General features: G+C 38.0%; 4 protein-coding genes across 4 annotated transcripts; 1 reads left to right on the forward strand and 3 right to left on the reverse strand.

Annotated features, from left to right (window-relative positions):
* The first annotated feature begins 6,084 nt into the window (after positions 1-6,084).
* Positions 6,085-34,825, forward strand: LOC127801733 (uncharacterized). The gene is made up of 4 exons (XM_052337104.1): positions 6,085-7,099; positions 8,138-8,275; positions 33,451-33,690; positions 34,354-34,825. The coding sequence occupies exons 1-4, from the start codon at positions 6,206-6,208 to the stop codon at positions 34,465-34,467; spliced, it is 1,386 nt and encodes a 461-aa protein (XP_052193064.1). The 5' UTR covers positions 6,085-6,205; the 3' UTR covers positions 34,468-34,825.
* A 2,007-nt stretch (positions 34,826-36,832) lies between these two features.
* Positions 36,833-38,871, reverse strand: LOC127801980 (proline-rich protein 4-like). The gene is made up of 2 exons (XM_052337568.1): positions 38,604-38,871; positions 36,833-38,379 (listed from the first exon to the last, which is right to left on the reverse strand). Exons 1-2 carry the CDS (start codon positions 38,764-38,766, stop codon positions 37,214-37,216), a joined length of 1,329 nt encoding a protein of 442 aa, XP_052193528.1. The 5' UTR covers positions 38,767-38,871; the 3' UTR covers positions 36,833-37,213.
* A 4,123-nt stretch (positions 38,872-42,994) lies between these two features.
* Positions 42,995-49,543, reverse strand: LOC127802733 (translocon-associated protein subunit alpha-like). The gene is made up of 8 exons (XM_052338736.1): positions 49,359-49,543; positions 48,332-48,496; positions 48,113-48,163; positions 47,900-47,988; positions 45,043-45,120; positions 44,703-44,906; positions 43,927-43,998; positions 42,995-43,607 (listed from the first exon to the last, which is right to left on the reverse strand). The coding sequence occupies exons 1-8, from the start codon at positions 49,417-49,419 to the stop codon at positions 43,557-43,559; spliced, it is 771 nt and encodes a 256-aa protein (XP_052194696.1). The 5' UTR covers positions 49,420-49,543; the 3' UTR covers positions 42,995-43,556.
* Positions 49,544-50,404: 861 nt separating this feature from the next.
* On the reverse strand, positions 50,405-56,523 carry LOC127802879 (protein XAP5 CIRCADIAN TIMEKEEPER). Its single transcript, XM_052338955.1, has 12 exons — positions 56,214-56,523; positions 55,855-55,920; positions 55,702-55,766; positions 55,484-55,593; positions 52,676-52,754; positions 52,508-52,584; positions 52,355-52,416; positions 52,067-52,198; positions 51,911-51,964; positions 51,494-51,559; positions 50,822-50,896; positions 50,405-50,646 (listed from the first exon to the last, which is right to left on the reverse strand). Exons 1-12 carry the CDS (start codon positions 56,382-56,384, stop codon positions 50,596-50,598), a joined length of 1,008 nt encoding a protein of 335 aa, XP_052194915.1. The 5' UTR covers positions 56,385-56,523; the 3' UTR covers positions 50,405-50,595.
* Positions 56,524-72,089: the final 15,566 nt, after the last annotated feature.

The following is a 72,089-nucleotide window of genomic DNA, read 5'->3' on the forward strand; positions in this document are numbered from 1 at the left end:
GAAAAAATTTTCATCTATATTCATGGATGTAAATGCTTTTTCTAAATAAAAACAAGTTTTTAATATTTTTTTAATATTACTTAACAGTCACAAAAAAATTTAAAATTATAAAAAGAGTTAAAAACATTTACTAAAATTTTGAAAATAAAAACGTTTTGAAAATGCCGGTCTTCGAGAAGTTTTCGTGCATTATAGGAGGAGAGGGGGAAGGGCTCTGTCAACTCGCCGGAAAATTGCTGCTTGTTGCCGGCAGCCAGATATCCGCTGCTTCCTCCCCCACCTCGCCTCCATAGAACCGGCCCCTCCTCTTCTTCACCGTTGTGGATTGGAGTTTCAGAGAGAAACCCCAATCTATCTGCGGCAATGGTGAAGACTGGAGGAACCCCAATCATTCTTCAATAGATGACAGTGGGAATTGGGTTTTTGTGAATCGGTGGGTTATTTGAAATGTGGTATTGGATTTAACTGGATCGACTAGCTGAGTTGAAAAGAATCCATTGATGTGGTGATTGTTAATTAGCATCTGTATTGCGTTAGTTCATGTTTTGTTCCATAATCCATTTGGTTGTTGGTGATTGTGGGTGGAATTGGAGTGATCCATCACTGGATAGAGATGGTTGCACCAGAAGATCCAAAGCTCAAAAAGCTAAGACAGTACCTGAAAACAAATAAACAAACAAAATATATGCCCATCACAAAATAAAAATATCAACTTGATTAAGGGGTGTTTGGTTGAGTGGTTTGACTGCTTCAAAATTATTCATTTAATTCATAAATTGTGAAGTTTATTTTGTTGTGTTTGGATGAGTTAAATAACTTAAAAATTAAATAGCTTAAAAGCTCTCATACTAATTTTTTCAAAAGCTCACCACTCCCAGCTTTTCCAAAACGTTGCCCCGATTTATATGCGTTGATTAGTTAAATGATGATTTTACCCTTATAGATTCAAGTTATTTTTATCTATATCCCATTTTCATTTTTTATATCAATTGATCCCTCATTAGATTCATGTCCATCGTCTGTTGTTGTCGCCCCAACCGTTCACATCTCACCATCATCGTCGCCTATTATAGTCGTTACCCTAATCGTTTGCATCTCTCTGTTTGCTTTATGTAAGTGTATATATATTAATCTAATAGTAATATATTTGAAAAAGAAAAATAAAATGTGTATATATATATTGTATTAATATATTTCTTAATAATTATGTATAATTTATCATTATCCAATAGTAAAATTTTATATTTTTTAACATATTTATTTTGATCTTTTTATCAAATTTTAATAGCTTATTAACTATTTTAAAGTAAATACATAACTATTAATTGATAACTTAAAAATATATTTATTCAAACACATTATCAATTTAAATACTACCTAACTTAAAAGATTTAAATTACTTAAAAGTTGAGCAACTAAAAAGCTTTCAAAAAAACGCTTACCCAAACACCCCCTGGATATCCCACACTTTTTTTTCCAAAGCAAAGAGAACCGAAACGTTGTTAAAAGAGAACCCATTTCACTTATCCCAAATGTGTAAAAAAGTGAAAAAAAAAAATTACTTCAAGGTTAATTATTTTATGCGATGCTGGTAGGCTCTTAGTCTCTCCTTCTATTGGGTAATATTTAAGTTACACGAAAGTGAAAATGGGAACGTTTTCGATATGAAACTAAAATAAAAAAAATGACAATTTTTTAAAAATGTAGAAAATGAAAACGCGAGATAAATTGTAAATTTAAAAAATTTAAGAGTATATATGAAAAATAGTTAAAAATATAAGTGTTAGAATAAAATAAATAGGAATGTATGTGAAATTACTTTATAATTTATATGATATAAATATTATTATAAGTTGTAAACCCTAATTGTAAATTTGTAACCTATTTGTTGAAGTTGAAGGTTTGGAGCAGCATTGCTGTTGCCGCCACCAACCCAGGTCTGCTACTCTTGTCACTAGCCTACTTTGTCGCCTTGCCTCTCACTGCTTATCGCACTGCCGACCTTCATTGTATCCTCAATCTCTGTCGTAGCATTCGCCTCTCTCGTCGCTCTGGTTGCGACCTTGTCTCTCACCACCAACTCGTCTCACCTCTCATGCTCGTCGTCGACCAATGCCTTACTTCTCTTGTCGCTGCATCATTCGCTCTGGTTGTTGCCTAGCCTCTCGGTGGCCCGAGTTGCAGATCTGGTGAACCTCATCTTTCTTGTTGCAAACGATTGCTTCACCACCATCGTTGAAAATGCGTTTTCAGTAGAAAACACATTTTTCATAATTTTTTATAAATTACAAAACGACCTTAAAACATTTTATAATTGACGGAAACAGCCTGAAAATCATTTTAGGATATCTTCACTATTTTCGAAGAGTCATGCTATTTGTACAGAAGATGAGTTACAAAATCATTTACAGGGCAATGAAAATACCTATTTTGCCTATGTAATAAATGACCCAATACCATCTCTCTCCCTTTCTGTCTCTATCTCGTTCTCCCTCTCACACCATCGACAGTGCCGGTCCTGGGTATAGGCTGCCTAGGCAGCCGCCTAGGGCCCTCCCCCTCAAATCCAATGGTTAGGGGCCTTTCAGGTAAGTTTAAATTTAATTAATATAAAAAATTAATAATAAAAAATTATTTTGACGTGAGAAAGTTGCAATGTTAAATTTAATTAATATAAAAAATTAGTAATAAAATATTATTTTGGCGTGAGGAAATGGCAATTAATTCATTGAAGTGAATTGTACACAGTGACAATTAATGCATTGTAGACTTGCAGTGAATTGCGCATAGGATAGTGTGCTCCAAAGTCCAAATGCACAAGGAAGAAATTTAAAATTGATTTGGCAGTTGGCGTCTGAGAGTGGACTGCTTGGCTATGTAGATATATAATATATATATAATATTTTATTTTAATTATAATATCAGGTTTTACTATTAATCGTTCAATTACATTTGAATTTGATATTATATTGATTTTCATATTTAAATTGCTCAGTTGCATTTGAATTTGATATTATATTAATTTTCGTATTTAAATTGATTTATTATGTCCACTAAAAAATATTTGTCTGGAAATGAAAAAAGGAAAAAACAAAAAAAAAAAAACTCAGGAGTTTATTCTATCTCAAGCAGGAGCGTTGGATAAATTTGTTACTAGGAACATTAGTAATACAATAGTAAATGAAGAGTGTGATAATTTGATAAATAAAGAGGTTCAAAACGACATGCAAGAACAACATGAATTAGGAGATGCTGAAAATAGAAATAAGCAAGAATATAAAGATTTAGATACAGAATGCTCAACTTACCCTTTGGACATAACTGATCCAAATAATTGGAAAAATATTGATCAAAATTTTATAGACTTGTTGGTAGAAAAAGGTCCTATAAGAGGTCAAGTGGTTGATTTTCCTAAAAATTCAAAAAATAAGTATTTCTCTTCTACATATTACACTCATCATTTATCAAATGGTGAGAAGAGTGATAGAAAATGGTTGATATACTCCATTTCATTAGATAAAGTATTTTGCTTTTGTTGCAAATTATTTAAACAAGAACAAAACAATATTCAATTAGCTAATGAAGGGACAAATGATTGGAAAAATCTTAGTTCTAAACTGAAAAGCCATGAAACAAGTAATGGGCATATGGATAACATGAGAAAATGGATTGAATTAGAAAAACGATTACAAAAGAATTTAACAATTGATAAACCTTTGCAAGATCAAATCAACAAAGATATAAAACATTGGAAAGAAGTTTTTGCGAGAATAATTTCAATTATTAGCTTTCTTAGTAAGAATAATTTGGCATTTCGTGGAAGAAATAAAAAATTATATGAAGAAAATAATGGAAATTTTCTAGGTTTGATTGAAATGATCGCTGAATTTGATCCAATTATGAAAGAACACGTTCGACATATTCAAGAAAAGCAAATTCACTATCATTATCTAAGTCACAAAATTCAAAATGAATTCATACTCATGTTGGCAGGTGAGATCAAAAGTGCAATAATTAAAACAGTTAAAGAAGCAAAATATTTTTCAGTGATACTTGATTGTACACCCGATATAAGTCATGAAGAACAGATGTCTCTAATCATACGATGTGTAAATGTCTCAACAAGTTCAGTTAAGGTAGAAGAGTTTTTTTTAGGATTCCTTAAGGTAGACGATACTTCAGGGCAAGGACTGTTTGAGGAATTAATAAATGCTCTACAAACACTTGAAGTTGATATTAGTGATTTAAGAGGTCAAGGTTATGATAATAGTTCTAATATGAAAGGAAAGCATAAAGGTGTGCAAAAAAGAGTATTAGAAGTAAATCCAAGGACTTTTTACACTCCGTGTAGTTGTCATAGTCTTAATCTTGCAGTATGTGATATGGAAAATTCATGCATAAAGGCTAAATCTTTTTTTGGAATTGTGCAATGCTTATATATATTGTTTTCATCTTCTACAAAACGATGGAAAGTTTTGCAAGATAATGTGGAATCCCTAACACTTAAGCAACTATCACAAACTTGTTGGGAAAGCCGAGTTGAAAGTATTAAAGCAATAAGATTTCAAGCTCCACAAATAAAAAACACTTTAACTCATTTGATGGAAACATGTGATGACCCTAAGGCATTTCAAGATGCTAAAAGTCTATTAGAAGATATTATGGATTTTGAGTTCTTGTTTGGTATGATTATTTGGTATAATATATTGTCTACTATTAATAGAGTAAGCAAAATGTTACAAAGTAACGACATGGTCATTGATGTTACTATAAGTCACTTGAAAGCACTTATTTCTTTTTTTGAAACATATAGAGAAACTGGATTTGAATCTAATATGATTATTGCTAAAGAAATTGCTACTCAAATGGAAATTGAACCTATTTTTCAAGAAAAACGTATTATTCGTAGAAAGAAACAATTTGATGAAAATGCCAATGATAAGATAACACATTCAGTTGAAGAATCTTTTAGAGTTGATTATTTCTTATATGTAGTTGATCAAGCTATTTTTTCGCTTAAGTGTAGGTTTAAGCAACTTCAAGAATATGAAAATATTTTTAGATTTCTATTTGATTTGAAAAAATTATATTCTACAGATGATGATTGTTTAAAGAGATCGTGTGATAAGTTAGAAGAATTTTTAAAATACAAGACGGATTCAGATATTGATGGACAAGAATTATTCTCTGAGTTGAAAGTTGTGAGATGTTTGTCAAAAGAGACCAAGAAGGCAATTGAAGTGTTAGACTACATGAAAACAATTGATTGTTGTTTTTCGAATGTGTGGATCGTGTATAGAATACTTCTGACCATACCAGTTACAGCTGCTTCTGCAGAACGAAGATCTCAAAGTTGAAATTGATAAAATCTTACATTCGGTCAACAATGTCACAAGAAAGGCTGAATGGATTGGCGATGGTGTCTATTGAAAAACATATGTTGGAACAAATTGATTGTAATAGTTTAATTGTTGATTTTTCATCTAAAAATGCTAGAAGAGTAAATTTAAAGTGAAATATTATGAATTTTAAACTATTATTGTGATAATTTTGAATGTTTTTATATAATAAAAAGTTTTATTCATATTTGTCATATATAATTTTATTTTTAAATGTTGAGAATTTTATATAAAATTTTGCATAGGCCCTAAAATCAAATTTCGCTTAGGGCTCTTAAAATGTCAAGGCTGGCCCTGACCATCGGCCCCAGTGGCAAGGCGAGAAGAGGTAGTAGCGGCGAGATGACCCGATGAGGCAATAGAGACAAACGGGCGAGACAGTAGAGGCAACGGGACGAGGCAACAGAAGTTGTAGTTGCGAGATAAGCTGAGGCGACGATGAGGTGGCTGAGGCGAAGAACGATAGTGGGTGGTTAGTTGCAACAGTGAGGGAAGGGGGGAGAGAGAGAAAAGGAGTTGAACAAATATCGCGATAGATCACCTATAAAGTATTCGGTAAGAATGATTATATACAAATAACATTTTCTATTTTCCAAACGATTCAAAAATGTTAAAACTACGTCTTCAAGCCGTTACCGTACTTCACACGATAGCAGGGGTGTACGTTTGAGATGTGGCTACCCAGTCCCCAGTGCCCACCCAAATAAGCCACAGAAAAATCGGATTCGCCATTTGGCCCCATCCGTGATCCACTCATCGTCTCTTCTCTTCTCCTCTTCTCACTGTTGAGTCCGAAACACGCGCGCATGGAGACCGCCGGCGCCGCCACAAGGACTTCCTTTCAATCTTCTCACCTTCTCCTCCCCCCCCCACTCTTCTCCTATATTTTCTGCTTAATTTTCTGTCAAGCTTTGGCGTCGCAACCCCAAGATTATTCGTCGTCGGCAATCCTCTCTAGATTCCAGCAGTACCTACAAATCAACACGGCTCATCCGAGCCCTAATTACCACGAAGCAGCTGATTTTATCCTCTCCCAGGCCAAGTCTCTCTCCCTCGAATCCCAGACCCTCGAGTTCGTCAAAGGCAAGCCCGTCCTCGTCCTCAAGTGGCCCGGCAAGAACCCTGGCCTCCCTTCCATCCTCCTCAACTCCCACACCGACGTCGTCCCCGCCGAGCATCACAAATGGTCTCACCCTCCCTTCGATGCTCGCGTCCACGACGGGCGAATTTACGCCCGGGGATCGCAGGATATGAAGTGCGTTGGATTGCAGTACCTGGAGGCCATCCGTAATTTGAAGAGCTCCGGCTTCCAGCCTCTCCGCACCGTCTACTTGTCGTTCGTCCCCGACGAGGAGATCGGTGGCCATGATGGTGCGAAGAAGTTGGCCGATTCCGACGCTTTCAGGGACATGAATGTAGGGATTGTTCTTGACGAGGGTTTGGCCTCCCCCGACGACTATTACAGACTGTTCTATGGGGAGAGGTGCCCGTGGTGGATGGTGATCAAGGCTGCCGGGGCTCCCGGCCACGGGGCCAAGCTGTATGATAATACAGCCATGGAGAATCTGCTGAAGAGCATTGAGAGCGTCAGGAGATTTCGTGCTTCCCAGTTTGATCTGGTGAAGTCTGGCCTCAAAGCCGAAGGCGAAGTCATTTCCGTTAATATGGTCTTCCTGAAAGCGGGCACCCCTTCTCCCACTGTAATTAATCTCCTTCTCTCTCTCTCTCTCTCTCGAAAATTTAAGGGGTCCTCTGTTTCCTGTACTTTCATCTTTGCTTCGATCCATGCCTAATTTTCAAATATCTATAACGTCTTGAAGTTAGAAAGAGAACTTAGAAAACTGCATTAATGGTCGTAAAGTGCTCCAACAACCTACCTTTTCCCGTCACTCCCTTTTCCGCTCCTTAAAAGATTAAGGCTGGATGTCCAACAGACACCAGGTATGCTACCATTTTCTGCCCAACTAGCTGCCCCGCTCTTGAAGTTAGGCTTGATATAGCCCGTAACCTTGTTCAAAATTCACTGGTCCGACAACACACCCGCTGTCCATGGGCCCAACGATATCCCGTTGACTTCCATGTTAGGGGTATTTAGCCCGTTCACCCATTAAACTTGAATCACCTTAGCAAGGGACCATATTAGGACCTAATAGGGGAGCAACGAGGCTTACAAAAAGCTTGAACTTGAGTCCTCAGGCTCACCAGCACTGCCACCTACCACTAGACTTCCACTCCAGTGGTCTCTTCTCACTCTTTTTTAGCGTAACGAAGTCTCATAACACATCCATCCAACTGCCTGACCTCATTGAAGTGATGCTATAGTTTTACATTATCCCTTATGCTCTACAGATATGATTGATCCGAAACTAAAGCTTTAACATTCCTGTCCATAGGAATACGAGCGAAATTTGAAAAGAAAATCTACCTTTGTTTTCAACCATGCTTACAATATTTACTTGTGAGTAAAAATGAAGTTTATCTTTACATCATACTTCCCAGATGCCCTAGTTGGCTACTTGTATTTGACAATTTGGCCTCTCAGCGCTGAGATCTTGGTGCTAAATAGGACCTGTATAGTGCTATTGTTACAGATTGCATAGCAGGAAACAAATCCCAAGTCAAGTGCCTTCCAAAATGATAATTGATTTATAACTTTAATACCCTTTTTCCTTTTGGGTTATTGCACTTTTCTTGTTGATTTTTTAAAAGATCTAAATTTTTATTTTCCTGTCAATCAGGGCTTCGTCATGAATCTGCAGCCTTCTGAAGCAGAAGCAGGTTTTGATATCCGAGTCCCACCAAATGCTGATCCAGCAGCCCTGGAGAAACGAATTGCTGAGGAGTGGGCACCAGTTTCACGTAATATGACTTTTGAGGTAGCGGTAGCAAGTCAGTTATTATATATGTGCTTTGGAGAAGTTAATGGCTTAGGCTGCATTCTTCCAATAAAGACATTCAAGTCCATTTTGAATTTTACCCAATTATCAATCAAAATGAAGGGGGGAAAAGATATGGTACTCTTCTCTTTTTGAACCAAGTTGCCAGTGCTAGAAATAGAAGATCCATGGCATAACTTCTCTTGACCTATAGTTAATGGTGAGAGGGAAATTGTTTTATTCTGTTGATAGGATCTGAAATCTGTCTTTCCTTTTGTTGTCCATTTAAAGTGAACTCTGTGGATGGTAAGAAGCTCTGATGTTACAATCCAATCCTATATTGATAATATACTAGAATGTCTTTGTATGTTACTTGGCTCATGAGCCTTCGTAGCGTTAAATTGACCTCAGGGCCTAAAAGGGGAGAGTTTGTCATGACCCAATCCTGCATTGATAGTATATTGGAGGGAGTTATTAGATACATTGTCTATTCAGTTTGAGTTTTACCAAATTATCTATCTAAACGAACAAAAAAAGAAAAGATAATGTACTTATTATGCTGATAGGATTTGAAATCCCTCTTTGTTTTTGGTTATCCATTTAAATTTAAATCAATAGATGAACATAGGAGCCCTTATATCATTGGCCCACTCCTATGTCCTAGTGAATTAAGAAAATTTTTGGTATTTTATTTCTCATGAGCTCTTTTAGCGTGGTGAGGATGCCAATACCTAAAAGAAGGGCAGTTGTCATAACTTCATTCTACATTTATAGTCTATTAGAGGAAGCTAATGAGCATGTTACTTGATTTTAAAAATTGAAAAGTTAATTTTAGTTAATACTTAGCAAAAAAGTATGTGATGTTACAAGTAGTATTAGAGTCAACACAGGGCCATTATCATGTGGGTGTAGCCACAAGAATTTGTATTGACTATCAAGGCTGATCTGAATCAATATTGAGATAAAAACTTTTGGCCTTACAAGAAGGCCTAGGCTTATAAGAGAGGAGTTTGGCAAGACTTAATCTTTCATCATTGATAGTGTACTAGAATGTTTCAGCTATTTTTCTTGGTCTTATAAGCCTTTATGGCTTGGCAAATCTGCTAGGGCCTAAAAGGGTGGAAGTTTGTGTCATGAACCTAGGGTTCATAACGGGGCTGGATTGGCAATCGGAAGAATCCAATTGAGTAGAACTAAGAACAGAAAGTTTAGAGGGATATTTGGACAGAAATGGGGGAAGGATGTAGAGAGAAATGAGGGAGAGAAGTAGAGAGAAAATGAGAGAGAATCAGATATTCAATTCAATAATTTTCAGCATACCATCCCCTCCATTTACATCAGCCTTATATAGGCATATTTGTCCCCTAACAGCCTTGCACATGCAGCCATGTGCACCTAACTAATTGCTAGAATATCCCTAACAAACTATTCTACCCTATTACAATAATACCATTTTATTACTCATAGGGTCATGACAATTCCCCCCTCCATAAGAGAGTTCTTATCCCCAAGAACTTGCCGCAAGTAGCCATTGCTCTTCATCCAATTCCAACCTTCTCTATGCGGATAATCCTCCTTTCTTTCTTTCTACTTCTAGGTCTCTTCTTCTTTCTTCTTAGGTTTTCAAGATCAATTCCAAGTATGAATTGGCCCAGAATTTCAATAGGGAAAACTTCATTACCATCCAAAACAAGTAAGAAGGGCAGATCTTCAGCCATTGTTGCTGTTACTCTATCCCCATTCAACCCACAGCCATGTTTTGCTGCAGAAACATCAACAGCAGCCTCAAAATGCAACAATTGAGGTTTGTATTCTTTCCTTGAATACTCATACCAAGGCTGTTTGTGAGTATTAACATTAGGAGATGTTGCAACTTCACTTCCAGCCAACGATTGCTCAATAATTGACACCTGGCCAAGTGTTTCAGCACTAGTAAGAGTGCTTGAGAGGCTGTCAATTGATTGAGTGTCATCCTCCAATCCCTTTTCCTCACTTTTTTCTTCCTCCTCCTCTTCCCCTTCTTCCTTAAAGTTGGACTGCTCTTGTTGCAGAATCCCAAAAACATCACCATCGAGAACTTCTTTTCCAAAGGAATCGGTGTGTTCCTTTAATTCTCCTTTTGCCCACACACCTTGTACCGAACCCCCGCAAAGTCTGCTATTGCTGTCAGCATTATCATTATCATCACCTTTCTTGTCCATTCCACCTAGGCCGACATACTTCTTCCACTCCGTATTAGAGGTAGGCAGTGAATCTGCTTCTTGCCTCCTAAATTTCTCCTTCGACTGCTCCATTTTAAGGAATTCATCTTTGTTAAAACTTCCGTGATAATCATCAAAGTATTCCATCGGAAAGTTGTAATGATACTTCTTAATTAGTATCATTGCAAACTCTTGCAGCTTCTCGCGGAACATTCGACCAAATTCCTTGCACTCTTCTTGTATTACACTTCTTGTTTCCTTGTCAACTTGGCTAATCTCCTTCTCAAAATCCTTTCCCCATGTTTGATGCTATCGGTCAACTGAAAAGGCAACCTTCTTTGGCTGCCATTGAGGCTCCATTCCAATTGAAAAGAAAGCTTTCTTTTGCTGCAATTGAAGGCTCATCTGCTCCATGTATGCACTGCCTCCCCTAGCTTCACGAGTAGGACACCCCACTAAAAATGCAGCCTCCTTTGGCTGCCATTGAGGCTCCATTCCGGCTGAAAATGAAGCATTCTTTTGCTGCAATTGAGGCTCCACTGATTTCCTTCGTGCACTACTCCTCCTAGTCGAACTCATTGGCTGGAAAAGAAATAGGCCAAGAAATCGTAGCTCTTTCCATCATAATTCCCCACACTTCCCTTCTGTTAACTGCCTCACCCAGTCACCTCTAAAATTGATCCACTAAGTGGCAAATTACAGCCACTGTTATGCTTCAAGGTCAGGTTTATTGTAGCAGTGGGAGAAGTCACACAATTACAACGACTTGATCAGCCTTCTAGAGTCGCCTAAGGCTACCGAATATCCTGTCTTGCTTGCCGCAATAATACCTAATACTTGCTGGAATCACCGTCGGAAACACCGGCCTACTCGCCTCCAAAAGTTAGACTGGAATTCTGATCACTGGTCCCTTACAGCCACGAAGATAACCTCACTTTGTGACTCCTTTCGATTCAGATTGTGAGTTGATCCGCAATCTCTAGACCCTGGTTCTCCTTGCTTGGAGATACATCAGAAGCGAGAGTCTAGGACTGATCAGACTTAACCTGATTAGATCATCGACGAATTCCGCCTTCCGAACATCGTCAATTCTGCCACTAGACCACCTTTGTAAAACAATGTCGGAGATTACTTTACCTCCAAACGTCAACTGCCTTCCAAGTCATTGGAGTCGCCGAACCTGCTTTGCCTAACCACCGACCGCAATTGACAACGGTCACGTCTCCTACTTCCTAGTCTGACTCACTCGTGAACCTCTTGGTCGTTCGTGTCATCGCCTTCGATGGACTCCCACGCCAATCGTAACGACTGGCCGAGGGTGGTAAGGCTCTGCTCACAATTGCTACGGATTCACAATCGCCTCCAGCTGACTCCTTCTTCTCACCCAATCACCGACCACAGGCTGGAGGACCACCGCCCTCCTTGAGTTCGCCTTGATCGACAAGTCCTCGGGATCCAATTACGATTGCGGTAGGCTCTGATCGCACTACTGAAATGGTTCGACTCCATCGCCCCGTCAATTCGATGTTGTTTCTGGAATCGCCTTCTGCGACTGGTTCCTTTCCGCCACCGATCGCTAGTTAGCTTCAACACCTATAGTAGATTGGTGTCTGTCGCGGCTCTCCTTCAGATCCGAGTTGACACTCACCTGCTGCGCCTTCCAAATCCGAACTGAGGGGGCTTGCTGGCTTGGAGATTAACACCTTCCAACACCTAATCACCTTCCAAATCTCCAGAGTTGCTGGAACACCGCCCAGCCAAGTCGCCTCCAAATCACTAACAAAAATCACTTGCTCGTTGCTTCAGTCGCTGGTTATGGGCTCAATTCTCTCTGGGTTAATTCTTCTATAATGGTCGGAATCCCCTTCTGAACACCTTCCGAACAAGGTGGGCAGCTCGTCTCACCCAAACGGTTAGAATTGCTTCTCAACCCAAAAATTGCAGCACCATCGTGCCTTTCGATCCAGCGGCCACACCTACAGAATTCCGAATAGAGTTCCCGATCAAAACTGCCACAGCCACACCTATAGAAAGCTTACCGGTCTGGGTTGTAATGGTCTGGGCCGTCGATATCCGTCTAGCCTTAATCAGTAACGAAATTCGCCGAGGAACGATGCTCTGATACCATTTGTCATGAACCTAGGGTTCATAACGGGGCTGGATTGGCAATCGGAAGAATCCGATTGAGTAGAACTAAGAACAAAAAGTTTAGAGGGATATTTGGACAAAAATGGGGGAAGGATGTAGAGAGAAATGAGGGAGAGAAGTAGAGAGAAAATGAGAGAGAATCAGATATTCAATTCAATAATTTTTAGCATACCATCCCCTCCATTTACATCAGCCTTATATAGGCATATTTGTCCCCTAACAGCCTTGCACATGCAGTCATGTGCACCTAACTAATTGTTAGAATATCCCTAACAAACTATTCTACCCTATTACAATAATACCCTTTTATTATTCATAGGGTTATGACAGTTTGTCATAATTAGATCCTACATCAATAGTTTACTAGGGAGATTTGGGCATAATACTTGGTGTTAGAGTCTAACTGTTAATTTTAGGTAACTGTTTTGGGGGAGAGCTTATGGTAGGACATCATTAGTAAAAAACTACTATATCTCTGGACTTATGTCCCTTAGGCCCTTGATCCCATATATTCTTTTATTATTTTTGTTTTTCAAAAAAAAAAAAAAAATGTTCCACAGAATATAACCCTAGAAAACAAACCATGCAACTTTAGGCCTTGCCATGGCTTGGAGCTTGATAAATATACTGGATATGGAAGCATCTGGATCTGAAAGAAGATTCTACATTACATTACTTTTTTTGTTTGAAATAAGGCCTGCGATCCATAGAATGATACTTATTAGATAGATATTTGAACAAATTTAGATGCTTAGATAGAAATGCACTAAGTGGCAAAGGGGTGAGTGGAAATAAATTCAATCACGCTATGCATTTGATTGTATGCTTCATATACAGAAGCTGCTATCAGTTTTCTCCTGGAATCTAGGAATTCAAAAAACAAATTTGAAAATACAATATAAGACAACAACAACAACAACAACATATCCAGCCTTTATCCCACTATGTGGGGTTGGCTACATGAATTCTAAACTTCCATGTATTTCTGTCTTTTGTCATATCTTCATTTAGATCCATATATTTCATATCAAATTTTAATGTCTCTCCCAAAGTCTTCTTGGGTCTACCTCTACCTCTTTTTGTGACTAATTGTTCTATTTCATCAACTCTCCTCACAGGAGCATCTCTTAGTCTCCTTCTCACATGACCAAACCATCTTAGTCTAGTCTCTCTCATCTTCTCCTCGATTGGCACTACTCCTACCTTATTACGAATAACTTCATTTCTAATTTTATCCTTTCTTGTATGTCCGCACATCCATCTTAACATCCTTATCTCCGCTACACTCATCTTTTGCTCGTGCTGGTATTTGACTGCCCAACATTCTGAGCCATACAGCAAGACTGGTCTTATACCTGTCTTATAAAATTTTCCTTTCAATTTTAATGGGCTTTTACTATCACATAACACCCCCGATGCATTTCTCCATTTTAGCCAACCTGCCTTAATTCTATGTGTGACATCCTCGTGGATTTCTCCATCTTTTTGAATCACTGATCCCAAATATCGAAAATGGTCTTTTCTTTGTAAGATTTGGTCTTCTAATTTTATTATAACATCATCCATTCTTGCATTTTTACTAAATTTGCATTCTATATATTCTGTTTTCTTTCTACTTAATTTAAATCCCTACTTAATTTAAATCCCTTAGATTCTAAATTGTTTCTCCACAACTCAAGCTTAGTATTCACTCATTCTTTTGTTTCATCCACCAACACTATGTCGTCTGCAAATAGCATACACCATGGCACATCTGTCTGAATATCTTTAGTGAGTTCATCCATTACTAGGGCAAATAAGTATGGACTTAGTGCAGAACCTTGATGCAGTCCTATTGTAGTTGTAAATGGTTCAGTATCCCCTCCGCATGTTTTGACCCTTGTCTCTACACCATGATACATGTCCTTAAGGGCTTGTATATAGGCTATTTTGACTCCTTTCCTCTCTAAAACCCTCCATAATACTTCTCTAGGGACCCTATCATAGGCCTTTTCTAGATCTATAAACACCATATGTAGGTCATTCTGATGATCTCGATACCTTTCCATTAGACGCCTCAGTAAATATATAGCTTCCATTGTTGACCTACCAGGCATGAAACCAAACTGATTTTCTAACACCCTTGTTTCCTTTCTGAGCCTCTGCTCTATTACTCTCTCCCAGAGTTTCATGGTATGACTCATTAACTTAATTCCTCTATAATTTTCACAGTTTTGAACATCTCCTTTGTTCTTGTATATAGGAACCAAAGTACTCTTCCTCCACTCATCTGGCATCTTTTTTGATTTAAGGATGGCGTTAAATAGTTGCGTTAGCCAGGAGATGCCCTCTTCTCCCATGCATTTCCATGCTTCTATTGGTATATTATCTGGTTCCACTGCCTTATGATTTTTCATCTTTTTTAATGCTTGCCTTATTTCATTTGAACTTATGCGTCGATAGAATGTGTAGCTCACATTCCCTTCGGAGTTACTAAGATGTCCCAACCTAACTCTTGTGTCACCACCATCATTGAATAATTTTGTGAAATACTCCTTCCATCTCTCCTTAATCGCTCCCTCATTTACTAAAACATTTTGATTGTCATCTTTTATGCATTTCACTTGATTTAAATCCTGTGTTTTTCTTTCTCTTGCTTTAGCTAATTTATATATATCCCTTTCTCCATCTTTTGTATCAAGTCGTTTATATAGATTCTCATATGCTTTTGACCTTGCTTCACTAATAGCTCTTTTTGCTGTCTTTTTTGCTTCTTTATAATTTTTTGATTTTCTTCATTGTTGCATTGATATACCGCCTTATAGCAAGTTTTCTTATTTTTAATTTTCAATTTTACCTCTTCATTCCACTACCAAGACTCCTTAAGGTTAGGGGCTCTACCATTTGTCTCTCCAAGGACTACCTTTGCCGTGCTTCTCAGAGCATTAGCCATTTCTTTCCACATTTGGTTTGTCTGTCTTTCTCCATTCCATTCCCTTCTACCCCTTAATTTTTCTTTGAAGATTAGTTGTTTCTCCCCTTTTAAATTCCACCACCTGATTCTTGGATTTTGTTTTATGTGATTTTATCTCTTCCAATTTCTTACTTATACGTCAAGTACTAGAAGTCTATGTTGAGTAGTCAAACACTCTCTCGGTATCACATTACAATTCCTACAACATAACCGATCCTCTTGTCTCATGAGGAAGTAATCTATTTGGGTGCTTGAGGTGATATTTTTATATGTGATTAAGTGTTCGTCTCGTTTTTTGAACCTAGTATTGGTTATAATGAGCCCATATGCCATAGCAAAATCTATGATAGATTTACCCTCATTATTAATTTCCCCGAATCCATACCCTCCATGTACCTCTCTATATCCGTTTCCGTCTCTACCCACGTGCCCATTTAAGTCACCTCCTATAATTACTTTCTCTCCTCTTGGTATCATTTGTATGAGTCCCTCTAGGTCCTCCCAGAATTTTGTTTTTATCTCATCACCTAATTCCGCTTGTGGTGCATATGTACTAAAGATATTCATAGTCATTCTTCCTAGTCTAATCTTCACCATAATAATCCTATCCCCTATTCTCTTTACATCCACTACCTCATCTATTAAGCTTTTATCCATAATAATCCCCACTCCATTTTTCGCTCGATCAGTTCCTGTGTACCATATTTTATATCCAGTTTCTGATAAAGTTTTTGCTTTTTTCCCTACCCATCTCGTCTCTTGAAGGCACATAATATTAATTTTTCTCCTAATCATCACATCCACCACTTCCATGGCTTTGCCTGTTAATGTTCCTATGTTCCATGACCCAATCCTTAATCTATGATTTTGTTTTTGGCCTTGACTTTGGATTTGATTTTGTTTTTTATTTTGATTTTGGTTTTGGTTTTGATTTTGATTTTGGTTTTGATTTTGATTTTGATTTTGGACTAGCTTCTTTACCCACATCCGTCCAAGCAAATGCGGGAACCCTTGCTCATTTATCACTACATCCGGGCGCCGATGCAGCGGCCCTAGCTCACTTGTCACTACACGGGGGCAGTGTAGCGCGTCGCTATGAAGGGTTACGCCTACGCCCACGCCCAAACGATTTTTCATAATTTGTCTAGAGTTCATGTTTTGGATCCGACTAAGTTTTACATTGGCTGTCGGCTATCTTTATGGAACAGTTGTAACTTGTTATCTTCTTTTGATTTCAACTTCTTCTTATCTTTCATTCAAACCAACTGTTCTTATCATCAACCAACTACCTTTATCACCTTTTAATTCGGAATTCCACTCTAATATGGAATTTCTCCCTTAACACTCCCTCTCAAGCTGGTGAATAAATGTCTCTCATTCCCAGCTTACCTCTAATCAGTTCAAACCCCTGTTTAGTCATGGCCTTAGTGAGAATATCAGTTTCTTATAAATCGGTAGGAATATATATAAGATTGATTCCATCATCCTCAATCTCCTGCTTAATCAAATGTCAATCGATTCTCACATGTTTCATCTGGTCATGTTGGACCGGATTATTCACTATACTTATAGCTGATTTGTTGTCACAATATAGCTTTGTAGGGATAGTTGTTGGCACCTGTAGATCTTCCATAAGCTTCCCAAGCCATATCATCTCACATATACCTAGAACTATAGCTCGGTATTTTGCCTCAACACTGCTTCTAGCCACCACACTTTGTTTCTTGATTATCCATTTCACAAGATTCCCCCATACCTTAGTACAATATCTGAAAGTAGACTTATTATCTTCTAGAGATCCAACCTAATCAGCATCCATAAAGCCTTTCATCCCTCAGTCCTCATTCTTTCTGAACATAATCCTTTTTCTAGGAGTTCCTTTTAAGTATTTCAGGATATGATAAGCAGCATTAAGATGTTTGCTAGAGGGTGAATGCATAAATTGACTTACTGCACTCACTGCATATGTAATATTAAGTCATGTAAAAGATAAATAGATTAATTTTTCCACTAACCTATAGTATCTACCTTTTCCCACTACTGTTTCATGCCATCCTCTTTAGCCTTCTAGTTGGGTTCCAATGGTGTGTTAGCTAGCTTACAACCAAGCTTACCTGTCTCCTTCATTAGATCCAACGTATACTTCCTTTGGGAAATGAAAATTCCCTCCATACTCCTTGTTACTTCCATTCCTAGGAAATACCGTAGTTGTCTTAGGTCTTTGACTTAAAATATCTTTTGTAGCTGACCTTTAAGTGCCTTTATTTCCTACATATTGTCACCAGTAACGATAATATCATTCACATAAACTATTAGATAGTTTTTTGACCATTGGCTGCATGTTTAGTAAATAAAGTATGATCAAACTGCCCTTGTTTATACCCTAGTTGGTTTATAGTAGTATTAAATCTTTTAAACCATGCCCTAGGGGATTGTTTAAGTCCATACCAGGACTTCTTTAACTTGCAAACTTTTCCTTCCCTGCCTTCCGTCTCAAATTTAGGAGGAACCAGTGTTCTAAAAGGAAGCCTAGGCGACGGAGAGGCGCTAGGCGACCCCTGGCTGTCACGAGTTCCTCCAAATCGGCCCCTTAGGCGCCGACCCAATTAATCGGGCTCAGGCGGCTCCTAGGTGGCCAAGGCGGCTAGGCGGCGCCTTGGCTGCCTCGACGTGGTTTGGGCTTGAGACCTCTCACCCGACTCCATCAGTGATGATCGTCGCAGCTGCCGCCGCATCGGCCTGAGTCGCTCGACTCCGTTGTCACCGTCGCCCCTGCCATCGCTAGACAGGGACTGGAACAGCCTTCGGACTTACCTGTGGTAACACATCGACGGTCCGATTGGCATTGGCGGGGGGCAACGATGTGATCGAAGGATGCAGATGGTTTGATTGGCAATGGCGGGGGGCAGCGACGTGCTCGGATGAGGTAGAAGGTCCGATTGGCAATGGCGGGGGCAGCGATGTGCTCGGAGGAGGCAAGTTTGAGAGAGAGAGAGAGAGAGAGAGCTGTGAAATTTTTGGGTTGGGGGGGGGGAGTGAGAACGCGTTGAAATTTGAGGGGGTGGGGGAAAGAAGGAATATATTAAGAAAAAAAATTAAAAAATATTAAATTTTCTAGGTGGCTTAGGCGCTAGGTGGTAGCTTGTTGCCCGACTAGCACCTAGCGCCTTTTAGAACACTGGGAGGAACTCATATATATATATTTCTTCTTCTAGGTCACCATTGAGGAATGCATTTTTTATGTCTAGTTGGTTTAATTGCCAATCCAAATTAGTTGCGAGAGATAATAACACATGTATAGAATTGAGCTTTGCAACAAGTGTAAAAGTCTCTTCATAATCTAAACTATTTGTTTGGGTGAAACCTTGAGCCACCAACCTGGCCTTGTATCTCTCAATACTCCCATCAGATTTATACTTAACAGTAAACGCCCATGTACTACTTACCACCTTCTTGTCTTGAGGTAATCTTACCATGTGCCATTCTTCTCCAATGCATTCATCTCCTCTATTACAACATTTCTCTAGTGTGGTGTTTGTAAAGACTCGTAGATATCTCTAGGAACTTGCACTTCATCAACCTTTGTGGTGAATGCCCTGAATTGTGAAGACAACCGAGAATATGCCAAATGATTAGAAATTGGATATTTAGTACATGATCTCACCCCTTTTCTCCAAGTTATGGGAATATCCAAATCATAGGATTCTGCATTTTCTATCCTTTGTTCCTCCTCAATAGGTACTGTTATCATTTCAGTTCCTTCTTCAGATTCTAGTCTTCGATCCTGACCTTCTTCCAGGGTTAATGACTGGCCATGCTTTGGTTCATAAGTCCTCCTTCGAGAGTACACCAGAGGTGGTTGTTGAGGAACTTGGACTGGCTGTTCTCCCCCTTGATCAGTTACATCATTAGGAGTAGGAGTAATCAAGTTAATTGCCTCAGGACAAAGTAAAAGAATCCTTACCTTGCTTTGCACTAGAGGTCTCTCCCTGTAGAGGTATGGTAGGATAAAAATAGTGATCCTCGAGAAATGAGACATCACAAGACATAATAAATTTCCTAATGTTAGAACAATAACACTTGTAGTCTTGTTGTGTAGGAGAGTAGCTTACCTTGCTCTGCACTAGAGGTCTCCCCCTGCAGAGGTATGGTAGGATAAAAATAGTGATCCTCGAAAAAGGAGACATCACAAGATCCAATAAATTTCCTAATGTTAGGACAATAACACTTGTAGCCTTGTTGTGTGAGAGAGTAGCTTACAAACATGCACTTCAAAGATTTGGGTTTCAATTTGGAATGATAGTTATGCACAAACGTTGTACACCCAAAGACCTTTGGAGATAATGAATTAAGCATTTGGGTAAGGAGAGGATAGGTATTCAGAAGAGTACTCAAGGGAATCTTGAATTTGAGAACTTGAGTAGGAAGTCTATTGATGAGATAGGCAGTAGTAAGTATGGCTTCTCCCCAATAGGAGGGAGGGACTGAGTTGGTAAACATTAAGGATCTAGTTGTTTCTAGCAAATGTCTATTCTTCCTCTCAACCACTCCATTTTGTTGTGAGTTATAAGGACATGTTCATTGGTGAATAATTCCATTCTCACGGAGATAAGTTTCAAACTCAGTTGAGAAATATTCCTTTCCATTATTCGACCGAAGGATATGGATTGAGGTTTGAAAAACATTGAGTATCATTTGATGGAATTTTCTTAATGTAGCATACACTTCAGATTTTTCCTTTAGCAAAAATATCCAACAAACTTTAGTATGATCATCTATAAAGGTGATAAACCAACGAGTGTTAGTTAGGTTTGGAGTTTTTGTTGATCCCCATACATCACTATGCACTAAATAGAATGGTTTAGTGGGTTGATAAGCATGAGTAGGATGTGAAGTTTTTGTTTGTTTGGCAAGAATACATTGCTCACAATCAAAAGACTCACTTTTTTTATTGACAAACAAATGAGCGTACAAAATCTTTAGATAACTAAAACTTGGATGGTCTAAACGTTTGTGTCACAATTGAATACTAGAATCTGAGACAGCAAAAAAAGAGGATGTATTATGTAACTTAGATAAGGCAAGAGTACGAGCAACTCCATTAACATAATACAGGCCTTCTTTTCCCTCAGCATTACCAATCATCTTCCCCGAAATTAGGTTCTGAAACACACTATGAGTTGGAAAGAAAATCACTTTACATTTCACATCCTTAGTGATTGTGCTGATTGACAATAGGTTGCATTTCAATTTAGGCACATATAAGATAGACTTCAAATATAAACGAGCTATGTATAATGAATCTCTCCCTTAGCATAAGAGATAGTACCATCTTTCATAGTTACTTTTATAGTTCCATCACATCTTTTATAATCTAACAATCCATGCAATGAACCGGTCATATGATCTGAGGCTCTTGTATCCACAATCCAATCATCTGTAGATAACAATTTATAGAGATAACACTGATGGAAAGTACATTTTTTAGCAAGGGAAACGGTTGGTTTTGGGTTGTCCACCAAATCTGATGATTTTGTAACCTGTGTCTGGTTCAATACCTGTTGTAGTACTTCCAATTGATTTGCAATTTAAGGTAAAATTAGTTATTTTACCTTCTTCAGTATCAACTGCATAGGCTGTTTGTGTAGAAGAGATTAATATTGATTAGCTTGATGTACATGCTATAGTTTAGATGTAATTAGTCATGCAGTTATAATTGTGTTAGTTAAGTTGTTGAGGCTGCTATTGCAAATTGCAACAGGTTGTTATTACTTATTAGTGATAGCTGGTTCGTATATATATCCAGCTATGCCTCATTTATGTTAGATTGATTAATTCATTTTTCTCTAAATTCATTCTACGAGTTCTTCTCGTTTCTTTATTTCTTTTCTGTTCACACTTTGAAGCTCTTGCTTCATGGTATCAAAGCCCTAGACAAACATCCATGGCTTCGAATCCTAAGTTTAGCGCTTCCTCCATGCCTCATTCATCTTCTTCTTTGTCGTCAAAATCACAATCCGATTTCTCCTCAGTTGCAAAAGCTTTCAATTACATTCCGATTAAGCTGGATACCAGCAACTATCTCTTTTGGAATGCGCAAATCTTGGCGACGATCAGAGCATTCGACTTGCTGCCTTTCATTAACAAGTCTCCACCACCGATGAAATATGTTCCAAATCCTAAGGCGGATCAATCTGATTCACCTATGGTCAATCCTACCTACACCAGTTGGATCTGATCCGATCTGATCAATTATTACTCGGATGACTCTTTTCTACAATGGACAAGGAGGTACTTGCACATGTGATTCATTGTGAATCATTTGTGGAGATATGGTCTTTCCTTAATAACTTTACTCTCAACAAACGATAGCAAAATCTTTCCAATTGAAGCAACAATTACGTTCAATTAAGAAGGATTCACTTTCTGTTAATTAGTATATTCTGAAAATCAAAACCATAGGGCATCCACTTGCTGCCATTGGAGAACCTCTCAATGACAAGGATTTGCTATTAACTATTCTGAATGGCCTAGATTATGACTATGAAATCATGGTTAGCCTTATTACTTATCAGATGGATGATATAAATCTAGAGAAAGTTCAGTATTTGTTATTGATGCATGAACAAAGATTAGCCACCAAGAATATGTCACTTTCCTCTGTTAATTTTGATTCTGCTGCTTCATCATCTATGAATGTTAATGTTGTTTTGTATTAGCCTAGAAATGGTAATGGATCTATCAATAACAATAGAGGAGGCTTTGTATCCCATGGGGGTAGTTACATGAACAGAGGAGGACGAGGTCATGGTAGATTCTGCTGGTAGGAGAATCTATTGTCAGCTTTGTGGCAAACCTGGTCATTTTGTGGATAAATGCTACCATCGGTTTGATAGGAATGTTCAAAGAGTTTCTAATCAGAATCAAAATTCTGGCAGAGGGGGTTCTATGGTGCAGTCAGATCCAAGTGCATATTTAGCTGGTCCTAATGTGTCTAATGAGGTTTTTATGGCTGAAATAGGGTCTATGTTCAGTACTCACTGTGGCTATTTGCCTTAGTCTCCTGATAATCAGTCTCAATCTTCCTATTGTGGAGATCCTTCCTGATTTGTTGATTTAGGAGCAACTAACCACATCATATCTAGTCTTAACAATTTGTCTCTTCACTCTCTATACAACGGTGTTGATAAAGTTGCCGTTGGTGATGGTAAGAGATTGTCCATTTGTAATGTTGGTATCAGTCGATTGTATACTCAAGCTAACCCTACTTCCATCATTTCCTTATCTAATGTTCTTCATGTTCCTAATATGAAGAAGAATCTTATTAGTGTCTCTCAGCTAACTAAAGATAATAATGTTGTTGCTAAGTTTCATTCTGATTCTTGTTTGGTTAAGGACAAGGACTTAGGGCTGATGCTACTTCGAGGAACTCTTAAAGATGGACTTTATCAATTGGCGCCAGCATTTGGTCATATTGTTAAGTCCAAAGACTTTGTTGTTGGTGTTCCTGTTATTGTTCTCGTTTCCTCAAATAAATGTGAAAGATAGCATTTGCTTTCTCTAGATCTGTCACCAAATATAAATGTAGCCCACACAAACAATGTATGGCAGCAATGGCATGCCAGATTAGGGTATCCTTCATCTCATGTACTGAAATCCATTTTGAATAAAATCCATGTTCATTGTTCAAATTTTGATCTTTCCTTTTGTGATTCTTGTAAAGTTGGCAAATTACATCAACTTCCTTTTGCTAATTGCAAAATTACAGCAAAGAGGCCTTTGGAATTGGTTTCTGATTTGTGGGGTCCTCCTCCTATTGTTTCCACTTAAGGATACAGATATTATATCATCTTTGTTGATGCTCACACTAGGTACACATGGCTATATCCCTTGAAACTTAAATCTGATGCCTTGACCACCTTTGTAACCGTTCACAAATTTGTTGAGTTACAGTACAATTCCATACTTAAAGCCCTACAAACTGATAATAGTGGGGAATTTAAAGCCTTTTTACCTTACCTTCAAAGTTGTGACATTCAGCCTCGTTTTACATGTCCTTATACACACGAACAAAATGGTGTAGCTAAAAGAAAACATAGACATATAAGTGAGATGGGCCTTACATTATTAGCCCATGCTCACATGCCATTGAAATTTTGGGTAGAAGCATTTCAAACTGTTGTTTACACCATCAATCTCTTACCCTCTTTACCTATGCAATTTCAGTCTCCATTTGAATTGCTTTACCACAAATAGCCTAACTATATGTAGTTTCACCTTTTTGGGTGTGCTTGTTTTCTCTATCTCAGACCCTACAACAAGCACAACTTTGACTTTCATTCTACCAAGTGTGTATTTCTTGGTTATAACCATGTTCAAGTTGGGTATAAGTGCTTGCATTCTTCGGGTAGAATATATGTCTCTAGATGTGCAATTTAATCCTGATGAGTACCCCTATCCTCTTATGTTTTCAATTTCTTCTTGCCCTTCCTCTCAAATTCAATTTGTTCTCAATGGTCCTTCTTCATCTCTTTTTCATTCTCTTCCTTCTTTCTCTTCTAATTTCTCTTCTTCTCAAGTAGCACAACCTTTTGTTCCTACCTTACCCACCTCTATTTCTGCTGGTCCTTCTTCTTCTTTCAATCCTCATTTAGAGCCCATTTCAGATCAGCAACCCTATCAATCCATTAAGTCCAATCTACCTTGTCACTGTCCTAGACAGAGACAATGAGCTTCCCTTGGCTCGATGAGTTTCAAGGGGAATAATAGAAAGAATTGGGTAGGAAGGTAGAAAGAACAGAGGAAGTAGAGAGGACTGAGTGAGGCAAGAGAGAGAGAGATAGAGAGGAACAAAATAATTTTGTATTCAATCTTTTTTCATGCCTTCTCCCGTGGAATGGGAGGGGTACATATAGGCGCTTGGTGTGGAAGTGGATGCAACAGATCCTTCCCCCTCCAAGCGGTTACAACATACTATCTTGTCCTTTCCTAAGGCCCTACACATGGCCTTCTACTCCTAAAAGAATTTGTTAGCTAAAATATAAATGCAACAAGGAAATACAACAGTGCATATTTGAATAAACAGGAATAAGATTGAAATTAAATGCAAAAAAGTAGCCATAGTCGTGACAATTCTCCCCCCTTAGAACATGCTAAGAAGGCTCGCTGCTCTTGGAAAACGCTGTAGTAGACTTGGTAGATATTCCCACATGTTGTCCTTGTTACTCCCCTGTTCCCATTTCACCAACACTTAGACTAGAGGGGCCCCTTGGTTGTGTACCACCCTTCTATCTATAATAGCTTTTGGTTCCGTGGGACCTTCCTTTCCCGTACACGGTGTTGCTAAGACTGTATCCACTGGCTCTGCCCCGGATGATCGCTTCAGCAAAGATACATGGAAAACAAGGTGTATGTGAGTGCCTTTGGGTAGTTGGAGCTTGTAGGCCACCTTACCTATTTTTTCTATTATGCTGAACGGTCCAAAGTACCGGGGACTCAACTTGGATACTGGCCCTTGATTGAAGGCCTTTAAGTGAGGGTACCTTAGCTTTAGATACACATTTTCCCCCACTTCTAATTCTCAGTTGCTTCTTTTTTTGTCAGCATACTGCTTCATTCTATTCCGGGTCGATGCTAACTCTTGCTTCAATTGTTGTAAGACCACTCTCCTTTGCTATAAGTATTCTTCCACTAATATCTCTATTGCATGCCCTTCAGTGGCAGGCAACAGCGGTGGTGGGCATCCATACAACGCCTCAAATGGGGACATTTTTAGGGATGTGTGGTGGGTGGTATTATACCACCATTGTGCCAATGCTAACCACCTATGTCAGTGTTTGGGCTGTTGTATACACATGCATCTTAGGTATGTTTCTAGCACTTGGTTGACTCTCTCAGTCTGCCTATCTGTTTGGGGGTGATATGTCGTTGACATGTTGAGCTTAATCCCTATAGATCCCATCAATTCCTGCCAAAAGTGGCTTGTGAACATCTTATCGCGGTCTGATACGATGGTACTCGGCACCCCATGTTGTGATACTATTCTGTCTATAAACATTCTAGCCACTTCCTTGGCGATGTAAGGGTGAGCCAGCCCTATAAACTACGCGAACTTTGTGAATCGATCCACTACAACTATAATACTATCCCTCCCTTCAGATTTAGGTAGTCCCTCGATAAAGTTCATAGTTACACTAACCCAAGCTCGATCCGGCATAGGTAGAAGTTACAAGAGACCAGGGTAGGCCACATTCTCCAGTTTACATCTCTTTCATATATTACAGGCTAACACAAAGTTCTTGACTTCCACTTTAATCTTGGGCTAATAAAACATCTGTTTAACTCTGAGGTAGGTATTTTGGATCCCAGAGTGTCCCCCCACGGGTGAGTCATGCAATGACTAAAATTCTGCTTAAGGTCTCCCTTGCTCCCTATGACAAGCCTGCCTTTAAACCTCATCATCCCCTCCGTTAGAGTGTAGTTTCCAGCCCCGTTAGGTTCAATCACCAGCCTTTCCATTATCTCCTCAACCTGCTCATCGTTGGCATAGTTGTCAACAACTTCTTGACACCATTCAGGGACTACTTTAGTAATGGTTGCCACATTGCCTTCCTCTTGACACCTTGATAGTGCATCTGCAGCTATATTCTCTTTGCCTCGCCTGTATTGTATGGAATAATCGAGTCCCATTAGCTTGGCCATACCCCTCTTTTGTAGTTGAGTTTGTAACTTCTGTTGTAGTAAAAATTTTAGGCTTCATGGTCTGTTTTGATGATGAATCTACCTCCTTCTAAGTAATGTTGCCACCTCTCGATTGTCATTAACACTACTAGGAATTCCTTCTCATATATGCTCAACCTCAAGTGCCTAGCGCTCCAAGCTTGGCTCAAGAATGCCAGAGGCCTCCCCTTCAACATTAGGACTGCCCCTACACCAACTCCAAAAGCATCCGTCTCCAGTATAAAGGGTTCATTGAAGTCTGGTAACCCTAAGACCAGCATTGTGCTCACCGCCTCCTTAAGCTTCTCGAAGGATGCTTCGGCCTCCTCACCCCACTTAAAATTCCCCTTCTTCAACAGGTCAGTTAGGGGGCGACTGATGATGTCATAACCTTTAACAAACCGTCTATAATATCCAGTAAAGCCGAGGAATCCCCTTAGAGCCTTCAAGTTTGTGGGTTTGGGCCAGTTGACCGTGGTCTCTACCTTCCTTGGGTTTGTCCTCACTCCCTCCCCTGATATTATATGGCCCAAATATTCCACCTGATCTTGGCCATAGCAACACTTAGACCTTTTGATGAAAAGTCGGTTGGATTTGAGGACTTCTAGGGTGGTTTTGAGGTGGGATAAGTGTTGCTCAAGGGTTGGGCTGTAAACAAGAATGTCATCAAAGAAGACTAATACAAATTTTCTCAAATAAGATTCAAATATTTGGTTCATGAGAGATTGGAAGGTAGCCGGTGCATTAGTGAGTCCAAAGGGCATCACCAACAATTCAAAATGCCCATGATGAGTTCTAAAGGCAGTTTTGTGGACATCTTCAGCTTTCATCTTGATTTGGTGATAACTTGATCTAAGGTCTAGCTTGGAGAAAATGGTGGCATTAGACAGCTCATCCATTAGGTCTTCTATCAAAGGTATGGGAAATTTGTCTTTTATGGTGAGGGCATTCATTTGCTGGTAGTCTACACAAAAACGCCAAGATCCGTCATTTTTCGTGACTAGAAGGACCGGTGAGGCAAAGGGGCTGTGGCTAGGCCTTATAAAGGATTGATTTAGCATCTCTTTTACCATCTTTTCGATCTCTGTTTTCTGTGTGGGCGAATACCAGTATGCCCTGATGTTTATTGGCTCAGAGTCTGGTTTGAGGTTGATAGAATGGTCTAAGTTTCGGGTGGGAGGTAGGGTATTAGGTATAGCAAATAAGTCCCCAAATTCTACCAACAATTCATCAGTAAGGTGGCTAGAGTGTACCTGGCCAACTTTCCTTTGATCGCTGCTGATGGACAAGGTGAGCTCCCCGTACCTCAGTTTCTCCTGCCCTTCCTCCACTGCCACAATCGAAAACAATTGAGCCAGCTTACTTCATTTGTTCCGAAAGACTCATTGTAGGCTCCTTCCTATCATCATCTTGCTGGCCCCGATTTCTCTCTCCTTTGAGTATCATCATTTTTCCTCCATTTTCAAAGGATACCTTTATTCGATTAAAGTCGAAACTGATGGGGCTAACTTCCTTCATCCAATCAACCCCTAGAACCACATCATAGCCCCCCAGTTGCAGAAGCCTGAGATCAGCTTCAAACTCTTCTCCTTGCATCTCCCAATTAAACCTTGGGCAGGCCGAGTTGCTAATCACTCTACCCCCATTAGCCACTATCACGCTAAGTGGTGGAGTGTCAGAGAGGGGGCTTTTCAGTCTCCTCGCAGTGCCTTCATCAAGGAAGCTATGGGTGCTTCCTCTATCTATCAAGATCATCAGACTCTTTTCCTTCACCTTCCCTTCGATTTTAATTATCTTGTTGTTAGTCACCCATTTTAACGCGTGGAGTGATATTTCCCCATTGTCTTCCTCCCCCAACTCTTCACACTCCTCAGCTTCTTCTCCACCTTCCATTACTTCTCCCGGATCTCCTTCCAGTAGGAGAATTTGTCTCCTACATTGGTGCCCCTGGAAATATTTATCCCCGCACCTAAAGCACATACCTAGCTGCCTCATCTGTTCGTTAAACCTTCCCATTGTGTGGGGTACTCCCGAACAGTTTAGCTCCTGGATTACTAACTGCTCACTCCCGGTTAAATCCTTTGCCTCCTTGGTGAGAGGTCCCTGTCGCCATAGCCTTACTTTGCTGCCTCTGCTTCTTCATCAAGGCCTCCACCACCATCTCCTGCAATCTCGCACACTCTACTGCTTGTTCCACTATTCGGGGTCTGGTCATTTTGACCATATGCCTTAGGTCCTCACTTAGACCACTCAAAAAGCTGGACACGAAATAGGCCTCCGAGAGATGAGGATCATGGCTGCTCATAAGAGATCTAAACTCCTCAAACCTTTTAAGGTAAGCTTTCAACTGAGTTTGTTGAATTCTTCGACAATATCGGAAATACTTCTTTCCCCAAATCTCTCATAATTTCTCAATAAACTCTCCCCATGTAGGATGGTCCCTTACACTAGTCCACCCTTGATACCATGCATCTACTACATCGTCAAAGTAAGCGGCAACTAAGGACACTCTTCTACCCTCCAGGATGTCATACCATTCGAACATCCTTTCGCATTTCCTCATCCACCAGCACGGGTTATCCCCTTCAAAGATGGGTATCTCCATTCAAGACTGTTACAATTTGAAAGGAAAGAACACAGATACAGAAAGAAAGATGTGCAGCACAAACGTGAGGAATAAGATGCTTAAAACTCTAAAACTTCTGAAATCCTTACAGAATAAATAGAGAATAGAAAATCAAATCACTAAGATCATGGCTAGAAATTATCCCATGATGACAACAAACAACTAACCACTTCCTAGAAAAGTGGAACTAACTTGACTTATTCAAAAGCAAAGTAAAATAGAAATAAAACACTTGAAATCCATCTCAGCATGCACTCCTAAACACGTCAGCTAACAGGGGCATGGGAAACCCTGGCTGTTGTCGTGGGGCTTGCTCCATACGACCCCTATGCAACATCGTTTCCCCCTCCCCATCTTGTTCTCCTTCTATATCGGGGGTCTCTGACCGATGTATTGTTCTATTGTTTCTTAAGAGAGGCTCGGTTCTATCCCTAGGAGGGAATTCAGGGCCCATATACTCACCGAATTTTGGCGAGTGAACATCAGCATGAACTGTTGAAGTTGCGCCCCGAGCTCCTCTCTCATTTGTGCCATTTCTTCTTGCATCTGGACTAGCGTTCCATCCAGTCTCCTCTCCAAACCTTCTATGGAACATTCCAGCTTGTGGTCGATCGCCATGATCGCCTCATGGTTGCGACCATTTCCCAACTCCAGTTGGTTGACTTGCCTCTGGACTTCGGGCATGGACGAGATGACTTGTTGCAACTGGGATTCTATGTTCTTCATGCGGGTTCCTTCCGCCATAATCTTCTACAATTCTTGGCCGGAATCGAGCTTTGATACCAAATTGTCACTGTCCTAGACAAAGACAATGAGCTTCCCTTGGCTCGGTGAGTTTCAAGGGGAATAATAGAAAGAATTGGGTAGGAAGGTAGAAAGAACAGAGGAAGTAGAGAGGATTGAGTGAGGCGAGAGAGAGAGAGAGAGAAATAGAGAGGAACATAATAATTTTGTATTCAATCTTTTTTCATGCCTTCTCCCGTGGAATGGGAGGGGTACATATAGGCATTTGGTGTGGAAGTGGATGCAGCAGATCCTTCCCCCTCCAAGCGGTTACAATAGACTATCTTGTCTTTTCCTAAGGCCCTACATGTGGCCTTCTACCCCTAACAAAATCTGTTAGCTAGAATATAAATGCAACAAGGAAATACAACAGTGCATATTTGAATAAACAGGAATAAGATTGAAATTAAATGCAAAAAAGTAGCCATAGCCGTGACATACCTCAACACAGAGTTGCTACAACTCCTTCTATTCGCCCATTAAGTTGAGGCTCTCTTAGACACTCATTGGAATAAGGCTATGGAGGAGGAGTTTTGTGCATTGCAGCATAATCATACATGGGACCTTGTTCCTTTCTCTTCTGATATGAACCTCATTCGCTGCAAATGGGTTTTTAGAATCAGGTATAACTCTAATGCGTCGGTTCTCAGGCACAAAGCCCAGCTGGTGGCTAAGGGTTTTCTTCAAACTCCTGGGATTGACTCTGTTGAGACCTTTATCCCTATTATTAAGGCTCCTACCATTAGAGTTTTGTTCTCCTTAGCAGTCACTTTTGGCTGGGACATTTAGCAAGTAGATGTTAATAATGCTTTACTTAATGGGGATTTAACTGAAGAGGTTTATATGTCATAGTCCGAAGGCTTTGTAAATGCCCAGTTTCCTTCTCATGTGTGTAAATTGAAAAAGTCACTTTATGGTCTTAAACAAGCTCCTCGAGCTTGGTACACAAAATTGAGATCAGCCTTGTAGAATTAGAGGTTTATAAGAGTTGTTTCTTATTCATCTTTGTTCATTAAAAGGACTACTAAGTATGTGCTATTCATTTTGGTGTATATTGATGATACTCTTCAAGCTTACATTCAAGATTTGGACACTTATTTTGCTCTCAAAATCTTAAGATCTGTCAACTATTTTCTAAGGTTTGAAGCCTATAGAGATACTAATGGTATATATCTCACTCGGTCCAAATATAACTTAGATTTGTTGAAAAAGGCAACAATGCAAGATTGCAAGCCCCGTGTTACACCTATGAACTTAGGAGTATCATTGACTGATGAGGGTGACTCTTTTTCTAATCCATCTCTCTATAGAACCATCATTGGTTCTCTTCCATACCTACACTCAACCAAATATAGCTTTTGTGGTAAATAAGTTGAGTCAGTTTTTGTCCTCCCCCAAATTGCAACATTGGATAGCTTGTAAAAGATTGCTTCAGTATCTCAAGGGAACCATTGGTATGGGTTTTTTGTTTGCTCCTACTCCTAGAGACTCGTCCCTAATTGTTTACACAGATGCGGACCATGTTGCTTGCAAAATCACCAGATGATCTACCAGTGGGCTGTGTGTTTTTCTTGGTCAGAATTTGTTGGTTTGGAGCTCAAGAAAACAGTCTGCAGTGGCCAGGTCTGTTGGAGAGGCTGAGTATCGAGCAGTGGCACAAGGGGTGACTGAGGTCTTGTGGCTTAAGTCTCTGTTTTCTGAGTTGGGATATTCATGTGCTCATGTTCCAGTTTTGTGGTATGATAATCTAGCAGCAAAGAGCATAGCTGAGAATCCGATGTTTCATTCTCACACCAAGCACATTGAGATTGATGTGCATTTTGTTTGGGAGAAGGTAGAAAATGGAGAGGTTGAAATCAGATATGTTCACACACTTCACCAGATGGCTGATATTGGGATTGTCGAGGGACATATTCTTGTTCTTGTGCAATAAGCTTGGACTCAAGCTGTCACCTATGCATTCTAATCCTACTACAGCTTCAGGAAAACCAAGACTCAAGCCTAGTGCTACTGCAGCTTCAGATAAGCCAAAGCTCAAGTCTTCTACTTCTGTCAAGAGTTCTAAGATGTTGAGGCTGCTGTTGTAAATTGCAACAGGTTGTTATTAGGGATAGCTGGTTTGTATATATATCCAGATATGCCTCATTTCTGTTAGATTGATTAATTCATTTTTCTCTGAATTCATTCTACGACTTCTTCTCGTTTCTTTGTTTCTTTTCTGTTCACACCTTGAAGCTCTTGCTTCAGTTTGAGTTTTCCTTTGGCCTTTCCCTTCCAATTTGTTGGTTTCCCATGGATCTTCCAGCAAGTGTCTCTGGTGTGATAGGGCTTGTGACAGTAATCATGCTACTGTTTCTCTTTTTGTGGGTCTCCACGTGTTGGTGCTGTTTTTTGTTTAGAAGTAACAAGGGCTGAACTACTCTGATTGTTATTTTCAGGTAATGAATTAAGCATTACCTTCTTCCAGCTTTCCTCTCTTCTCACCTCTGCAAATGTCTCCCGGATAGATGGAAATGGCTTGGTCCCTAACAACATCCCTCTAACTTCATCCAATTCAAAATTGAGGCCGTGTAGAAAGTCAAATACCCTTTCTTTTTCCACCATTTTAGAGTACTTAACTTCATCCTTGGTACACTCCCAACTGATGTTATAAAACAGATCAATTTCTTATCGTAACTCGGACAACATATTATAGTAATCGGTTACTGAGTGGTTACCTTGGCAAGTGGTCCTTATAGCTGATCGAACTTCAAAGCTTTGTGCCATGTTTTTCATATCTGAGTAAAGTCTTTGTACCGCTACCCATACTTCTTTGGTTGTTTTGTAAAAGCAGATAGGTCCTCTCTATCTTTGGCTCCATAGAATTGATGAGGCAAGCCATAACTATGGAATTTTCAGCATCACATACTTCATAGTTAGCAGCTGCAGGATCTGGTCTAGGGATTCCCCCAGTTAGATACCCCACTTTTTCTCTCTCTTTCATAACCAACAAAACTGATTGAAATTATTCTCGAAAGTTAGTCCCATTTAGTTTATGCTGGGTAATTTGAAGGGTGTGGTGGTCGAGGGAAATAGGGACAGTAGAAGATTGTAAGGTTGTAGTGGATGGAGGATAAGTAGTGGAGGCTTCACTGGTTGGCGAAGTACTGGCCATCTTCGAACAGCTGTGTGAAGAAGAGGATAAGATATGCAGTCACCGATCAGTGGCTTTGATACCATGAACAAATTTAGATGCTTAGATTGACATGCTCTAAGTGACAAAGGGGTGAGTGGAAATAAATTCAATCACACTATGCATTCTATCGTATGCTTCATATACAGAAGCTGCTGTCAGCTTTTTCCTAGAATCTAGGAATTCAAAATAACAAATTTGAAAATACAATACAACAACAGATAAGATAGGATTTAAACTTGAAAATTAGTTTTCCTCCTATCTTTATGGAATAGCTGTAACTTGTTATCTTCTTTTGATTTCAACTTCTTCTTCTTATCATCTTATCTTCATTCAAACCAACTGTTCTTATCATCAACCAACTGCCCTAATCACCTTTAATTCGGAATTTCTTCCTGAACAATATTTTGGACCATTTGTCATGCAATCTTGAGTTGGTCCTTTTACTGGGATCTTTTAAGACATGGAGTCATTGACATGTACATGGATACCCATTAAAGAGTGTTTTGAAATTTCAGGTGTCAAGCCTTTTTTTCCATGGCATAAACATAATTTTATTTGCAAATTTGGCAGTTTAAGCAGAAGATTTCTGTCTACAACAAGTTTGGGAAGCCAATCATCACAGCTACTGACAATTCGAATCCATGGTGGGGACTGTTGGAAGGAGCCATTGGCAAAGCAAATGGAAAGGTTGGAAGGCCTGAGATCTTTCCTGCTTCTACAGATGCTCATAATTTTCGAGAACTGGGGTTGCCAGCAATTGGCTTTTCTCCAATGGCTAACACTCCCATTCTACTTCATGATCACAATGAGGTAAACATTTCATCCTATTCTTTCACTGGTAGGCTATCCATTAATTTGACTTGAATTATATGAAGATGTATAAAGTGTAATTCAATGATCTGATGCATTTGCAAAATACGTGAATGCTGCAAGTATATACGCTTGGAGAATTAGCCTAGTCTTGTTACAAATTACTTTTATTTCTACTAATATATACGTTCTGCTCTGCTGCTACTAATAATAGATCATGTTTATTAAGGTTTTGAAACTTGTTATCCATTTTCCAAAGCAGAAAAATAACAAGGGTGCAAGTTTGGAAACTGCTTAAATTTTTTTTTTTGTAAAGACCTAATTATGGAAAGCAAAAGTATTTGTTTTTGCTCCATAAATCATTATTCCATACAGAAATGAGAACACAATATGAAGCTGAAGATGGTTTCAAAGTTTTCATTGTTTTGCTTGTTGAAAGGGGAAACTTGTCATTGATTTCAATTCTGAGAAACAACAAAATACAGCATGGATGGGGAGGTTTTTCTTTCTCTGCTTTTTAAATGCCCTTACAGTTTTGCATGTCAATTTGATTATTATTAATTTGGAACTAGATACCCAAGTTCAGGATTTCATTTGTGAGAAAATGTTAAATCTGTAAGTCACCAGCTTCAGCCTAACTGGCATATTTCCATCCTGTTGCAGTTTCTGAGGGAGGATGAGTACTTGAGAGGAATAAATATATACGAGTCAATAATCAAAGCTTATGCATCTTATGTTGAGCATACAAAAGGTGGAGCCTCTAGGGAAGAGCTGTAAAATTGAGGCAGGCTGTCAACCTGTACCTGGGCTTCGTATCCTGCCAAATTTATCAGATACAGGAAATTGCATATCCCCTGGGGGCCTCGCCTTGACGAGAAGCTCGGGACCACCGGTTTGACATGTCTACTTGCTGTTGCTGTACGATGAGATGAAACTTTAATTTTATTGCAGAAATAAGTCTCCTCTCTTGGATATTGTATCATCATCACTATCTTGGTAAGCCTAATCAGCCAGAACAAATTGTGATGCCTTACATGTTTTGTCTGGTTGATAATGTACAAAGTATGAAGTAGCTAAAAAAGTGAAACAACTCATTCTAAAAGCTGATCTTAGCCAAGTATTTTTAAGAATTCAATTGCTTGGTCCAGTTTGCAATGCAATTTAGTAAAGAGGAAGAGGAACGTTTAAAAGAAAAATTTGGTGAGAGATACTTAGATAATAGATAGATAGATATGATCTATGATATATTTTATGTTTTGAGTTTTGACTCATAGGCCTTAAAATGTTTCTTAGAGCCGTCCTTGAATATCTTGGTCATGTCACTACTATATGTTACATTACCTGCAGGTTTAATTTTATATCTTGGGTTTTGATTTAATCCTGTTAAAATTAATATTAATTACACTTATATTAATCAGTATCAAATATTAAAATTGACTAACAATAATATTCTTATGTTATTCCTCAAGTTATTACCAATAATAATGTTTTTGATCGTGTCGCTATAATATATAAAAATAGGGATGTAAATGGAAATGAATTGAGTAACGTGTGCTAAGTGAATAAGGTTACCCAATAAATATAAATAAAAACAAAAATGGAGACAGAAAAGAGTCCCCCGACTTACTTGCCATTGCCCATTGGGTACAGTTTCATTCAACCTACACCTACTGGCTACTGCGTCACCTACATTTACTATTCTTGTTGGTCCCTATCTATCATTATTCTGTTACTTTGAATGCGATTTAAGGGCACATCAGTAAATGAATGGCCCGGCCCTTGCAAGCAGAGTACATTTTTGCTTTATATTTTATTATTATTTTATTGCATAAATGGAAGCCAAGCCCAGCCCAGGTTTGGTAGATTAGATATTATACAGTGGACAGTGAAGTGATGATGACTGATGGATGCAGCTCTCCCTCTTACAACGACGGAGTACTCACTTTCTCATGCTTTTTGGGAAATCCCAGGCCGACGGATTATCCGACTTATATTAATCTATTCATCAACCAGCAAATACATACATAATAATTTTCAGGCCTAACATTAGACTCCATAAAAGTGGTCTTTTTTACTTGAATTCAACAAAATATATAAGAGAGAATTTCTTCTGCTGATCGCATTAGACAAGGACAATTTAAGAGTTATCTGATAGATAGAATGAGATGCCAGCGGCATGAGCCCCATGAGGGGAGAGGGGTGTTACGGGACGGGACGCAAACAAAATGAGAGATGTCTTATTTTATTTATATCGGACAATATAAGAGTTATTCTTATAAAACTCACACTCTCTATCTCTTATTTTACTTACGTTGGGTAATTTTTATGTTACGACCAACACAACAAGACCTCTATATAAGAGATTCATTTCTCTACCATGTGACGCATGTTTGATGACTCTCAACTAATCTTCTAATATGTCATTGATAGCAATGGCTTTCAAAACAAAATAATTGCTATTGTTTTATTTTTAAAAATCATTTAACAATTTTTATTTTTATCTTTCATCTCAAGGGTTATTATGTGAAAAATCAATTTAGGGTTTCCAAAACTAAAGAATAAATGTTGAATTTGATTTCCAAAATAAGAAGAAAAAAATCGATGTGATTTGTTCTTAATTTTTAAAAACTGGAATACTACCATTCGGCTAATTTTTAAATGTTTAGGTACGAGTTTTAACTTTTGTGGGGTGGGGTGTACGATTCCCCTTAGAACCATAAATATATATATATATAAATTTATCTAAGATTTAAATCTTGATAAAGAAAAGTTTTGTAAAATAGTGTAAGTCTAGAACAAATATTTATAGAGTTTCTAACTTTTTTAAGTTTCAAAATGCGAATTAGGAGAGACTTTGTAGAACCATTTGTACTGGGTGATGTTGTGAGCCAAAACGTAGGCTTAGAAACTTAGGAAATAATCTGTAGAAAAAGTATACATATAGTATCAGATGTCATTGAAACCAAATAATTATGCTAAACTTTTAGGTTGGTTATCTTGATTATCCCGTAAAAAGTTACTTGAAATATATAAATATAATATAATGATTGAATCATATACGGCGGCCTTCAAGCCTCGTCAGATAATAAAACACAGCACAACAATACCTACTGCAACCAACCATAACGCCAAGCACAACATGCAGCAAAGGACTCCACCAGTTTTGTACAGAAAGAAGTAAAATATATATATATATATATATATTAAAACCCAATAATAATTAATCAGGACTTTGGCCAAGCACATTCCTTTGATAATGCCAGTCTTTCCATTACCACCATAACTTAATTAATGCACACCATCCATCCACTTCTTCATGAATAACAGGTAATTTAATCAGTAATGATATCTCTCTGTTCACTCTTGGGCTCTCACCATATCAACCAGCAGCTAGCTAGTTCTCCCTCTCTGATCCCCTTTCCAAATGGCAGGCTTTATTGTGGTACTAAAATCTCAAAGCGAACAAATCTCTACATTGCACAGAACACCAATAATTAACTTCCAAGGCCCAGAAGGTGGTAGCTTAAGGGTGAGGAAAATGAGGAGGCAATGGAGGGAATGGCCCAAACTTGGGGTGGTGGTGGTGGTGGAAGGTCTTTGGAGGAATCTTGGGGAATGGAGGCAGCTTGGGAAATGGTGGGCAAGGCTTCTTTGGGAATATTGGAGGAGGAAGAGATGGCGCAGGTGGTGGCATTGGCGTGTAAATTGGCACAGGTGCTGGGGGCGGGTTCTTGTAGATTGGGACAGGCGGAGGAAGCGGCTTTGGTTTCGGGGTTGGTTTGTAGATTGGAACGGGAGGTGGAAGCGGCTTTGGCTTAGGTTTCGGTTTGTAGATTGGAACAGGAGGTGGAAGTGGCTTCGGTTTGGGTTTTGGTTTGTAGATTGGCACTGGTGGTGGAAGCGGCTTTGGTTTTGGTTTGTAGATGGGCACTAGTGGTGGACACGGCTTCTTGTAGATGGGTATTGGTGGTGGCAGTGGTTTCTTATAAATGGGTATTGGTGGTGGCAGTGGTTTCTTGTAAATGGGTATTGGTGGTGGCAGTGGCTTCTTGTAAATGGGTATTGGTGGTGGCAGTGGTTTCTTGTAAATGGGTATTGGTGGTGGCAGTGGCTTCTTGTAAATGGGTATTGGTGGTGGCAGTGGCTTCTTGTAAATGGGTATTGGTGGTGGCAGTGGCTTCTTATAAATGGGTATTGGTGGTGGCAGTGGCTTCTTGTAAATGGGTATTGGTGGTGGCAGTGGCTTCTTGTAAATGGGTATTGGTGGTGGCAGTGGCTTCTTATAAATGGGTATTAGTGGAGGCAGTGGCTTCTTAGGGAAGGGATGGCCGAAGTAAAATGGAGGGAGAGTGAGCTTGGGCAAAGGTGGGTACTTGAAGAAAGGCCACAAGAAGGCTGAGGTGCAAGTCGCCGTCGAGAATTTCAACTTCCCGGCGGTGGTAAAGATGTGCTTGCCATCAGCTTTGGACTTTAAGATTATCTTTGAGGACTCAAGTCCATTGTGGGCTGCGCATGGAGCAGCCGATGCACTGTGCAGCTGTGCAAAGCACTCTTCCTTGAGCTTTCCGTCTTCCAGAATCTCCGCAGGAAGAGACACTTTGAATCTGCCTTCTTCATCAAGCTCTCCAACCGCTCTTCTCTGGAATTGCTCTCCATTTGTGGGAATGCAATCAATGGTCACTCCAAGCCCTGCGCAAAGTTAGCAAAGCAAGTCAATGATTTAGGCATATGCGGTATGACGATCCAAAAACCGAGCAAGCGGATTAGGCACCAAGGCAAATTACGATTTTGCCTTACTTGGCTTAAGAAGCAAGAAGGGTAAAAATAGTAAATTTCAACTATAATGGAAGAGAAGGCTGGTACGGACGAATATTCATATTTCATAAAGACTAGAAAACAAAAGACAAATGGACCTGAAAACGCATGGCTGGTTTTAATGTTAATCTCCGCACAATCTGCGCATTCTCCAACTCCAACCACCTCAAGTACAGCCTTGTCGCTTCCATGGCAGAGGCTGGAGGCAGAGAGAAGCAACAACACCCACAAACCCAGAAGACAAAGGGGGCGAATCCCCATTGAAGCTCATATGCCGGTGATGATGGCAAGGAGAGTCGAGTGATGGCTGGTTCAGTGAGGCATTTTGACAAATATATAGTGGGCAGAGGAGGGGGATGCGCTTGAGAAGCTCACCGACAGGCATTAAGGGCCTCACATGAACTCAGGGACCGACACCCCTCCACCTCCCCCTCCCCTTGAGAAGGAGAACCAATTGGCAATGCTTTGTCAAATGCCATCATTATCTTCTCATTCAATGTTATCTCTCAACTGTACAACTGCTTCCCTTTTTTTTTTTTTTGTTGTTGTTGATTTCTTTCTGCTTGTTTGCCAGCTTTTATAGCTCTTCTTTTGTTATTAAAATGATTATTATAGTGATTTATGGAAACAAATTTATTTATTTTTAATAGTTATAAATAAGTGCTTAAACAATACATAAAATATAACAAGCTTTGTCATTATCTTGATAGTTTAATATTATAGTAGTCAATTATCTATCTACACAATCTCTCGTCAATTAGTATGACCTCACTTTGTCTCTTACGATTCTTCTTTGTTTTTTCTTATATTAAAGATATTACAAAATTATTATGTTCATCGCGTCGAAACAACATAAAGTTTATCCAACACGGGCAAAACCAAGAGAACATTTCTCTATTACTAAAATCCATTAAAATTATAAGTAGCACCTCAAATAAAGAAAATCAAACAATATATGTATACACGGTAATTTTTTCTCATCCTTCCTTAGTTTTTTTTTTTTTAAGATAGTATTTATTAATTAAGATACAGATCAAAAAATATACGATATGAAAACTATTCTAGATCATTTCTAATATATTTGTTTATTTCTCTCATTCTCTCAAAATAAACATATTTTTTACTTTACAAATAAGAAAAAAAAAATGATATACATGTTCTTTAGTACATTTAAAAAAATTTAACAAATAATTTGATAAAAATTTTAAAATATTTCTCAAACTTAACTTGACATTTTCATATATTGGTCAAAAAAATATTTTAAGCTTATTTTAATATAATTTTATTTTACTTATTTTAATAAATATTACTTAAATAAATATATGTATGTACGTAAATGTATTTAACTTTGACTTTAGTTGATTGAATTAAAAGTTGTGATTTTTATTAATAGTAATTATAAAGTAGTTGGGGGGCGTTCCACTTCTGTTAGTAATTTAATTATGGCCGGCTACCAAGAGATCGTACAACAAAGATGCACAATGATTAGTGCAATTTTGGGTATATTCCGATCCAATCTGCAAGCTCCATTATAGCTACTGCAATTGAAATCGTGCAAAATCGAACCAAAACTCAATCATTGACGTGGTTAAAAATTATTTGATTAGATAATAATTTGATTTAAAAAAAAATCAAATACTATTTTAATGAATATAATTTGATTATAATTTTCATTAAATTTAAATTAAAACTCGAATCCAAATGAAATTGAATATGTCGGTAATCGAATTAAATCGAAATATATTGAATTGAATATATATATAATATATATTTATTTAATATATTATATACACATAATATATGTATTAACTAATGTATTTTTTTATAAATATTTTAACTAATGCATTACAAATATATAAAATATTTAAAATTTATAAAGTAATTAACAAATAAAAATAAAACATAAACTTAAATTATTTTATTTTTGTCAGTCAAATAATTATTAATAAAACTAATTAATTAAATATTTAGACAAATAAAACCTAACGAAAGATTATAGATTAAACCAAAAAAATTATAGTTAAAATCGAAAGTGAATGGTTTAGTTATGATTTTTAATTTTTAAAATCAATGGGTAATGGTTTAATTTTGATTTTAACAGTTTAAATTTAGTTTAGTTATGATTTTGACAAAAATTGAAATCAAATCGAACCATTACCAACCCTAATTATAGGCTAAGAAATGCTTTTTCTTAAAGATATTTGGGGGTTCTTGATTTTTAGTTTTTTTTTAATTAATTTACACTACTAGTGTTGCATAGATGAAATTAGAATAAATTGTATAAATAGTCACTAAATTTTATATTAATATATAATTTTATAATTATTATTAAAAGAGATTCACAAGATGTTAACGTCACAAATGAAATATTGTTATGTTGGTGAGATATCAAAGTCGAAATTTCTAAGAATTGAGAAAAGAAAAACAAATTAATTTGTGACATCACCAAGCACAATCAGTCAAAGACGTAGACCAGCTTAATCCATTTAATTAGTCACAATCAAACATGAATTAGACCCTTGACCATATGCATCCAACTCTCTTTTTCTATTTTTTCAATTCACAAATATTATTGTTTATAGTTAGAGAAGAGTAAAAGTTTGGTCTACCCCAAAGACAGAGTGAGGATGTACAATTAGTGAAAGCAAATAAAGAGGAGGAGGAAGTTGGGAGGTGGAGGCGTTATGGGGTGAGCATTGGGTTGGGCATCATTCCTTGCTAAAAATGAGACCTAAAAGTTAGGGTTATAATTTCTTTTTTCGGGTCAATGGCGATTAATATTATTATTTTTAATAATATAAAATTAAAAAAAAAATCTCTGGCCCAGTGGAGACAATTGCCCCCATTGGGCCCCATGTGGCTCCATGCTTGGTCTATACAGTTTGGGTTCGGATATTGATTAGTTCGGTTTTTCAAATTAATTGATTAGTTCCGTTTGATTTTGCTCCTCGATTTATCAAACTGATCGTTTGTACACCCCGATTTGTAGCATATACTGCAAAGACATGTCCAACACAATAAAAATAAAAAATAATAAAAATAAATTAGATAGATAGCATTAAATGGATGCATCCAACTAATTAGAGAGGGAAAAAAAAGTTGTATGCTGCATTAATTAGCATGTGGTGCTAAAATGTGGCCATTATCTGTCCAACTCAAAAGCAACTGTTACCAAAATATTGGTTTAGAGTCATCAATTAAATGCAATAATGAAGCAACCTTAGTGGGTGATAATTAAGTTTGTTTGTTGGAGATCTCATGCATGGTTGGGTTTGATATTAACACTCAGACTATGAACACAAAAGCTGATGCATTTTATATCTATTAACACTCACTGCTTCTAATTACTAAGTTTACTACCCCATTGGTTGGTTTGTTGCCAAGTTTTTCTATGTAATTTTTTTGTACTTCTCCCAATTTTTTTATTAATCAGTGTTTGAATAATGTTTTATGTTATGGGCATTCGAGATGGTATTTCTTCTTCTTATGTCGGTATCTTCTTATTTGTAACCAAGGGTCTGTTTGGTTACATGATTTCTATGTTTTAATTTCTGTGTTTCGAATCCTAAAATTTTAAAAGCACTTGTGAAGGTTTAAAGTAGTTTGAAAAAAAAAAATAAAGTTAAAAGAGAGGCATGGGCACCATACATACATACGATTGAAGCAGTAGGGGAATACCTGTCATATGAATTACGATGTGCCAGCCATTCATTAAAGAGCCTTCTTTTGTGGTTGAGTAAACATTCACACGATATCATTCAACCCCCCCTCTTCATTCATATTAAAGCTTCAAATCTGATCCTCATCTCATTTCGCTTCTTTTTTGACCAATAATTGCTGCCAGACAGACAGACCTTCCATTCCACTGTTCACCACCATCCCAGCCATCAATCTTTAATGCATTCTCAGTTTACAATGGGGCATTTATAAGTGTACAGAGTAATTAACGATCATAATTGTAGAAATAATTTACAATTACAGTTATTATTTTGTTCTGATAATATTTTTCACCAAAAAATATATACTTAGAAAAAATGTCAAAAACTCCAAAATCAGACATTACCAAAAAGATCAGACAACTCTCCTCTGTCAAAAACTTAAAACTTTAATGGTCGTGAGTTAAAGTGCAATGTAGAACATTTCCTTTCAAATGACGGGGCATAGGGCTGAATTATCAATTGAAATTTGCTTTTTTTCCAGAGCATTAAACAAAGTCAAGTTGCTGGGCATAAATGTTTTTGGCGTTAAACTCAAGTCCGTGGTTTGTGCTTTGTACAAATCCACAAACTTCCTCAAACAACTTCGGTCGATCATTTGCGACATTTTACTAAAGCTAATAATTTACAGCTTCAGCTTGGACCGTGATCATTATGCATTCATTCAGCTTATGTATTGGTTTTCCTGTGGTGAGTAGTCATGCAATACATATACAGGTGTGTCCATAACAGTGCTGCTGCTATGCAGAAGTAGAACTGCCAAACCAGCTACATACCACAAGACCAAATGCGTATTTGGTATATTATTTTTAACTCCCAGCTTCCCAAAGCAAAAGCTCTAAACTTCTGCATCTTCCCGACTCCCGAGAGCAAAACGATAGCTTTTGCTGTGTTACAAAAACAGAGCGTTTTGCCCAAAATACCGTCATCTAGTACCAGCCAACACGCGTGCACGAATATCCACAACACAGAATTCAAAATCAGAGAGCTAAAGTAAGGCACGATCATGATGAAAGAGCCCAAAAAAAAAAAAAAAATTAACCATCATCCAAGGGAACTCTCTTAGGTTTGACAAAACTTGCAGCTTTCCCTACTTCAAATCTCCGTCAGTTTTTTCAAAAAGGCTCAACATTTCAAGGTCTCCAAGAAAATGAAACATAAAGTTAGGTTTCTCCCTCATGCTACAACAGTGAGGCAAGTCTTTCCTGACCTAGTTTTCCGACTAATTCATCTTCCGTGTCTTTAAGTTTCCAAATCCCCAAGTCTCAAATTACAATAATTTATGCCTCATCACTATGCTCTGTTTGCAGGCTGTTTTCTGGGGACCATGCTGATCTACTTCTTCTTTTTTGATTTGCTGGACTGCGACTGAGTATATGCAGTTCCCTGAAAGTGAGAGGAAGAGTCAACTTTAAGTCCTCTTAAATTTCCCAGTAATATCCAACTTCAACTTGAATCTACACTTTAGTCTACATCCATGATTACAAATACCACATACCAAAGCTCCCACTAAAACTTGGACTCTGAACAAGAAATATATATACATATATATCTTCACAATTAACAAGATATATGTAGATTTACATTAGCATAAAACAACAGATTCAAAGGGGTCAAAAATTAAAATTGTCGGGGAGGAGGACGGGGGGTTCGGGAATGACAAGAAATTATAATATTTGAGCATAAAAATGCCTAAACAACATACCTGCAGCCACTCATCCATCGAGGCATCAGTAGTCTTAGTTCCAACTTCCACCTTTGGTGCCCTCTTAGTTTTCTGATAAATAAAAATAACAAATGCAGAAAAAGGTTAAACATTCATTGCAATAAGGGAACAAAGTCGATGTATATCAGCTATAGAAAATTTTACTCCCTAAATCCTTTCTGCTAAGTTAAAATTTTTAAGAGTCCCATTTTATACATCAGGGCTTCGACATCTAAGAAGTTGCACTATTTCCCTTCACAGCTACATATACATATACTACTCGTAATTCACCAAAAAATATTTAAATAGGACACAGTATCTGCATAAATCCTCAACTCAAAGATGCTTTCCTTAACCAATGTACTTGGTCAGGCATACTCCACAGAAAGGGGAAATGGGAGTACCATAGAAAAAAACATGAATACATATGTCATTTCACTATCTAAAGCCTTTTAACACCTGTGGAACAAAACACTCACCCCAACCTGAAAAACCAAGGAAAAGAAAGATGAGGGGATGCAGGAGGCAAGTGATAAACACACTCTTGATTATATTGCTTCCAACATCTCCCTCTAAAACCACATCTTCCAAAGTGCATTCAGAACATGTATGTGTAAATATATACATATATTTTTCTGCAAATGGAATGTTTAAACAATGATAATAGGGTAAAATTACGATCATAAAAAAGAATGCACTTAAATTAGGTAGAAGTATTAGTCTTAAAGATGTGTTATAGCAAAAGATGAAGAACATAAATGGAAGTATGCAATTACCTTGGAGAGATGCTGTATTTGACTACGAATCCATATCCCAAGAAGGACAAGAAGGGCAATTCCAAGGAAAGATAGGAAAACAGACTCAACACTAAGAGGTCCACCGGCTTCAGTAACTTCAAAAGTACCATTATAGAATGTACTCTGGTATGGGTTTTGGTCTATCTCATAGACAATGGTGCCCACAAGATCAAATGTTCCAGGCTGCAAACAAAGAAATTATTAAACTGCCTGTGTAAAACAAAGGAATTGTACACATCAAGTAAAAAGAATTACAATCAAAATACAGTTTCTTGGATTATAATATGGCATCCATGAACTTCCAGAGAAAAGGACATACCTGTAAAAATTTGCTAACAGCAAATAAGTATGGGAAAGTAGCCTGGGCTAAGGGAGGAACGGATGCATTGTGAAAACCCTAGAGAAGACAAACATATAAATGAGTAATTGACTGAGACAACTAATGACAAGAGCATTCAATATAGAAGATCAAATATTAGATGGCAGTTTAAATAAAGAAGAGAGGGGGGGAGGTGTTGAACACACAAGTAGACTGGTTTTTCTACCTCAGAAAGCCCACAACAAGCTAACTTGTTCCCTTTTCTTCTTTTCTTTTTTTTTAAAAAAAAAAAAAGACTTACACAAGCTAAAATGTTTAGGACATAAGCAACGGCATAAGGTAACAAATGTATGGTAGAATTAGAAGTAGGCTCCACATACAGGTTTTGCCAATTAAGCAAGTGAAGAATCAAATAACAAACAGACATAATGCACATGGCAGAAAGAAACATAGTCCTCTAAACAACTATCAGATCATATATATAAAGTATGCACCCTTCTTTAATGTGAATCAAGCAAAAGAATGCTAGATTGCATTGCTCTGTTTAAGAAGTTCTATATAAGCTTATATTTGGTAGAACATTTAGGCTCACTTCCCAGACTGCCGAGCAGGCCTCTTTTGGCATCATTCTGTCATGACTTAGCTAGTTATTTTTATTTTTAATTTTTATAGATTGTATTAATTTGTAGAAGGGTTAGTTATTGCCTTTATTCTCAGATTATTGTCAGTTATGGAGTAATTTAGGAGCAGTTACCTGTAGTGGAGTAGTAACTGCTGCGGATAGCTTACATAAAGCTATAACCACATGGCCGGGTATAATTATGTTGTTATGAATTAAAAGATCTTCCTTTTCTCTGCAATTCTCCCTTACTTTCTCTCGGATTCTCTTTGTTTCTCCCTGCTTTCTGTCTATTTCTCCTTCATCTCTCTCGGTTTCCCTCTTATTCTGTCTGATCCTCCCTCATTTCTCTCTATTGCTCCTACTATTTCAATTCTATCTTCGAGAAAATCAGAAGTTAGGGCCAGGGTCCTGACATTCTTGGCACAATAAAACGCTACTGAATTTGAAGTCATCAAGTTTCAACATGTTCAAATTTTGGAAATCTGAAAAATATGCCTGCCAGCCCTTATCAATGTTGTAATCATTGATAGACTATTGACAAGAGTAGAAAGTAACACTATGCCAAGAGGCATGCCAGTCCTGTAATTACATTTTTACTTATAAAATGACGGGGGTGGGGGAGGAAGACAAAACAAAACAAGAGGCCTTTTTGCTCAGAGTTAGTCTTTAACAGCACTGACCAATTATCCTCATTCCTAGAAAGATGACCGGAAAAAAAAAATGAATGGCAGTTTATAAAAAAGAACTAACATCCAGTAAGGAATTACTGTAAACTTATATATGAAAATGGACCAACTCTACTTTCGTCTCCAGGAGTGCATGCGCATGTGTTTTAGTGCGTATGTTTTAGTGCGTATGGGACAATACTAGGCAACTCATAAAACTATTCATAGGAATTACTCTTGCACTAAAAAATAGTAGTATAAAATTTCCAAATGGAGGGCAGAAAGCATGAAGAGTATTCTAGGGAAAATGTAAAAGTTACTGCACCATAGCTCATGTAACCACCTCCACATAGGAGGAATGAACATGCCATTAGGACAGAACCAGATCAAGAAACCATTGAAATGTTTGTCAGGCATGTCCGCTGGTTATGTCCAATTTTCCACTTCACCTTTGATTCTTATAAATGAGAACTCACTAAGAATGGGCCACATCAAAATTTGGACATGGTGACCACTATTTTCTTTCCCAAAATGGGGTTTTCCATTTGTGGAGCAAACAAAAATTTTACTTTCCAGAGAGAGGGAGTCTTAACTGAAAGCTACAGCCCACTCGACTACCCCAAAAACAGTGAAAAAGGATGAATATGGGAAAACAATCAACGTGACTTCAATTTCAAGATTTGGAAAAAGATGCCACCAATTCATAAAAGGAAAAAAGAGAAGAAATGTGAAAAGCTTAAAACTGCATCATTTCATCACAAAATTAATTAGGTTTTTATCTATACCTGAAAGACTAAGTGATGAAGAACAGAGGCACATATTGCATGTGCAACCAATTACATCAGCGAAAGATTTAAGTCACCTATCCTCACATGTCAGGTGTTTCTAGCATAAGGGAAGATGGCCTCTTTGCCCACTTAGGTTTTGAGCAGTGTGAGTCCCCTAAACAGTATGCCAATTTGTCCTTAAACCTAAACACCCCATATATCAAAGGTGATTAACTTCTCTTCAATTTATGGGCTCCACAAAGAATGCTAACCAAATCTTGCACCTACTGCCAAATGTGCGCTCATACTATTAACGGCCATCCCTCAATAGAAGAGCTGTGAATAACGTCTTCCAACCACTGTTGCACCATCAGCATCCTCAAGATACTTATGCTGTTCGGATCTTCACTCTAAAAGATCGCTCCCTTTTCTCATTATCCTCCCACAGTGCCATATCTCTCTTGCCAGAAACTATATTTAATTTTAGTCAATGCTTGCCTCTGTCAGTCCTTGCCTATGCAGCTATGCTGCATCTTTTATCATCTGTAGACTTTTGGCACCTTTGGCTACCAACAAGCCCAATCCAATGCTTTTAAGGATTCTGCTTGAATTTGTTAACATGCTTAAAAAAAGAAATATAGAACAATCATCCAATTTTCAAATTTGAGGATAAGGATCAACTAGCCAGCAGATGAAAGGCAAAGAAAAGCTAATTGCAGCAATTTTACATCATTCTTAAAAGTTCAGGTTACTCTAAGAGATCAAGTATGCAGGAAATAACAAGACCATACACTCATAGTTACCTGTGCAGAAAGATTTTGAACCAAAGGTTGCTGATCGAAAGGAAGATGAACACTAGCCTTGATAGCAATGATATTCACACTAGATTCCCCTGTCATTGTCCAGAAGGCAAGTGAGATCAGCTGTCTACAAGGATGGTATTCAATGCAAAGGTAAGGATGTGCAACGGGAAAGAGCAGCAAGTACATTTTAGAGAAGCATATAGCTACACTTACCATCATTTTTCATACCAACTAATAGTTCACTCTCTTCCCCAGCAGTCACCGCTGCACAAAGAAATAAATAATATAATTAGCAAAAAAATAAAGAACACTGATAAAAGACAACTCAAAAAATGTAAAAGATGATGTTCAACTGAAAAAAAAAATGGAGGACATATGAACAAATCAACTGATAATGATGGACAGAGTTGAAACAATAGATGAAATCCTCACATTTTGAAGGATTTTTTGGGAAAACACAAACTGTTTCCACTCCTGGAGCAGGACCAAAGTTCCCATCACCAAAGCCCTGGTCATCTTCGCCAACAATCCCAAAATCACCTCCTTCTTCTACTGCTTCAACAGGTTCTGCATCCGAATCTGATTGGCACCTAGCAACTATGAAGCAAAGTAAAATTAATAACATTATGCATCATTTTGGTAATTATGTAAATCAGCAAAATCCAATACCAGTAACAGGCAAATATAAAAATTAAACTGATATTAGTTACAAAGTACTTCCAAGGATAAAACGCACCCATAACAAAACGACAATTCAAGATTTATATAAGCATGGCGTTTACAACTAGCAAAGATTCCATCAAAGACGAAGATTAAATAAAAATCACTAAATATTGCCAAAATGGAGAATGGAAGAGTCAGTGATTTTTTTTTTTTTTTTTGTTGGCTAATGAGTCTGAGTCAGTAATTTAATTGAAGCTGTCAAGTAAAAGAAGAGTATCTAAAGAAAACATGCAGCAAGCCAAGCATAAAATTAATGAACCGTCAATTAACGAAAAGGAAAACCGAACTTTATTCCAGCATGTTGGACGACAATTTCCAGGACGGCACCATATTAAAACAACGCAATCTCGAGCCATAGCACAACAAAAGCAAAGCTATCCTCAGTGACCAAACGTATCGCATAGCATTGACTTTTGCACAAAAAAAGCGAAGAAAATAACGTCCGCCATATCAAACAGCAACAGTATCTCAAATCTGCATCGACTTTCGACCAACAAAACCAAACACGCATGGATCGGGATCCATACCAAACACCAGAAAGCAAAGAATTCACGGGCCAGAATTTAAAATCAGACAAACATCAGGAAAAAGAAAAAATGGATTCAGGAACCTCGATCGCTAAATCGGACGAAGATGAATAGAGTTAACCAATAGTTGAGACATCAAGAGAGATACAACATCGTCGCGTATACAATTTGAATCTAATTGCGTGGAGATGCAGATCTGAGATGCGAACCTTGGAGAAAGGGAGAGGAGAGGAGGAGAAAAGCGAGGATGTAGAAAACCCTAACCCTCATTTCGCAGCGAGCGAGAGCGAGAGCGAGAAGCAGAGATCGAAGCCGGCGCTCGGGTGAATGAAGAAAGAACAGCCACGAGGTTTGCTCTGGGGGCGTATTTGTTGTGTTTGGATTTAGGTGAAGCCAAAGGAGGCAGATTTTTGCTCGGAGGGGTGGGTCAAACCTGCCGAACGAGCCGTGGATCACAGAAAAACGAGGTCGTTTTGCTCTCAAAAAACCAAATGGTAGATTCATATACCCCAATCATTTTAAAATGGAATAATTATTAAAACGCACTTGACGCTATATTATTAATAATCTTTTTATGGAAGCATACACAAACATTTTTAAACTTATTAAAAATTCTAAAAATAGTTTATACCTTTTTTTAAGAATAATAAAAGTATTAATGAAGTCACAAATCTAAAAAATATATATATATTACTATAAATAATGATTTTAGATATTTAAAACTTTTCAAATTGAATTTTTTTGAACTTACAGCCTTATCTATTATCTATGGAAAATATATTGATTAATTTTGCTAAATATCCTTTGGGTATATGAACTTATAACGCCAACAATAAATTTAAAGAAAAATACCTATTATTAGCAAACTTTTGAGTATATTTATATAATTATCTCTTTTAAAATAAAATAAAATAAAAATTGTATAGATGTAGTTTACTATGGTTGAGTAAACAATTGAATTAATTTTTTTTATTTCCTAACTTGCCCCTGGAGAGTTCGTTTTAACATATTTTGGAGCCCATTTGGATAAATCGAAAGATTCCAATCAAATGAATTTATCTTATAAACAATTAAATAAAGTTATTTGAGATTGAATAAAATAAAAAAAAATAAATTGCATTTGGATCTGTTAGTTGATGCTAATCATTTAACATTTTAAATTTCAAATTCTATCTGTTGATACGATTTTATCTAAAACATTTTGTATCTAGCTCCAATTTCAACTTGAATTTAGATCAAAAAATAAACAATATCATTAAGGAAATATAAAATGGTTATCATATTAAAGGTTCCGAGTTAGATTACAGAGAAAACCATATCCAGTATCAGGTCCATCCGGATGAATAAGAATATGGGAATGGGATTGGGAATGGGAATGCAAAAGGCCTAGCATTAGCCATTCATTAGGGCATCTGCCGTGCTGCTGCTGCTGCACTCTGGTAAGTCTCAATCCCCGTGGATGGTATAGCGCTCCCACTTCTTTGTTGGATCATATATCTGGAATCATTTTCCATACAATACAATAAAAAAGAATTGAGTGAAATTCGAATCATCAGAAGCAAAATTCTATGCAGCACCAATGGATATTACCCCAACACTCACGACTCACGCCCACACACACACACACATAGAGGGAGAGAGAGAGAGAGAGAGAGAGGGATCAGAGAAGCACCTCCCATCTTGAGGCAGGAAAGATATGCTTGTTCTTTTCGTACCAGTGTCTCTCAACAACTTTACCGGCATGTGACTGTACAGCAAACAAGTAGAAGACAATATGAGCATCTGATCTAATAATCATCTACTGAAATATGCACACTCCTATTGCAGTAACTAAAACAATGTGCATGTGGGCACTTGTCTACAAGCACCTTCAAATCTTCTGGGGTAATTTCTCCGTGGAAGATCGATGTGTTTACTCCAAAGAACCCAAGAACAACTTTTGCTTAAATAATGAGAGGGTTCTACAGTTTCACATTCTAATGCAATAGAAATGGCTATGAATAATATCTTACTGTCAATTTACCATGTGAGTAAAATATGAATGCTTCTAATCTAAGCGCTCATGATGAGATTACTCAAGGTTTCCAACAAACAGTACTCTTTAACTTTTAGTATCAAAATAAACACAATTAACAAAATTGTACTCCAGCCATCCCATAACATGAAAGCATGCCCATGGAGTAGCGCCTCCTTAAACACCTTCTCATCTATCTTTACTTTCAAGTTTCAAAGTTACCTTTTGATTTTAGTCCTTGGTCTTCTAGTTCTCATACCTTCATGTAAGAAATTAATTCCAACATATGCAGAATTCTGAAGACAAGAATCAAACAATAGAAACCCATACCTCATCTTTCTCTATTGTTGCATCAGCAATTGTTCGTACATCCTCGTGTACATCAAAGTGAAAAAGCTGAACAAGAATCAAAAACATGTAAGAACTCCTCAAAAGAATTCAAATAGAAGAAACTCAATGAATTCCTTGCATGACCATTCTAGAAAATGAGGATGTAAGAAAAAAAAAACAAAACTAAAGATTATTTTCCTTTTCTTTTCAGTTTTCATCATTGCAAGAAAAATATAATATTATCCACCAAGGCACATGCATGTTTGTTCTTAAGTTTTTGATCTTCCAGGGAAACAAAAAAAAAACCTCCGATTATATGCTTTCCTCACTTTGTTACTGGAATGCAGATAAAAATGGGTTAAAGAAACTCAAGCAATATGCTTTCCACAAAATATAAGTTAGGAAGCTAAGGATTACCGGGCCACTTTTCCCCCTTGCCTTGTTAACTATCAGCTCATAGAAACTGTGTTGCTGAACTCCAATAATCATCAAAAACAAAATAGTCAGCACAAATACAAAAGGGAAATGAGAATTACAACAATTAATTAATATGGGAATTCAGAATCATCTTACATGAGGAATAATAAGATCCTCTTTCACGTAAAGTAGATTCTCCACTGAAGTTGTTCGGACCTCTCGAAATTCAGGTGCAAGTTGCTGCTGAACAGCACGAAGAAACTCTCCTATTTTATCACCTTTACGAACCTGGAAAAGGAAAAAAAGAAAAAGTACCAAGATATGTTTATTATTTTTTACAAGAAAGTAAGTATATATAAAACTAAAGTGAACAAAAAAGTAAAGAAGAAGAGGATTTTCAAAAAAGAAAAACGAAAAAAAAAAAAACAGCTCTAGCATAACTACCTGGATAACTCGCCTATGGCCTGTTCCATCCCAGTAACTGTAGGTGATTTCAAGAGGCTCATCTGCAAAAGGATTACAAAAGCAAAAATTGAGTTGCATACGATTTATACAGATCATACATGGAAACTGTGGGGGCTTAAGATGTAGATTTACTTCGAATCTGTTCCTGCTCACGAAGCCACTGTTTCCGCAGCTTCTCACGTTCAGCTTGCTCCTCTGCTTCCCTCTCCCTGAAATAGTGCTTTACACCCCCATGGATAATCTTTAAGTTCAAAACAAGAAAAAGATATTTCTAGAGAGAAAGAGAGACATAGGTCATACCTATCAGGCAAAAAGCTAGTTTCTACAGTGGGATCTTTGCCAAATTTTCCAAGTGCAAGCTTCTTCGGATCTTCAATTTCTACATGGTGAAACAATAAGCTAGCATCTTAGCATTAGGAACAACTGAACTAGCTCATATCATGTCACTTGAACTCAATATTAAATCTGTGCCAATTCCCATTCTTTAACATACCCAGACATAAAAAGAGACCAAACTTGATCAAGATTTTCCAAACATAACAAATATATAACTGCGTTTTCGGTCAGAAGCCATTTTAAAGCAGAAAACCAAAAATGAAGGCCAAACGGAACAGGTAAATCAATGCCTAGAAACATACCCACGATGCTTCTATTTTATGCAACCTCAGGCCTGGCACAAGTGGTTATCCTTAGCACAGTGGTGGCAGTGTTCTAAAAGGCGCTAGGCGCTAATTGAGCGGCAGACTGGTGCCTAGCGCCTAGGCCGCCTAGAATTTTTTTTATTTTTTATTAATACATTAACAAATATTAAATAAATGGATACGTTTGGTTCTTTTGATTCTTGCTCAAGCCGGATTAAGAAATTGTCGTTCTATAAGACTATAATGAAACACAATTAACCAAATGCAGCATGCAACAAGTAGCAAGTTGCTGCTACTTGCTGCAGCAAGCAATGTTTTTTACTAAATAACCGGAGGCGGAGGAAGATGGATACATGCCAGAGGAAGACGAGATCGGCAACAGGAGATGACAGCCAACAGATGAGATTGGCGACGACGAGAGAGAATGACCAACACGCGAGGTCAGCGGCGACAAGAGAGCATGACCAAGAGACGAGATCGATGGCAACGACGAACGACCAAGAGGAGATCAAAGGCGAGAGAGAGAGAGGACCCACGATGAACGACTAGAGAGAGAAAGGGAAGGGGAAATAGAGAAAGGGAAGGGGGGGGAATAGGTCGGCCATGGACGCGCACAACCTAAGCGGCCTAGGCCGCGCACAACCCAGGCAGTTAGGCGCCGCCTGGGCGCCACCGTGGCCTGATTAATTGGTCCCGGCACCTAGGGGTGCCGAGAAGCCCTTAATCACCACGACCAGTGGCCGCCCAACGCCTAGGCCGAATTTTCGAACACGGGGTGGTATAATTCATGTTACCATAGCTCCATCAAAATGTCCCCCTTTCAGGCCTCATATGTTATAAACCACCATGGCTACCAGCCACCTTAGAATCCACATCTGTAGCCGCTGTAGGTGACTATTTACAGCAACAACAGCAGGTTTTACAAGTGATTCGCAGGGAGTTGGCCACTACTCAGCACTAGATGAAACAATTTGCTGATCGCAGGCGAAGTGAAAGGGAGTTTTCAGGGGGTGATCAAGTTTATTTGAAGTTAAGACATTCCCACCAAAGGGCTATTACTCACGGACCGGTTTCTAAACTAAGTCCTAAGTTTTTTGGTCCCTTCCCCATTGTGGCCAAATTTGGGACTGCAGCTTATAAGGTCCAACTGCCTGCCAATTCTCACATACATCCCATCTTTCATGTTTCCTTGCTCAAGAAATCAGTGGGTGCCAAACCGGTTGATCCTACCTTACCTGCCTATGTATCTGATGCTTCACCACCAGTGGAACCAGCGGGTAATTTTGTCTCTTGTTTACACAAATGTAAGGCTGTTAATGCTATTGTACCTAGACTGCTACTCAAGTTGTACCTTGGCGGTTATTTTGTGCCAAGGAATAGCCATAAAAGCTATTCTAACAGAATGAGAGGGTACGAAAAAGCATATTCCCTGAAACAGAATTCTCTCTTTCTCTCAAATTCTCTTTCTCGATCCTTCTATTTCTTCCGTATTCCTCTGTTCTATCTCTCCCTCTCTGTATCTTTCTCCCAAAGTTTCCAAATCTTCTCTAAATCACCTGTCAAAGCCCAGAGGGCCTGACATTACCCTGTCATTTGAGGTTCCTAATATTCCATCTAATTTTGCAGAGCTGTCGCATTATCTACAACATGGTCATGCTCATCATCATTTGATTCTGCTCCAGACATATATATGTACATTTGCACCAGCTTTTTTCATAAGCTTGATGATCAACCAAAATCTTCTTCAGCTACTCAACACCACCCTCAGTGTGTCCCCCCCCCCCCCCCAAAAAAAAAAAAAAAAAAAATAATAATAATAATAATAATAGTAAATAAAGAAGTGCTAGATGCCCAAACTTCCATCAACTACTAGAGCTTGTTAGTTGTTACCATCATGTCTGCAGACTAAACAACATTATTATGAAATGGTCAATTGTATTCAATCATCCCCAAACACTGCCATGTAAATCTCCATTTTTTTAATCAATTTATCAAACAAAGAAACCTAATTTTCCAAGCAAAGCATCCATGTAACTATCATCTTTGCTAAACCATCATTCTCTGCCTCCACCCCCCACCCCCCCCAGCCCAGGTTAAGTAAGGTGCAAATATCATTAAAGCACAAAAATGGAACAAACCCCATACAGTGGTACCAAGCTCAATTAAACTGTAGGGTTTTAGTTGAAGTTGGTATCTCTCCAGGTCAGTAAGCTTAGAAGCATGGAGTGCATTGTCTATATTTCAATAAAAGGTCAATGTCATTTAAAGGGCATCCTAAAGCATGAGGTCAGTGTCATTTACCTAAAAAAGATTATGAATTCATCCAAGCTATCATAGGGAAAATATACCATGGAATAAGCCCCGTAGCTATCTTATTATTTGGATCACTTCTGAGTAACATATGATGTTGATGAATGGTAACTTTAAAATAATAGTTCTTAGTTGCAGCAAATCGAAAAAAACTCACTGTCTTCACCATCCTCCTCACTTCCATTGTCAATATCATCAGAAAAAGATAATCGGGAACCGCCCCTTATCTTCCGCTTTTTCCTCTTTTGGGCTTGAAGCTCCTCCTCCCTAAATATGGGGGGAAAGGATGAGAGCAAATATGAATAACAAATCAAATGTGAAATAGATAGATTCGCTATTCTCAAAGTAGAGGCGCACTCCAAGAAGTTTACTTACTCTTGTTGCAACTTCTGCAGCTTCTCTTTTTCTTCTTCTTCAATTTTGGTCCGGATGTTTACCCTCTGCACAGAAAAGACAAACAAGGTGACAATATCACATTAGTTGAATGTCAATTGGCAAAACCAAAACCGTATCTGAAGGATTTACTACCTTCTCAACATATTGCTCCCTGGTAACCAGACCCACAGTTTCCTTCTTGAACGCAGTCTCCAAAATCTGAAGAATAAATTCAACAAGTAAACGGATCAATAACAAGAAGACAGTGTTGCGCAGCTCCAACAAAAGAATACAGGACGTGTACACAACAATAATCTGCAGCTTGTAGTTATTTGGTAGCTTGAGTAAGATTACCCATATTCAAAACAAAAATGCTATTTCTGTGTATGCTAATCATAACTAGAAGATTTTCTCATAATCCCAAACATCTACAAAAGGGAAGCAAACCCTAGACTTGGAAAAAAAATTGTGTGAAACCCTAGGAAATTAAATGAAGTGATTGGGGGGCAAACCTCGGAGGTGCTGGAACCGAATTGGAGGAGACCGGGTTGGTCATTGGTCGAAGCAGACTTGTTCTTGAGCTCTTCGATTTTCCTCCTCTCCGCCTCTCTCTGCTTCTCCAGCCTCCGGATCCTCACTGCGTCTTGGGCTGTGCCCACGTACCCGTCTCCCATCCCCGCCATTCTCCTTCCTGATTTCCTCTCACGCGAACGATTCCGAATTGAAATTCAAATGGAACCCAACCTCGTACGACCCTCTGATTCCCTGGAATCGACTTCTGATAAGCCGAGGGTGGGTGCCCTAAAAAACAAGAACCTCATCAGTCAACTTGAGCTGCAAAGCGCCGGATTTGGACTGGAGCTGCCGATCCGGGTCCGAGTACAGATTAAAAATCCGTTAACCCGAAATGTTAGGCCCCTTGAATAAATTGGGTTGGAGTTAAATCTATCAACTTAAATTAATTAAGACTAAGACCAGACTTGAACCATGATAAAAATAGGAAATAGGTTGGGTCTTGTTGGAGCCAGCCTGCTATGCATATACGTACTTTGTACCTTGGAAAACGGGCCTACGCCCAAGAAAATAAAGTTCAAAGGAGAAAAGCCCAAAAATTATCAATAGGCTTCCAAAAATATATATATATATATTTGGGAGACATTTTTGGGGTCTTCTAGACAACTAAGGCCATGTTCTCTTTGTCGTTTTCGTGCTATTTTCTGTTTTTAATTTTTCAAAACATTCAAAATGTGTTCTCTTTATTATTTTCGAAAACGTAATTTTTAAAACAAATAAAAATTTTGTAAAGAAAATCCAAAACAAGAAAAGCTCGTTTCGGCTGTTTTCAGCCAAAACACGGGTAAAAGATGAAAACACGAAAAACAGCTACATTTCTTTTCACGCAATGGCAGACGCTCCCCCCCCCCAAGCCCCAGCCTCTATTCTTGAATCTATTCTCTCTCTCCTCTCTTCTCTCTCTTTTTCAAACCTCGGCCAAACACCGCACCCGTCATCTCCGTCGCAGCCAGAGCTGCCGTCGACCTAGCCCGCCACCGCTGAAAGCCACCATCGACCCACCCCCTCCCCCCAAATCTGGCAAACCCTATCCATTCTCTCTCTATCCTCTCTTCTTTCCAAAACACCCAAAAATCGCAAACCCAAAAACACAGCACCGCCTTCACCACCACCATCTACCACCCACCGTCGCTCCTCTTGCATCTCGCGTCCACCATCATCGCCTCCCCTCCGTGTGAGACCCCATCCATTATGTCTTCTTTGTTTTGAATTCTTTTTTTATTTGATTTTTGTTTTGTTTTATTTGAATATGAATGTGTAATATGATATATAATATAATTTTTTTATTAATTTTTTGAATAATTTATAATTTATTAATAATTGTTTATAATTTATTTTAAATTAAATTTATTGAATAAAATATTACAAAATGATGTTTTTCAAATTTTCAAAACAAACGCGTTTTCTAGTTTTTTGTTTTAAGAAACAGTTTTTCAAAATGACAAAAAGAACATGTTTTCAAAAATCTCAAAATGGACACTCAAAACACAAAATTGAAAATGAATTCAAAACTCAAAATTAAAAACTGAAACACGAAGAGAACACCATCTAAGTTTTCGAGTGATCCTTTGGGCTAAGCTTTGAGTGATCCTTGAATACTTGCAAGTTTCTCAAGTCCAGCATAAAAGACTCAATGGAAAAAAAAAATTGAGGATTAAGTGATTGATTGACTTCTCTTAAAAAATCTATTTTGGTGTCTAGGAAAGCCCTTTTAAGGTCTTTCATAAAAGCCTTTCTCAAGGTCTACAAGAAACTTAAGTCAATCAAACCTAAAAGGTTTTCTTTTGACAATAGGGACTTTTCAAAACTCCTCAAATGTGGTCTTCAAAAGACTACTTGTGTTATAAGATTATAAAGAACGAGTTAAACTTACTTACAATATACTTGCTTGAAAATTTGGAATAGTGATCCCAATAGATGTGAATTTCTATTGTCAAATTTGTCCTCTATAAATAGGGAAACATCCCTATTAAGGATTGGAGGGTTCATGCAAGGGATACCATGCACACCTAACCGTTTCCTTTTTCACAAATCTCCCAGAGACTTAAGGCTTGCGACAGACACTCATCTATAATTACAAATTTATTGTTATATATTTTGAGAACAATAGGTATGAATTTAACCCAAAAATTAGATCGATCTATTTAAAAAATTATACAAATGATTTGAGAAGTTTAAAAGTTGAGAGAGTAATGAATAATGGGTTTGAGAGTGGCAATGAGTAATAGGCCCAGGCCAACTTTTAGTTCAATGGACTTGTGAAAATAAAAATGGCAAAATACATAGTTTAATTCTTATATTTGAACAATTTTTTTATTTAAATATTTAAAAAAATTTATTATTTTAATTACACTTATGAACTATACAGTTTCGATTCAATTGCAATTCTAAACTTTTTGTTGTTTCAATTACACCAATAAATTATGGTTAATTCATTGTTCTCAACAAATTTATCGAGATGTGCAATTGATTCGAAATTACATAGTTAAAATGTGTAATTAAAATAACAAAAAGGTCGAGTAATTAAATAAAAAAAATACAAGTACAAAGATAATTATGTGTGAATTATATAACAAATATAATTCACAAATATAAAAATAGAAACATGGGATGACAATCTTTTAATTTTTTATTTACGTGTGAATTATATGGTCCACTCCACCAATTTTAAAAAAGAGACGCTTAATCAACGTTTTCTTTGTTTCTAAATATAATTACGGATGATTAAATGATTGATTCAGAACTATCAACTCTATAAGAGATTATTTTTGTACACTAAGTACAATGAGGATCTATGTAGACTAAATACTCAATCAACTTTGTCGTATGCGTTTGATTTATGTTTGGGTGCAAACGTAAAGCCACCAAGTACCTTGCCAAGTAACACCTCAGAGATCTTAACACGCGTAAAGAACAAAGCGAGTAAATGTTGATGTGATACAAGGCAACAAAAGATTGAGCAATGATCTAGTTTGGTCATAGTAGTTTTAATCAGTCCTAGCATGAGAAAATTGCATACCTGATGATACGGAGTCGATCACCCTCTTCTATCTCGGACCAAGTACCTATAAACAAAGTCAAGGAATCGTTTTCCTGTGATCACTCCGACGCTCAAGTTAGTTCACAAGGTTATCAAATCTGGAATATGTAGTCGAAAACTGAAGAAGAAGATCCCATTACCTGTCTTGGTCGCTTGAATTTATCTTCTGCCTCTTCCCCACTCCTGTCAAGATAAGAATTTCCCTTTTGAAACTTTCGGGATCAAGATCTCATCCCTTGTGGAGCCATGATCTTGATGGAATGAATATGGTAATCGGTTTCCGAGGGGTTCAGGATAATCCCTACCTCCATGATTTTCGAAGTGATGGTTGAGGCTGAGGAATTCGAGGAATCCTCATTGAGCAAAAAAATAAGATTATTAGTCAATTTGTTGAGACGTATTTGCCACACGAATTTAACCCAAATTCGGGATGGACATTATGAGCCTGAAGGTATTTTCCTCATCAATACCCAATTAGCTGTAGAATCAGAAGCCACTGGCGTCTCAAGATCATCACAACCAAAGTAAGAGGGTGAACGCCAGTTCAATCATTATGGGACAACAGCCAAAAACCACAAGTATGTACCTATGTGTGTAACTAAGTCATTCCAGTAAAAAACGCCTTTGTTGTCTCCACTCATGCAGAGTGATATTCATATACAATACGATTACAATGTGAACAAGCCTTTTAATATGTATCTGATTATTGACAAAAATAAATTTGCAAATATACTAAGATATGGACAACTAGTGAAAGCCATATAATATATTCAGCAATAAAATCCTAAACGTAAGCCACCAGGTCTTGTCATATAATATATTTGGCAAACTTCTACTTCAAATGCTACATCAGTTTTATGCCTAATAGCAACCACCTAGGACTTAGCCCATAGACATGAAGAGCTAATGTTGGTCAAAAGTCTACAGCTGCTCCAATTGTTGAATAGGCACCACAAACACTGAAAAATAACTTATATTTCTTCCTTCATCCCCCCCTCTAAAGAACCTATCCATACATTCTTGATGTTACCCATACACCCAATTTCTAACTGTATGGAACTATAAGATTGACCATGACTTGTAATGCCATGTTAGTATGTTACAATTATGCTATTATTTTAGGAATTTACTATCATGTAGAAAATAACTTGGGAATTTACTTTGGGTACGTGCAAGGAGGTTTAAAAGACTAAGGAAGATTAAGAAGTCAAAGAAACAAGAGAGTTGAATATTCAAAGTCAATATAAGGGGCAAGTTTGAAGTGTTGAAAAGTAAGGTAAGGGGCCACTTATAAAAGGGCAATTAAGTGATAAGAATAGGGGATTAATGAGCTCAAGTGGGCTGGAAATAAGAGAATAAAATTAAATCAAAAAAATGAGAAAGTATAAATAGGATTAAAGTTGGAAGAATGAGCAAAATTAGAGGCGGTGGAAATCAGGAAAAGCTTCTTCCAGTAGCTAGGGCTCTTCTTCTCTTCATTTCTCTTCTTCGTGAGGCAGTTAGGGATCTCAAGAAAGTGTTGTAAGGTAGGGAGTTCATCTTCTAGCTTCTCTTTAGCCCAGAACCCTGCTTTTTCTCTGTTTTGTGGCTAAAAAGAGATGAAAATCTCTATGTATGGTAGTTTTCAAGAGGTGTTGAGGGTAAAGAAGGCTAAGGATTGTTAAATACGGGATCTAAGGCAAGTTCTAATTCTCTCTCATGGTTATAAAGCTAAGATTTCAGCTTTTGAATTGGTTTTTATCAAACTTTCTATTTTGAGAGTAAAACTCCTACATGATTGTAATTTATTTACTTATCTTTGTTTAATCCCTTCTTTAATGGCTCCAAAGGGATTTGTTCTCCATATTCTTGCTTGGGAATGATGCCTTTTTGGTAGGTTGAAGGTTTGACAAGAGTTTGGCTCTTTTTTGCCATGGTTCGAGTGTGAGAATCAAGGGAGTTAGGGGAATTTGGCCTCTATTAGTCAACAGATTGGGAGCAATCTATTGATAGATTGCCATCTAAAGGGTAATTTTTCTAACGATTGTCTTCTCAAGGCATCTGTCAACTAATTTTCCCCTGCTTGGCTCAAAAGCCTCTTGCAAGCTTAATTTTTTCTTTTCTCCCTCTTGGTTCATGTTTCCCTATTCTTGAATGTGTTCCATGCATATTAACCATTATTATACGAGTATGTTTGGCCATGAGCATGTAAATGACAAGAGATCTTAAGCATGGGTTTTGGTTCATGTCTTTTTTTTGCATGGCATGGTATTGGGAGTTACTTGTGGCACTTAACGTACACTGCAAACTGGGATCTGCTGGGATATCCCCTATGGTATTACACTGAAGCTCGGGTAGGCTATTAAGCTAAACTCGTGTCAAGCTCGGGTGGGCTATAAAGCCAAACTTGTGTGGGACCTAAATCCCCTAAAAATGACTATTTAGGGTGGTTATATGGGAGCATGCATCTTAATCCCTTTACATATGTACATTGTGATTTGATATCATCTTGGCATGGATGCATGTGTTTTATGTTCGATACTTGCGACTAGATTCAATTCCTTCATGTATGCATGAATTCAGCTATTTGTTATCATCTATGGTTGGGCCCCCATTACTCTCATTGTCTTTACTTCTATATTACTTTATGGGCTTTGTAGCTCATTTGTTTTGCATCATTCCAAGTAGGCGCAAGACAAAAGTTGATGCGGAGCCTAGTAATGTGGGGTCCAGTGTTTAAACGTGTACAGAGCTATTTCAAACAAAAGATTTGGGGGGGCAATTTTGGGCATGGTGACTGGTTATGATTGTAAAGTTTTGAAGGCCTTGTAATATATTTTTTTGTGATGTTATGATATTTAGCCCATCATATATGACAACATATATTGATCTGTTTATGTATACAATTTGTTGTTGGTTATAAAATACTATGATGTGCATTCTTATGACTTTAGTAGGTATCATTTCTTCTTGACACTTCTCTCTTGGTGCCTCAGCCTAGGGTTTCAAAGAGTGGGGTCGTCATAAGTTTGGTATCAAAGCGGGGTCTTGGGATAAGTCTCTGTACACATAGATATGTCGAGTAGAGTTAGGAGGGAATATTATAATACCCCATATTTTTGTGAAGTTGTCACATATTTTAAGTGAGTTTAAAATATCAAAAAATATGCTTGAAATGGCAACAAGTGACCGAATCAATCGTAGGAAGTACCCTAGAGCTTAGATACCTAAGGTTAAAGGTATATTTTTGACGAGCGTCTCGAGGCGAGACTTATGACGCTGAAAGAAATCAAATCAGAGATGGTTTTCGGTTAAGCTAAGTTGTAGCCTAAAAATACTGAATGATGGTAAGGGGCTTCGAAAAATCGTATATATTGAGTAATTTTGAGTTATTAATTTTTGGATTTTAAGTATCCCGATAAATTTGATGTTTGAGGGTGTAATTGTAATTCGAGAATTATCCAAACGAAATAAGGATAAAATTAAGAGCTTATGTGGTAAAATATTAAGGTTGAGGACTTAAAATAAGGGCCAAAATGTTATTTGGGAGAAATTTGGGTTTTAGCTTGGATTTCAAAAGTTAAATTCATTCTAGCTTTGGATTTCAAAGGCCATTCAATTATAGGTTTGAGTCTTTGGAGTCCATGGCTAAGATTGTGACAAGTGGCATAATGTGATTGGTTGGAGAAATCTATAAATAGGCACCATGGGTTATTCTCAAACCATTCAAGAGAGCTTTATGGATTGAATCACTCTAAGAGGAGGAGCTTGCTCTATAGAGAGATAAGGGAGTTCGGCAAGAAGGCGGGAAGAAAGCGGCGGACAACGAGACTTGTCGGAGTGGCGAGCCTTCACCGGAGTTTACCAAAATCAGTCAGCAAAAAAGCTAGGTAAGTCCAATTTTTTTTGATAATCTTGTAGAGGGGGAAGAGAGGGTCGCGTAGGTTCAAATGGGGGTCGAATCGGAATTAAAATGAGAAAGTTATGGCCGAAATACGAAAACGGGACGAAGCTGTCCAAATTCTGCTAGGCAGCGCGTGAGTTACACACGCCGAAAAATAGCGGCGCATGAGGGGTCTATTTTCTCCAAATTTTCCAGTTTTGTCCCTACTTTAATTCCCCTCAACTCTATAAAAAAATATTTAAGGTTAGGTTTACCGAAACGCATGTTTTTTGCAGAAACCTAGGCCGTTTGCTGTGAAATTATACCGTCGAAGAGATAAACCAACAAGGTGAGACTCCTATACTCCAAATCCTATTTTTTATTCTCTTATGAGAGATTTCTATTGCATGAGACGTGTTTCGTGAAGTTCTTATACATAAACGCTTGTTATTCTCTTACGTGAAATCATGTTACATATATGAAATGTATTTTTCTAAAAAATATATGCTATTGGCTTTTTAACTGTTGCATTTATAAAATTCATATGGCCATACCGTTGTACCTATTTGTTGTTAGCCGAGGGAAAAAGTCGGATATCCCCCGAGAGGCGCTATGCGTGTGCCATCGAGAAAGCTCTCGTGGGGAAGACCGTGAGCCTAAGGAACAACGGATGTGGTGCTTGCATGAGTGCTATGAGGTCGAGCCGAAGTGACATGGTTAGGGACTTCCCGAGAGGCGCTATGCGTGCGCCATTAAGAAAGCTCTCGTTGGAGGAGGCTAACGTGTTCATGAGGCACTTTGGAGTAGTTCTCGTTGTCTTCTCATACATTTTATACCTGATCATGCATCGATATAAACTGTTTTTGGAGTTTCTCACTAGAAGATTCATTTTCTAATTGGACTATGTCCCTGGAATATTCAAATTTTCCAGGTTTGACGAGCTGCTCTAAGGGAAATGAGGTAGCTGAAGAATTAGCTTAAATTACTGTCTGTAGCATGATTAACATATTTTTGTTTATGTGTGAACCTATGTAATTTTGGATATGTTTAAAATGTTCAGTTATCACTTGATGATGTCCATGTAATATATTTTGTAGACGTCTTGAACAATTTATGATAAATAAAGTATTATGGTTGTGAATCATATTAGGTTCGATCTAGCTTCCACATTCAAGATTTTAGTGCCTGTCTTAGCTATTTGATTATTGGGTTTGTTAAGCTGAGAAGGTGAAAATTAGGATTTTTGGATATTGTGTGATGTATGACAACTATTGTGATATGAAAAATTTTTATATTCTCGAAATCCTAAGTTATAACATGCTCAAGAAAATTGGGGTGTTGCAAGATGCACCATGTTTCAAGATGTAGTTGTTATTTACATAGGTGATCTTAAGCATGTTTCTGTTGTTATGGTTAAGAGATGTGTACCTATGTATTACATTTTGATGATGTCATGTTAAGCAATGATATGATTTCAATATTATGAATAAAGGAATTACGGTTATGTATTATTTGAGGTTTTTGTAACATCCTGTATTATCGATGTTAGAAAATAAGATAAAATTCCAAGAGTGCTCTTTGAGAGAGAGGCAGGAAATGAAATGGCAGTGCCCTGGGGAGGGGCATTTTGGTAATTAGGATAGTGAGCGGTCCGATGGGCCCTAAGGTCAGTTTTGAGAAATGAATTAGCAAATTACCGAATCGACAATAGGGAATGCCCTGGGACTTGGATGTCTGGGAAAGAGAGCATGAGATTATCAAGTGTCTCGAGGTGAGGCTAATGACACTGAAAGAAATCGGATCAGGAATAGTTTACGGATTAGTTTCTATAAAAGCTTAAATTGTTGCCCGAACTGAATGTTTGTAAAGGGCAACCAAGAAGTCGCCAATAAGTCAGAGGGCCCCCAAGGGTGGCCGATTTTATGAATAAATCAACCCTAAAGTGTTTTTAGGTTGAGATAAGGTCCTGTGAAGGCACAGGGACGAGATCGATTTTATGGAGTAGTGACCGATTATAAATTTTGGGAAATCAAGATTTTTAGTGTCTTGAGGGCAATTATTTAAGACCTTGGAGGGTCTAAATGTGATTATTAAAATTCCCTAAGTGGGATTATGAAGTATTGTGGGGTTGATGCATGATTATTAAATAATTATGTGTCTTATGGCGTAATTAAATGTGTATAATTAAGTGTAAATAAAATATATTATATATGTATATGTGATGTGCGTGAGAGCTTGGAGATCAAGCTTCCTACAGTGGAGCTTTGGATCCTAAATGTAAAAAGGCAAAAGAAAAGCAAATGAAGAAGGGAGAAGTCGAGAGGTCTCGGCCGGATCCAAAGCGAGAGAGGGAGAGATCGTGAGAGCTAAGAGAGAGAGAGCAATGCAAGATTGAGAGAGAAGAGGCCGACTGAAGTCTGGCCGGGAACTCAAGCAGAGGCTAAGGATGCGGCGGCCATGGAAGTTGTAGACGACGAAGAAGACGGAACGGCAGATCGCAAGTGATGCGTGCGAGAGGTTGGCGGAGGCTCATGGCTAAGGCGGCCCTTGCAGCAGTGGCCAACGATGGCTTAAGTGCGGGCTGTAGTAGCTTACGGTGGAAGCGTCGGCTATAGTTGATGGTTGTGCATGTGCTGTTGTGCGCGAGTAGCTGCGATGGCAGCGATGGAGGCAGCCGATGACAGCTGTGCGCGGTGGCCGAAGGCAAGTAGCAGCGGCGACGAAGCTGGCCAACTGAGGCTAGACAGTGGCAAACGGCGGCGTGTGGCCAACTGCTGGTGCGCTCAGGTGGACGCGCAAAGAATGAGATGAACAAGGGAGAAGATTAAAAGAAAAAAAATATAAAAAATCTAGAAAATAAGAAAATAAAGGAGAAAATAGGGAAATATAATCGAAAAATTCCATAAAATCGAAAAACATTCTGAAATTATTTTGAGACTCGAGAAGCATGCTAGAAGCTCGAAAATGAAAATTTGAGTGTAGAGTGGCAGCTCAGGAGACAGTGCCGGTATGGGCATTTTTTGAATTTCTCCTTCAGATGGCTAAAGTAAATTAATTTAATTATTTTTTAGTTATTTGCATTAAGCGAGATAATGTAGAATAATTATTGGTTGGTTTAAACTCTCAGTTGGGGTTTATTGGAAGTTGTTGATGGGGTGATTTTATGGTGTATAGCAAAAATATAGACCCTGGTTTAATTTCTGTTGTTGGGTTTATGATTGCATCTAGGGTCGATCGAGGAGGAGGTGATCCTAAAAGAGTTCGACGTTCGAGCTAGCGTTCTCGCCCGTGGCAGATATAAGACTTCGAGCCAGGTAAGGGACGGCCCCAATAGTGGCGGCCATGTGAATGTTTGGTAATATGGTTAAATATATGTTGTGTGCAGTGTTGTGTTGTGCATGTTCTATAGGTAGTCTAGTGGAGTCCTATGGCCATGAGAGAGACTAAATGCATGCTAGGGGTAATATGGAGGGTAAGTGCCTCGAATAAGTAGGTTCGGAGAGCAATGATGCCTCGTCATTCATGCATAATTATTTGTCATTGCATTGCATATATTATCTTGGTTACATTCATTTTCACCCTTACTGAGTCTTTATGACTCATGAGGTTTTACCTCGTATTGTAGATGTTGCAAGTCCAGATGCAAGCAGGGATTATGTCAAGAGGTTGAAGTGGTGACTAGCATTGTTGCCCGCATTGTGAATTGTATTATCTCCTATATGTATTCATGTGGTGGTATGTATATATATATATATATCCTTGTAGATGAATGTGTATGTTATTGGGCACTGAATTGTATCCAATTTGTTGTGATCAGTATAATGTAGTATACGATTGTGTAGACTTCTGGTTGTTAGTAGCTTGTTGGGTGTAGCCAAGTTTATGAACAGGTAAGGATCAATGAGGTACTTTCCATAGATCCCCAGTACTCAGTAAATATTGATGTGCTAGTTTTGTGCTTGGGTCACCTTTGGCTTCTGGTGAGAAGAGCTGAAAAGAGGTGAAGCTCACTCGAATTTCGAGTCCCGTTCGATGTGTTTCTTTTTATGTTTTGGGATCGACTCCTTGAAAGGAGCGAAAGGAAGGACGAAGCCTAGTCCCCACCCGGGACGTTTCCCGATGAAACATAGTCATCACTTTATTAGTTTGGGGTTGTGTATGAGTAATCCAGTCGATTATTCACTGGTAGCGCCCGTAGGTGGGAGCGAGCCATTACAGTTGGTATCAGAGCATGGCTAGCAATATGAGTGGGAAAAGCTAGCGTGTTAGTGGTGTCATGTATGGTCAGTTAAGTGATTGATGTGAGCGATTGCCAAAATTTGGAGTCGAGGATATCTTACATGATTTGGACTTAAGTCGGAATATCTTAGCTGCTGAGTGGGGTCGAGAACGGTTGTTTGTAATTTTGAGATTCGAATGAGAGATTGATCCTATGACCTTGAAAATTGGACATATGGTCCGGGGACCCTAGGGATTAGGTTAAGGCGTTGAGGTCTGCAATGGTTTGAAGGGTATGTTTGGATATCCCAGTTCTAGGAATAGGAAAATATCGTGGATTGAAATGATATACCTATAAAAGGTATACGGGTCGAGGCAATGAAAAACCAAAGACCCAAGTATGGGTGTGGTGTCAAGAAACCCGAATTTGGGAATTTGGGGATATTAAGTGTTCTTAGGATAAGAATTACTTGAGATTAAATTATGGAGACTCGTGTGAGGACACAAAGCCGAGTTATGACAAGAGTCATGATGGGGCAAGCAGAGCCTGAGGCATAATTAACCAGAAGGGATTAGTGGAGTCCCTATGCCGGGGATTGACCAAGCATGTATGAGGGAATAGAATTTTTCCCTTGGAAGTGGTGTAGTAAGGCTTGTGCGCTTGAGATGGAATGAGCTATGGTGGGATTTAGCTTGAAACTTAGGGAGATGAGTTGTTAATAGGCTATGTGATGAGCTTCAGGGAGTAAGGTTACTTACATTAAGGACCCTGAGGGCAGTCGTATATGATGTATGTCTGTTATATGTATATGGTACGATGTGAGAGTATCGTTAAGATGATCTCAGAGGGATTGTACATAGGGTATGAGTAAGCCCTAGTTGGATTCAAGATAAAACGAGTCTATCCTAGGGAAGGATATGTGTGTGGCAAGTGAATCCTAGTGGGCCTAGAATGAGATGAAAAACCTATACGAGTTGAGTTGAGATTCAGAGGGATTCAGGTTGGGAATGCATGAGTAGGGCATGTGTTGGCGTGCGTGTGGAAGCCATAGGATTAGTAGTCCTTGTTGTGAAGGACCAAGAGATCGTTTATGTGAATGATGATGAGAGGCCAATTAAACTCTCATTATGACGCTTGGGGCCAGGTGGGACACCTAAGGTCGAGAAATGAGAGGTGAATAGACCCTCATTGTGATGCTTGGGGTCGGGGATGACGCCTAAGATCACGAAATCCTTGTTTGGAAGACGAGGAGGTCACCCAATGAGGGGTATGAATGAGTGTGTGGGCCAGCGGTGATGAATTTGTAGCAATAGGACATCCATGGGCTATACGCACAGAAGAAGTGTAAACTTCGGATACCGAGTATGCAGGGGCGTAGCAAGTGATGTGGAGGCTGGATTGTAATTCTAAAGTCATGGGAGTCAGGTAAGACGCATTGGAAGGCCGAGCTGGGTGTAGTGACTGTATGCATACGTGGGTATGTAAAAGGGAGACGTGAGGTCTCGATTCACCTAGAGGGTGACAGTAGGTGCTCCGAATGATGGGTGTTGGAACCTAAGGTAGAGTTAGCATGATGGGTATAGATTAAGAGATCGATGCTAGTCAGGTCGTTAAGAGATGGATAGGCATAAGCTTTAGCTTATTCTTTCTTATGAAGCCCGATAGATCTGTCGGTGAGTGACCCATCGAAAGAAAAATGATCAAGCTTGGAATAAGCTTGGTGGCAAAGTGAATCATGATGAACGTGAATCCATTGTTGTGGAAATATGGATCTTTTGGATTGTGGTTGAAAGTCATGAGTTATGATCTTGTGGGGTAAGATCATGAGGCCTTAAGAGTTGGATTGGTTCGAGATACTCTTAGGTTGTAAGAGATGTAAAGTTTTGAGGAACGAGACTCATGGAATAAGCTTGAGGTTATCAAGACAATGACAACTTGATGAGGTTGCTTTCGTTAGATGGTGGTGGAACCATCGTAATTTGCGAAGGCTTAAATGTAGCATTAATGTTACGGGTGCAAGGCTCGCAGTGATGGATCTGATGTTATGGACCATGTGGCTGAGAACTAGTGAGTTGGCTCGGTGATTAGTGGTTAATTTTGTAAAAATTTTGTTATAATTATACCCTTCTTTCGATCTTAAATATGGTTTAAATTAGATATTAATATATATTTTATGGTTATATGCAAGTTTAAATTGAAAGATGAATGAAATGAAGTTCTAAAGTAAATAATAATAATATATAAAATTATATATAATACATATACATCATTATATGCATGCATGTACTATATATATATAATATAATCTAATATATATGTGTGCTATGTGTAATACATATATATAATCTATAATTTATTAATAATATTAAATTATTTTTTTTATTTTTAGCCATGAAGAAATCAAACCCATGAAGAATTCAAGCCCATGAAGAATTCAAGTCCACGAAGAAATCAAACCCATGAAGAATTCAAGCCCATGAAAAATTAAAGTCCATGAAGAATTCAAGCCCATGAAGAATTAAGGCCCAATTTGAGCAACACATGGAAGATATTATTTGGAGAAGGCCCAATGATTATTTTTAATCCTAATGAAGATTAAAAACCAATTTATAGAAATCTATTTTTATTTTTTATGTGAGAGCTTTATTAGGTGTGTTTTTTTAGCTAAAATCCATTTAACTATTAGGTGGATATTATAGCTAAAATCCATTTAACTTTATGAGTGCTTTATTAGGTATGTATTTTAGCTAAAATCCATTTAATATTAGGTGTGTATTATAGCTAAAATCCATTTAACTTTAAGTGTGTGAGTGCCCATTAGATATAATTATGTCTAATTGAATAATTGAAATTGTGTGGTTTGTATTGCATCTTATGGCCTATAAATAGCTCACTTGATTGCATTTGTAAGTGTGATTATTATTCTTGAATCAAAGTTTAGTTATTTTCTTAGAATTCTCTCTTTGAGAATTGCTTTTGTTCTCTCTCATTTTCTTTAGTATTTTTCTCTTGTGATCTTACTTCCTTCCTTTCTTCTTTTAAATTCTTATGTCATTTATTATTACTTTATTATTCACCACCTAAATGGACGGTTAGTTTTTGCCTTTAAATTTTGTAATTTTCATTCTTGTCATTTAATTGTTCACTGCCTAAATGGACGGTTAGTTTATGCCTTTAAATTCTTGCAATTTTAATTCTTGTATTTTAATTATCTACCGCCTAAATGGCCGGTTAGTTTCTTCCATTTTAATTCTTGTCATTTAAATTCTGTTATTTAAAATTATGTCATTTAAATTCCTGTCAATTAATTTAATGGAGATGAGTAGCTAAATCTAATCTTGGGTTAAGGCAAGGACACTGTCCAACGCCAATGATTCCCAAGAAAGCTGCGCTTTAAATAAGTAACATTAATTTAAATTTCAGTATGAGTGTATCTTAATTATTGAGAAATCACTAGGTTTGGATTGGAGCGTAAGCCTAACTTAGAGCTTTCATGCCACACATGAGAGTTACTAGAACTGGAAACGCTATCATATCCAAACCCGATGATTAATTTAGTTGTTTTGTGTATTAATTGTAATTGAATTCATGGTAGTTTCTTAAATTAGAATCCCGCATATCATGTATGGGGATTTCTTAAACTAGAGCTATCATTATCTTTAAGTGCATTTAATAACAAATCCTCATATCTGAAATTAAATTAATGTTGCTAATTTTTTATGCTAATATTTGGGATCAACAGGTTGGCACTGAAATTGTCTTAACTCAAGTACTATCCAATTTTATATTCTCACTTAAAGTATTTATTTCAATTACTGCCTTAATTTATTTCCTAATATCTGTTGTTTAAAAAATCATAAAAAACCTTGTTGCCAATTTGTCCAAATGCGTGTGTGCTGTGTGACATTCTTTTTATTTTGCCATAAATAAATCTCTTAGTGGACGACCTGGACTCATTTAGAAAATATAAATTTAAGTTTGGACTACAACTGCACTCGTACACTGACGAGTATAAACCTCTCACCTAAATAAAGAAAAAAATATAAAATTTTATTGTGTTTTGTTTTGTGTTTTAATGCAGGGTGGGAGTGCAGCCACTCGGGTAAAGGCAGGTGGTCCATTGGGCAGAGCAACATAGTGAACTGCAGGTGACAATCAGATGTTAAAGATCTGGAGTGGCACCATAGGCATTATATCGAGTAAGAGTCTTAATTCTGTCGGACTATCAGCCTTCCAAAAGGTCTAGGTGACCGAAGGACTAGGGTAGTGGTCAACGATAATGAATTGTGCATTGTGATGATTAGACCCTTGATGTCAAAAAGTAAGCTTGGTTGAGTAGCTGAGAGATCGCAAGTTGGGAAATGATGCGGTTATGTGTATACGAAGATGTAGTTGTTTATATGAGAATAGATTGCCAAGAAGCCGGTTCGATGAATGTTTAGACCATGTGGTGTCTCAAGATGTCCATAGAGAGTGGAACTCGAGGAACGAGGAATGACTCTAGTATGGAATAATGCTATATAATGCTACCAGTGATCCAGTAACGGGTCTAATGCTAAGGACACTGAATGTAGATGGCAGGTGGCAGGTGGCCATTAGGTTAGCTCATGTCAAGGGACCGCGACCCTCTATGTGGGTAACCAGTCTACTGTGGAGACGATTAGACGCCGAAGACCTGGAGCAAATTGTAGGTT

This window comes from Diospyros lotus, chromosome 5 (assembly GCF_014633365.1).
Source record: "Diospyros lotus cultivar Yz01 chromosome 5, ASM1463336v1, whole genome shotgun sequence".
In the NCBI taxonomy this organism is placed as follows: Eukaryota; Viridiplantae; Streptophyta; class Magnoliopsida; order Ericales; family Ebenaceae; genus Diospyros; species Diospyros lotus.

Excerpts from the sequence above, each read along its gene's own strand:
- LOC127801733 (XM_052337104.1), top strand. The coding sequence starts at position 6,206 with ATGGAGACCGCCGGCGCCGCCACAAGGACTTCCTTTCAATCTTCTCAC. Across the intron at positions 8,276-33,450 it reads CACGTAATATGACTTTTGAG|TTTAAGCAGAAGATTTCTGT; the intron begins GTAGCGGTAGCA and ends CAAATTTGGCAG. Across the intron at positions 33,691-34,353 it reads TACTTCATGATCACAATGAG|TTTCTGAGGGAGGATGAGTA; the intron begins GTAAACATTTCA and ends ATCCTGTTGCAG.
- LOC127801980 (XM_052337568.1), bottom strand. The coding sequence starts at position 38,766 with ATGGGGATTCGCCCCCTTTGTCTTCTGGGTTTGTGGGTGTTGTTGCTT. Across the intron at positions 38,380-38,603 it reads AACCAGCCATGCGTTTTCAG|GGCTTGGAGTGACCATTGAT; the intron begins GTCCATTTGTCT and ends AACTTTGCGCAG.
- LOC127802733 (XM_052338736.1), bottom strand. The coding sequence starts at position 49,419 with ATGAGGGTTAGGGTTTTCTACATCCTCGCTTTTCTCCTCCTCTCCTCT. Across the intron at positions 48,497-49,358 it reads CTCCTCTCCCTTTCTCCAAG|TTGCTAGGTGCCAATCAGAT; the intron begins GTTCGCATCTCA and ends TTTGCTTCATAG. Across the intron at positions 43,608-43,926 it reads CGATGGATGAGTGGCTGCAG|GGAACTGCATATACTCAGTC; the intron begins GTATGTTGTTTA and ends TCTCACTTTCAG.
- LOC127802879 (XM_052338955.1), bottom strand. The coding sequence starts at position 56,384 with ATGGCGGGGATGGGAGACGGGTACGTGGGCACAGCCCAAGACGCAGTG. Across the intron at positions 51,560-51,910 it reads CAAGGGGGAAAAGTGGCCCG|CTTTTTCACTTTGATGTACA; the intron begins GTAATCCTTAGC and ends ATTCTTGTTCAG. Across the intron at positions 50,647-50,821 it reads TTCCTGCCTCAAGATGGGAG|ATATATGATCCAACAAAGAA; the intron begins GTGCTTCTCTGA and ends AAATGATTCCAG.